Source organism: Camelina sativa, chromosome 17, assembly GCF_030686135.1.
Source record: "Camelina sativa cultivar CO46 ecotype springtype chromosome 17, ASM3068613v1".
NCBI lineage: Eukaryota > Viridiplantae > Streptophyta > Magnoliopsida > Brassicales > Brassicaceae > Camelina > Camelina sativa.
Genome location: NC_141896.1, coordinates 15,814,882 through 15,877,933, shown reverse-complemented (window position 1 = coordinate 15,877,933; position 63,052 = coordinate 15,814,882). Strand labels below are relative to the sequence as shown.

General features: G+C 33.3%; 4 protein-coding genes and 2 pseudogenes across 8 annotated transcripts; all 6 read right to left on the bottom strand.

Moving 5' to 3' along the window:
- Window positions 1-13,854: 13,854 nt before the first annotated feature.
- Window positions 13,855-15,404, bottom strand: LOC147923836 (uncharacterized). 3 transcript variants are annotated; one of them, XR_015587067.1, is made up of 5 exons: window positions 15,234-15,404; window positions 14,912-15,101; window positions 14,635-14,785; window positions 14,148-14,402; window positions 13,855-14,058 (listed from the first exon to the last, which is right to left on the bottom strand). XR_015587067.1 is itself a non-coding variant. In XM_087495813.1 (4 exons), exons 2-4 carry the CDS (start codon window positions 15,005-15,007, stop codon window positions 14,344-14,346), a joined length of 306 nt encoding a protein of 101 aa, XP_087351939.1. In that variant the 5' UTR covers window positions 15,008-15,101; window positions 15,234-15,359; the 3' UTR covers window positions 13,855-14,343. The 3 variants fall into 3 exon arrangements, 1 of the variants encoding a protein (XP_087351939.1); XR_015587066.1 differs by having other exon boundaries at window positions 14,912-15,371; XM_087495813.1 differs by having other exon boundaries at window positions 13,855-14,402; window positions 15,234-15,359.
- Window positions 15,405-21,564: 6,160 nt separating this feature from the next.
- Window positions 21,565-22,682, bottom strand: LOC147923835 (uncharacterized; annotated as a pseudogene).
- A 198-nt stretch (window positions 22,683-22,880) lies between these two features.
- On the bottom strand, window positions 22,881-26,692 carry LOC147923834 (uncharacterized). Its single transcript, XM_087496550.1, has 7 exons — window positions 26,632-26,692; window positions 26,445-26,569; window positions 26,296-26,324; window positions 25,123-25,166; window positions 24,932-24,986; window positions 23,282-24,834; window positions 22,881-23,170 (listed from the first exon to the last, which is right to left on the bottom strand). The coding sequence occupies exons 1-7, from the start codon at window positions 26,690-26,692 to the stop codon at window positions 22,881-22,883; spliced, it is 2,157 nt and encodes a 718-aa protein (XP_087352676.1).
- A 17,939-nt stretch (window positions 26,693-44,631) lies between these two features.
- On the bottom strand, window positions 44,632-46,181 carry LOC147923833 (uncharacterized). Of its 3 annotated transcripts, XR_015587072.1 has the most exons (5): window positions 46,011-46,181; window positions 45,689-45,878; window positions 45,412-45,562; window positions 44,925-45,179; window positions 44,632-44,835 (listed from the first exon to the last, which is right to left on the bottom strand). XR_015587072.1 is itself a non-coding variant. In XM_087495814.1 (4 exons), the coding sequence occupies exons 2-4, from the start codon at window positions 45,782-45,784 to the stop codon at window positions 45,121-45,123; spliced, it is 306 nt and encodes a 101-aa protein (XP_087351940.1). In that variant the 5' UTR covers window positions 45,785-45,878; window positions 46,011-46,136; the 3' UTR covers window positions 44,632-45,120. The 3 variants fall into 3 exon arrangements, 1 of the variants encoding a protein (XP_087351940.1); XR_015587071.1 differs by having other exon boundaries at window positions 45,689-46,148; XM_087495814.1 differs by having other exon boundaries at window positions 44,632-45,179; window positions 46,011-46,136.
- A 6,178-nt stretch (window positions 46,182-52,359) lies between these two features.
- Window positions 52,360-53,477, bottom strand: LOC147923832 (uncharacterized; annotated as a pseudogene).
- Window positions 53,478-53,675: 198 nt separating this feature from the next.
- On the bottom strand, window positions 53,676-57,487 carry LOC147923831 (uncharacterized). Its single transcript, XM_087496549.1, has 7 exons — window positions 57,427-57,487; window positions 57,240-57,364; window positions 57,091-57,119; window positions 55,918-55,961; window positions 55,727-55,781; window positions 54,077-55,629; window positions 53,676-53,965 (listed from the first exon to the last, which is right to left on the bottom strand). Exons 1-7 carry the CDS (start codon window positions 57,485-57,487, stop codon window positions 53,676-53,678), a joined length of 2,157 nt encoding a protein of 718 aa, XP_087352675.1.
- Window positions 57,488-63,052: the final 5,565 nt, after the last annotated feature.

Sequence of the window (63,052 nt, the reverse complement as noted above, 5' to 3'; positions counted from 1 at the left end):
AATGTTGTATTTTCAAACTATAATGATATCTCTAAAATATTTTATAACATGTCATACAAATAATTAAAGTTAAAAGTTTTAATTTTTAGATATGCACCATTTCCAGTTTGATAATTTGAAAGATTATAAAAATAGGAGAATTGATATTATTATTCATAAATTTGAATTTATGTATGTCATGTGTATAAGTCAATTTGTCTATAGTATTTGTAATTTATTGTCAATAATGCTTTCTAAATATTACAAGTTCAATTCCTAAACCATAAAATTTATAACATCCGAAAGTTTAATCTTATTTTGATATAGTTGTTCCAATTCATAATTTTCAAAAATTTAAACAATTAAGAATATATCTATAATTGTGAAGTGACCTTAGTGCAGTGGCAGAAGGTAACTCCAATTGTAGAATGCACTATCACACCAGGGATCGAGTCTCGCTCCCTACATTCGTAGAGAATTGGCTAATAGGCCGGCCAGTTGTGGCCCAATGGTTGACAAAAAAAATAATATCTATAAATTAATAATTATTAATTTACACTATAAAATAATAATTATTAATTTATAGATAAATTAATATCATTATTAATTTATAGAGGTTTTACTGTAGTCTGAAAGATGATGTGTTTGTATGGTAATATGTTAATTTTAGAAAACTAACTTTATAGAATGTTTGAGCCTTTAAGATGGAGAAGAGATTGAAATCAAATATTAATGATCATAAATTCGCAAGTGTGTCAAAATAATAAGTTAAAAATGGGAAGTAATATAAACAAAAATGAAAATTGAGGAAATAGTGGGTATATGGCAATGCATAAAATGATGGTATTATTTCAAAACAAAACATAACTGATTATGTTCATAATTTATTTTGAAATTCCTAATATGAAAACTTCTAAATTTTATGTAATTCAAAAATACCATAAAGTTTGAAATAGTAAGTGTGAATCGAACAAAATAATTATAGAATTAGATCAAAACCATCTCATAATCTTATGTAATATTCCAGAAATCAAGCTCAAAATTTTAATTTCACATAAACAATTTAAAAAAAATTAAACTAATTTACTTAAATAATACCTATCCACCATCTTACTTAAATTTGATTCCATTTGTGCCCGAGAAAATTATATAAGATTCAAACACAGAAATTAAACCCAAGAATTCAAACCTATAAATTTAATTAAATGTTGGTATATAATTCCAAGATGAAACCAATCAGAGACTGATGTAAGGTGGCTTTAGATTTTTTGGGGTTGCATATGTTTCTGATTAAAGAAGGAAGGAAATGTAGAATTGTAGATGGTTTTTTTTTTTGGTTTTATGGGTCTGTAGTTAATTAGGTCTAAACAATAGTTAATTAGATCTAAACAAAAAAAAATTACAGGTGTAAATATAGTAAGCCAAATGTCATCTCTTTAGCAAAAGTTGAGAAAAATCTTCTTATATTATATAAGATACGAGTGTTCTCTATATATATTTAACAAAACACAGAATAAAGACACTAGTATATAAGAGTCTAATTAAGTCACAAATCACAATCTTTATTATGCGTTTGGCTCGTATTCTGACTTATCGAATAAGTCGTGGTACTGATCTCGTAGGCACTTCTCCTTCTAGTTTTTAATCATCGTCGATATGACTCTCTAATAGGTCCTGATTCTTCTTCTTTTTTTATTTTATTTTTTTCCCATAATTGGTCTTCCCACGCAACTACAATTGGAATTCATTATTATTATTACCACCAGTGCCACTCGTGGTGGTATGTCATTAGTTTGATACGTACAACTATCATTAGCACAAACTACAAGTTCCAAATACATAAAAATCCAATCAGTGGCTCGCACACCAAATATTATGGCATTTTTCCAGCGTAACCACCGCACAGAAAATATTCTTCTTTTCACCAACAACAGATCTATACCAGTGAACTGCGAGTTTTCCACCATAGTTAACTAATCCAACCATATTCTGAGCAAAATTATTACTAGTACCCTGAGTACAACAATATTTCATCAATGCTTCTAAACCGTTCACACCTGTCCACTTTCTAGACTCTACATCATACTATATGTATCCAATGTATGAGTAACGATATATCACATCATCTATCACGCACCAATGTTTTGACCACCGATAAGTAAAGCTCCTCCTTTCTGCAACAGTCCATCTACCTTCATTGACATCGATCATAGATCCAACCTTTATTACGACAATACTTTACGAATATATATCCTTCCACGACATCGATACTCCAGTCATATGCTAATCTTACGTCAATGTCATGAATCATCGGTAGGTTTCTCCAAGATAATGATGGATTTGAATGGAGTCAAAGCGTGCCAAATTGCAAACTTCACGTCAATTTGTGATTTTAGTGTGATACTACTAGATTTAGTATATGTCGACAAGTTGTTGCTTTGCACAACACCAACCGCATGTTTAGTATATGTCGACCTCGATAAGATTAAGAAAAATGGAACGTTGAATATAAAAGATGAAAATGATATGGTGAACAAATGATGGAGAATGAACTACTCATGTGCTGCAAGAAAGGGAACATAACCACAACCAAGAACACAAGCTATAAATGAAGCTTGTTTGCTGTTTTTTCTTTCTCATTCAAGAATCATCTTTCTTGACAAACACTGATCAGTTCATGTTTATCTATATGTTTTGTTGTTTATATCGTATGACATTTTATGAACTCTTAATAGATGGATCATGAATACAAGCTAGAAATGTAGCTTAATTCCCTGATTCTTATTCGAGAATTATTTTTACTGACAAGACCAAAATAAATTGTTTCATGATTATCTATGTGTTTAGTGACAATTCATGAGTCCTTAATCACGTGAAGTCTAGAGACCAATCAACTTTAGATTCCTTATCAAGAACACAAGCTATATATGTAACTCGTTTTACAGTATTTATTTATATTTATTTTGTTTGTATTCGAAAAATCATCTTTATTGACAATGACGGACAAAGACAGATCGGTTCTGATCATGTATATTTTTAACTGGTTACGGTTTAAGCTTTTAATCGCGTCAAGGACAATAAGTTAATATGTCTAGTTAGCTTGTATAGGCTATATTTTATTTTTATGGTTGAACTGCAAATAAGTTACCAATTGATTAAGATATAAGAGTTAGTGGTACAAGTCTCCATTTACATATGTCACGAAATCCATGAAATTGATTGTTGGCTTGTCATCATCTTATGATAAAATAACAGATACTCACTCCATTTTAAGTTATAAGAAAATTTAACTAAAATATCAAAAATAACTTCTAATTTTTCACTCTTTTTAATTTTATATTGATAACAATATCTAATACTTTTATTTAAAAAAATTTAGCCGAGGATAAAACACTAAAAAGCCAAAAAAAAAAATATATACTTAAAGCCAAAAAAGTCAGATAAATTATCTTTCTGCATAAAACTTTAATCTTTTTAATTATATAAAACGGAGTGATTGAAAAGATGTTGATGAGTTATATTATATTAATCTCTACTAACTAACATAAAGTGTTTCCTCATATAGATGTGTTTCTCACACTATTATTATTCTAAGGATATTATACGTTCATGTGTTATTATTTTTTGTAAACTAACTATTAAATCATGTAGGTCACTAGGCGTCATAAAATTTTCTCCATATCTAAAAGTTCAACTCTTCTTTAATATTGTAAAAAATGTGAGGACTCAACAATATGTATGATTTAGCTTCGATGACTCAACTTACAAAATCTAGAAATATTACAACGTAACGGTTGAGTTGAAGGCGGTAGGGAATTTTCTTATCTTCATATATGAATTAGAGACCGTCGAAAGATCTTTAATTACAAAATGTAGATTTTGGTTTTTTTAAAAAATTGAGAACTTGTTGATAGATATAAACAAATTTTGCATTATTTATTGAATCGTGCTTTTGTTTTTTTTTCAACGTGCTTTTGTTTTCCATATTGTCGGTATGTCAGCACACTGAATAGTACTAATCCGTCGACTACTTACTTTATAGGCACGTAATAAAAATATTTTATTTATCAAACGGTGAATCAATCGAGTGGTGCGTAGGTAAACCAACAAGGTTTAAGGTCGTCGATATCATACTTCTAAATAAAATACTCACGTAGTATCTTGCGCAGAAGCTGGTGAGGAAATTTCAGATAAGGTCTTGGTTTATGCAGCTGAGGATCTAGCTCCCAGTGTCAGTGTGAAAGCTGTTGTACAGAGACTTTGTTTATGTGGCGAATGTAATTTTACATGTCCAGCTGAGTCAGTCTCTATTTTTTATTCTTTTTCTCGATCGACACTGCCGGTTCCTTATAGTGTCGGACTTGTATTGTTTCAGATGGGACAGCTGAGTGAAATTTTTGATATATATACATGCATGTTTTCTTTTTTGCTCATATAGAAAATTTTCTACAATCTTAATCGAGCACCTTGATAAATTACTATAAATTTAAATAACAACGGAGTAATCCACAAGACTATTAATCAAACATCGCTTCGTGTAATGACATTTTTCTTTAATTAACTTTAATTTTAATCAAATAGCAAATGACGAAATAAGAATACTCAGATTCCTCTCTTTTCGAAAGGCTCATAACAATGTGAATCTTCCAATATTATTGCTTTTTCTGATAACTTGTTTTTTTTTTTTTTGGGGAAACCATCAGCGTGAAGAGACATCAGCATGACATTAATTGAATACGAACATGGAAGACTAGAGTTAAGAGCAAGAAATGTGCTATTAGTGACAATGGATAGATGATAGAAAATGCATAGGTGAAAAATTATCACTGTTGCTTAAGTGAAAATGGAAACGACTCAAATCATTAACGGAAACCATAAAGATAGAAAAAAAGAGCACAAAATTTATGGAAAGTTTGCAGAATATGTTTTCTGTGGAAGACAAGAATGTTCTAGGGAGGAACTATGGGGTTTAATCAAAACATCTACCATTATAATCACAACTTTAAAAAAGCATCAATAGGATGATTACCTGAAGCAAAGACATGCAACTCTCTATCTTGGCCTTTTGTTTAATCTAGAACTGGCCAAGGATCCTACATATCATTAAACCCACTAGTCGAATATCTTCCTTGTCTCTAATTAACAAACTTTGAATCTCTTTTTTTTTTTTTGAATGTAATGTTAAATTAATTCAAGAAAAAATATCGTCTTGTTACATTAGATGCAAAAAGTCAGAAAAACGATTGAAATTAAACAGCATAATGTTACTGAGGAGCTCCTGAAGCAAACCAAACCGGGAGGCCTGTGTCATATCTTCGGTCACCCTCTCGCTGTATTCCGAACTTGTTTGTTGAGCCAGGCTATCAAAGCTTATTCCAAACTTTGAATCTCATTTATATACAATTAATATATTTGAACAATCTAAAAATTCAGAAGCGTTGAAACGTATGTGTATTTAGCTTGAAGAACATATAGTACTCATTACTCAATGAACTAGCTTGCAGAATAACACTGGGTTCGCCTAACTACCCGGAAACCGAATAATACATTAACACAACATTGAGATTTTTGTTGATTTAAACGACGGTGAAGCACATCAAATGAATCGACCAAATAATAATACAGTTTGATTACTAGTATCAATAGTCACGAAACCCGTACGTCACAAATCAAATGACATTCAGATTTTTTTTTATATATCATTGACCTAGACCACACTAAAAAAATTATTTAGTGATTATCATTGGGTATTTGATAGAATGATTCTATGTTAAATCAAATGTATGGTTTTTTAATATAATGTAATATTAATTTTATTTATGAATCAATTTGCAATTTATATTTTATGCAATATAGGTTTCAAATAATTGAAATATAGCACATGATAATATACATTACAACAACATTAACAAAATGATACAAAACAATATTTTACATCACTAATAAAATGATACAAAACAATATCTCATAACACTAATAAAATGATATAAAACGATATTTTATAACACTAAAGAAAGACCATGAAAAATTACATCATAACACGAATCAAATGTTGAATACTTGAACTAGTTGGTTATTTTATTTATTTATTAATCAACCTTTAATTGGAAGTTTGTTGGAGGGGTTGATCAGTTTTGTATATATCTTGATGGAATATTACATGAAAATTCTTATGTTGAATACTTGAACTAGTTGGTTATTTTATTTATTTATTAATCAACCTTCTTGATGGTTGACTTAAACTTTCCCATGGATCCAAGAACTAGTTGGGATTAAAATTAGTTTACTCCATTTTAAATTTTATAGTTCCGTTCCATGCAACAATGTACTATAGTACTATGCGGACTTGAGTCAATTTGGTCCTTTTCTTGGTAAGTCAACTCGTCACTCAAGTAGACTATTTTAGACAATTAGATACACATAGGAAACTAATTTTTTACGATTACATTCTATTAAGAAAATGAAGAAATATTCATGGTTTGTCTACAGACCAATAGTCACGAAACCCGTACGTCACAAATCAAATGACATTCAGATTTTTTTTTTTTTATCATTGACCTAGACACACTAAAAATTCATCTTCGATACTATAACCATAAAAAAGTAACTGGATAACTATATTTGTGGGTCTTTTCAAAGTAAAGAGGCTTACTTCGCAACAACTAATGGTTTCTGTCCAAAAGTTAATTTCCTGCCATGATCTCGTACCTGGAAGCAGCGCGAACAAGAACAATCAGGTAAAGCTACTATAAAGCAGTTTTCCCATTCAAGGACAAGGTCAGAAACACACCTTATTCTCCATTGAACAGAGAGCAAATTTCCAGCCAACAGTATGGTTAATTGCATAACGGAGCATCAATCCATTCACTCTTTCCAGAATTAGGAACCCCTTTTACAACAGTCAACTCCCCTGGCACGGCCTGATCAAGAGCAAATTGAATATATCACGTTGGTTGACGAGCCTACAACTATATCCCTGTTTCATAGGTTGGTTTATAATTTTGTTTCATACACTCCACAATTCCTCATATACAGGGAAATAGAAAACAAAATTAGACTGAACTGCAACTGGACACTGGACGCAAAACAGAATCGAACACTCATCCAATAACGAAAATAAGAAAAAATAACATTTCAGTAATTATATTATACATATTGTACACAACACTCTTAAACTAGAATCCATGACATGACAAAGACAAGTAATAGAACAAATATGATGAGATTATACAGACATGCCTCCTAGTTATCACATCATAGAATTTCTTCAGCTTCTTCTCTTGTCCTCCAATTTTGAAGACTAAGCCCTTCTTCGTCCAACTGACTACCAATGTCACTTCTGTTCCACTAGAGAGAAAGAACAAGAACCATTTCTCCTTCTGATCCACCCACAACATTGAAATCAGTCACAAAGTTATCAACCCCGAGGGTCTTATCCATACCATAATAGACATGATCATTCCATTGTCTGTATGTTTGGTAATGACTCCTCCTTTCCTTCTTTCCGGGTATCTTTGGCAGAATTGACTGTACTATTGAATCACAAATCTTAGTCAGCTCCTCCTCATCCTTCTCATTCTGCTTCTGCTTCTCAGTCATCTCATCCTTGTCCTTCTTCTCCTTCTCCTCCACACCATCATCCTTCTCAGCAACTGCAGAAATAGCCTTCCCATCCAGCTCCGCATTTGAGTCAGCATCACCAAGCTCCTCCTTCAAACCATCCTTGTCACTCTTCTCCTTCTCCTCCACACCATCATCCTTCTCGGCAACCATAGAAATAGCCTTGTCCTAAGACAATGCAAAGATAAAAATTGTATCTTTTACATGTTAGGAAGTTGTTTTCGATTTTTTGTTTTCAAAGACTTGATGATTTTTCTTTCATCATTTGAATGGAAGAGGTTGGACCATCTGAAAATCGGTTTAATTGCAATTATCCCTTCTATGTATATGCAAAAGAACCACAACTAACAAGATCTTTAAATTCATATAACTTGGTTTTATTTTTCACAAATAAACGTTAATGTGATATAGTTTGACTAACCCAATAGATGACAAGTTTGGGTTGAGTGAAGGAAGCATTATTTGGTTAATAACTTACTTCCAACTTTTACAATAATGGAAGTGAACAAAATGTGAACTAAAAAAAAATGAACCAAAATTTCTATTTAGTTATAGGGTGAATTACTCAAATGTTACTCATTTTAGGTAATATTACCAGAATCTACAAAAAACATTTTTATTACTAGAATGTTTCGGGTATTTTCAAAATACCCAGCGTGCCCCTGTTTTATGTTACCGGAAAAAACGTTATTACAAAAATGCCATTGCCACGTCAGAAATCGCTGACGTGTACCATAACTCAGCCGTAACGCGATACAGAGTATGTTGCGGCTGAATTATAGGTATGTTGCGGCTGAGTTACTCAAAAAAACATTTGAGTAAGAGCGGATGGCTGACTTATGAAAATCTGGCTGAGTTACGCTTATAAGTCAGCCAAGAGTTATGGCTGACTTATTAAATTTGGCTGAGTTATGCGCATAACTCAGCTGTAGTAATGGCTGAGTTTTCACCTGATGGTTGAGTTGTCAAGATTTTGGCTGAGTTATCGCTACGACACGGTTGAGTTGTCAAAATTTTGACTGAGTTATCACAACGACACGGCTGAGTTGCCATTTTCCGACTGGCTGAGTTATGAAAAATGGCTGACTTATGAGATGTAGTTACGGCTGAGTTATGGTAAAAAACTATAACTCAGCCGTAATAGGCTGACTTATCGACAAGTCAGCTGTTTGACGGCTGACTTATTGGCAAAAGATTAATTACTAGAATGTTTTTCAGTTACGGCTGACTTATCAAACGATACGGCGATACGGCTGAGTTACATATTTTCAGTTCATGAAGCGGCTGAGTTTGGCAGCAATTTTTTTTGCTTTTTAATTACTGTAATGTTTTTCGTGTTGTGGCTGAGTTACATTGTTAACTAAACTTCTTTGTTACATTGCAAATTAAAAAATTAACTACATGCATGCCATAATATTTAAAATCTTATCATATTTAGGTCTATGTCTATTTTCATTTCAAATGATAATAAAAAATAATAATTTAAGAGAAATAAAATAACTAATTTAAAAAGTTATTAAATAAAAGAAAAACAGTAAAAATTATTTTTCTTGATATATGAATTAAATAAAAACGAAAAAAATAATTTTTGTATTATATAACTGAATTTTCGTTTTTTTAATTAAAAAAAAATAGATAACTCAACTTACCACATCTTTAACTCATGAAAATTTCCATGATGTTGAATAATCTTTTGAGTTAACAATCTTACAAAGGATATACCTCAAACTTGTACATCAACCACAACACATGATTATTCAAACTCAACTTCAAAAAAATTAGTTTTGTTAGTGATTGGTAACATTTTTGAATAAAATTTAGGTCTATGTCTATTTTCATTTCAAATGATAATAAAAAATAATAATTTAGGAGAAATAAAAGAACTAACTAAAAAAGTTATTAAATAAAAAAAACAAGAAATTTTTTTTTTTGATATATGAATTAAATAAAAACGAAAAAAAATAATTTTTTGTATTATATAACTGAATTTTCGATTTTTTAATTAAAAAAATAGATAACTCAACTCAAATAGGAGAAATAAAATAACTAATTAAAAAAGTTATTAAATAAAAGAAAACAGTAAAAATTATTTTTTTTGATATATGAATTAAATAAAAACGAAAAAAATAATTTTTTGTATTATATAACTGAATTTTGTTTTTTAATTAAAAAAATAGATAAATCAACTTACCACATCTTTTAACTCATGAAAATTTCCATGATGTTGAATCATCTTTTGAGTTAACAATTTTACAAAGGATATACCTCAAACTTGTACATCAACCATAACACATGATTATTCAAACTCAACTTCAAAAAAATTAGTTTTGTTAGTGATTGGTAACATTTTTGAATAAAATTTAGGTCTATGTCTATTTTCATTTCAAATGATAATAAAAAATAATAATTTAGGAGAAATAAAATAACTAACTAAAAAGGTTATTAAATAAAAGAAAAACAGTAAAAATTATTTTTTTGATATATGAATTAAATAAAACGAAAAAATAATTTTTTGTATTATATAACTGAATTTTCGTTTTTTAATTAAAAAAATAGATAACTCAACTCAAATAGGAGAAATAAAATAATTAATTAAAAAAGTTATTAAATAAAAGAAAGACAGTAAAAATTAATTTTCTTGATATATGAATTAAATAAAAACGAAAAAAATAATTTTTTCTATTATATAACTGAATTTTCATTTTTTTAATTAAAAAAAAAAAATAGATAACTCAACTTACCACATCTTTAACTCATGAAAATTTCCATGATGTTGAATAATCTTTTGAGTTAACAATTTTACAAAGGATATACCTCAAACTTGTACATCAACCACAACACATGATTATTCAAACTCAACTTCAAAAAAATTAGTTTTGTTAGTGATTGGTAACATTTTTGAATAAAATTTAGGTCTATGTCTATTTTCATTCCAAATGATAATAAAAAATAATAATTTTGGAGAAATAAAATAACTAACTAAAAAAGTTATTAAATCAAAAAAAACAATAAACTTTTTTTTTTGATATATAAATTAAATAAAAACGAAAAAAATAATTTTTTTGTATTATATAACTGAATTTTCGTTTTTTTAGTTAACAAAATAGATAATTCAACTCAAATAGGAGAAATAAAATAACTAATTAAAAAAGTTATTAAATAAAAGAAAAACAGTAAAAATTATTTTTTTGATATAGGAATTAAATAAAAACGAAAAAAATAATTTTTTGTATTATATAACTGAATTTTGTTTTTTAATTAAAAAAAAAAATAGATAACTCAACTTACCACATCTTTAACTCATGAAAATTTCCATGATGTTGAATAATCTTTTGAGTTAACAATTTTACAAAGGATATACCTCAAACTTGTACATCAACCATAACATATGATTATTCAAACTCAACTTCAAAAAAATTAGTTTTGTTAGTGATTGGTAACATTTTTGAATAAAATTTAGGTCTATGTCTATTTTCATTTCAAATGATAATAAAATATAATAATTTAGGAGAAATAAAATAACTAATTAAAAAAGTTATTAAATAAAAGAAAAACAGTAAAAATTATTTTTCTTGATATATGAATTAAATAAAAACGAAAAAAATAATTTTTTGATAACTCAGCCATAACTCACTATAACTCAGCCGTCACATGACTTTTTGTTTTCCCGTAAATATTATAACTCAGCCGTAAAGTCATATATATCATCTATTTACTTTCAGATTTTTCTTGTGATAACTCAGCCATAACTCACTATGACTCAGCCGTCACATGACCTTTTGTTTTCCCGTAAATATTATAACTCAGCCGTAAAGTCATATATATCATCCATTTACTTTTAGATTGTTTCTTGTGATAACTCAGCCATAATTCACTATAACTCAGCCGTCAAATGACCTTTCGTTTTCCCGTTTTTCATAACTCAGCCGTCAAGCGATATTTTGGCGGGAAACCATCAGTTAATCTAATAATAGACATATTTCCATTCTAAATTTAAATCTTGAGTTATAATAATTTTAATATTCAATTGTTGGAGAAATACTTTTAGAAAAATAAATTCTAAATTTTTATAATAATTATTAATTATTTGCAATAATATCTTGTGATAAAAAGCTCACTTTATGAATTTATTATGCGTGTGGATTTGAGCAGGCACATAATTAGTGATTTTTCGCACTTCCCTAACAACACTTTTTGTAATATCGAGAGACGTTTTAATACTTTTAGAAAAATAAAATTCTAAATTTGAATAATAATTATTTAATTATTTGCAATAATATCTTGTGATAAAAAGCTCACTTTATGAATTTATTATGCGTGTGGATTTGAGCAGGCACAAAATTAGTGATTTTTCGCGCTTCCCTAACAACACTTTTTGTAATATCGAGAGACGTTTTAATATTTATTAGGAATCTGACAGAACAAAAGACCCAGGAAAGAAGAATACGTTTTCATATTATTGAGAAGACCCTAAACGATAACTCAGTCATAACTTTACCATAATTCAGCCAACCCTCAAATTAGAATGACTAAATAACCGACCAAACCAAACCGAACCGGAAACTATTTTTTCCATTATTTTTGGTTAATTATGGTTATATTCGGTTTGCTATCGGTAATATTAAGTTAATCGACCTAATTTGGGTAACATTTGGATTATTTATGGTTATATATTCATCTAATCGACCCATAACCGGAAATAACCGAAAAGTAATTTCAAAAGTTTTTAAATTTTCAAATGGTTATCATATCAGTATATCCAAATTACCACCTTAAACCAAACACAATATAACTAAAACCAAATTGTTATATTAAAACCCATAATGTTGGAAATATGAACCCTACACCTCAAACCCTAACCCCTAACCATAACCCTAACCCCTAAATGTCATGTTTTGAATGTTTTACACATTTTGATCAGACTGTGTAAAAATCAATATTTGTCTATAATTATTACTTTTTATTGCTTATAATGATTGTAATATTCATTTTTTCATTCTATATTTTAATTTTGAGTTATAATAATTCTAATTTACAAATATTTCATAAGTCAGCCGTTTATGTCGATAACTCAGCCATATCAGTCAATTGTTTGAGAATTACTTTTATCTTAAAAAAAAATTAAAAAAAATTCAAATTCAAATTTTGAATTCCTTTTAAATAAAAAATCGCTAAAATCTCATTTATTACGTGTGTGGTTCTTAACAATAAACATAATTATTGTCTGTGTCTCCCCAACAACACTTTTTGTATTTTCGAGAAAGTATATAATAAATTAATATATCCGTTGCATAACTCAGCCATAATTTTAGCATAACTCAGCCAACCCTCAAATTAGAATGACTAAATAACCGAAAAAAATAATTTTTCCAATTTGGTATTTTTGAATTGGTATGTTTGGTTAATTTCGGTTATATTCGGCTTACTTTTGGTTATATTAGGCTAATCTACTTAATTACAATATATTTTGAGTTATTTATAGTTATATTTTAATCTAACCGACCCATAACCGGAAATAACCCAAAAAAAATTTGATTTTTTAAAAATATATTCAAATGGTAATAATATTAGTATATCCATATTACCACCTTAAACCAAACACATTAAAACACATTAGAACAAAAACCAAAAAACAAATAATGTTACTCATCTGAACCCTACATCTCAAACCCTAAACCCCAACCCTAACCTTAACCCCTAAACATCATGTGTTGTATGTTTAACACATTCTGGTGAGAATGTGTAAGAATCAATCTTTTTATATAATTATTACTTTTTATTGGTTATAATAATTGTAATATTCCTATTTCAATTGTATATTTAAATATTGAGTTATAATAATATAAATTTACAAATATTTCACAAATCAGCCGTGTAAGTCAATAACTCAGCCATCACTTAGTCACTTCGTTGAATTTTTTTTTTTATTCAAATTTTGAGTTCAATTTTTTAATTATTTTGTATAATGTATAGTGAAAAAACTAATTTTATAAATTTATTACGCGTGTGGATCTGAGCAGGCACAGAATTATTGGTTGGATTTCACCAACAACACTTTTTGTAATATCGAGGCACGGCACGAAAGACCAAACGAAGCCGTACGAAGTACATAACTCAGCCGTACGAAGTACATAACTCAATGTGTATCATATGGCCTCAATTCAATGTGTATCATATGGCCTCAATTCACAGAGATATGTATCATATGACCTCAATTCAATGTTATATAAAATAGTAAAACAGTTGCACTTCCTCTTCCTCACCAACACCAATATACCTTTATTTCATTCACATATTAAAGACTCATATTCATACACACACTTAAGAGTAATCTCCAAACACTTGAGAATTTACATCAATCACATGAGTAAGTAGGAAGAAGAAAAGAACAAAACCCGGTTTCGAGCTCAAAGGGAAGAGGACCATCAAAACCAGGAAGAAGAAGAATCAGTACGCTGACTGTAGAAGAAGATAAAGAGAATAAGCAGAACAGAGGAACAGAGGAACTTATTGACTTCTCTAAAGAAAAGGGGGGCAGGGATTCTCACATTTGTTTTTCGATCTGATATTCCATCCAAATCAAAGAAGAGAGCACCTGGAATATGAGCAACCTGTAGATACGGATTAGCATGGAGCCAATCAACAGACACAACAGGTTCATTGGAAGATACGGATGATGTGGCGTAATTAGCTTTTGGCTCAGTTCCAGTAGAAGCCATAACTCGACTAACGTGAGTAGATGATTTATAAGTCGAATAGGCAGAGTGTAACTGTGAGCTGAATGCTTTCTTCTGCAACAATCACTACAAAAGGTCCAAACTTTGGTTACAACAATTCAATAAAGTGAAAGAAAAACACAAATTCGAGTTATTAAACACAGACATCATCAGATAATCTACACAATTAACTACAACTCTCTATGTGAAACCTTGGTAAACTCGAAAACCCACTACTAGTACTAGTAGCCAATACAAGACTAAACCGATGAAGGAAGGATCAGAGACCAGAAGTGAGAACAACGAACAAAGAACTTACAGCTTCGGATGCATAGGCGTTGGAGAACCGGAGAATTGTACGGACTAAGGCTTGAGTATTTTTCCAACAACTTTCCAGCTGCGGATTCAGCGACCTCGTCGTCTTCTTTGAAATCGAACACTTCCATGTTTTTCTTCATCTCTACACAAATCTGAGGGAAACAAAGCCTCGCCGGTAAACGGAGAATCAATCATGTAATTTATACACTACACAGACTTGGCAAAGATGTTTGAATGAAATTGAATTGGGAAATCAAAGAGAGAGGGAGAAAAAAAACCTGCTGTTGGATCCTAGCGAAATCAGCAGGAGTCATACGGCTCATCTGATCTTGAGCGAGACGAATCAACTCAAGATCCATCAACCCGTTAAACATCGTTTTTCTAGAAGCTTCTATCGCGAGAATCAGATCGGTAAACAAACAAAACTTTCAAATCGAAACTCGCCGGAGAAGGAGGATAGCTCTGAATCTGGGATCGAGATTTTAAATACTAATCGTTAAAAGAGTTTTGAGAATCGGAGGTGAATTGTTTCTGCGGGGTTGAATATAAAAGAAGAATCAAAATAAATTAGAATTTAAGTTAAGTTAATCGGCTCTCAACCTCCTCAATTGACTAACGGAATATGCCGGCGGAACTGGAACTAGGATTTCGGACGAGAGATGAGAGAGATTTTTTTTTTGGTTATGAACATTAGAAACTGTTTGATTTCCCTTTTTTGATATAAACAAAGAAAAATTCAATTATCAAATCTGAAAAAAAAAACTGTTTAGTGAGGTGGAAAATTGAAAATGATGTGTATTTTAATTTGCTGATTTGTTTATTTTTTATTTTTTTTACTCAAAATCTAAAAACAAAATCCAAGGAGTAAATTGTAATTCCACCCAAGGCACTAAACATTTGAGTAATTTTTAAAAGATTTATAGATATGAGTAATAAACCAACTTTTGGATAACATTTGAGTAATTCTTTCTTAATTATATACACAAAAGTAAGATTTTACTCTCTCCTTATTGACTTAGCATTTAATTTCTAAAATTAGTAATTATTTTTTAAATGTAATAATGTACATTAATTTATAATTTAAATCTACACTTTACTATTAAATTGTAACTGAAATCACATAAGTTATGAATTGACTATTTTTTCATTCAAACATACTATAAATTATAATTGTAACTCCTCTGATTAAATAATTTTAGAAAAGTAACTTCCATCCCTTGAAATCCTATAAATAACCATTCCACATCATCATTCACCATATCTTAAATTATAAATATTTTATTTGTTTTGTTTATTTTCTTGCATGGGTTCAAAACTCATTGTAATAGATTGACATATCCATTGGTGTTGGTTAGTTAGTAGTGTCTTTTTGTTTTTTTGGACAAAGGTTAGTAGTGTCTAGCTAGGATAGTATATTTTATTTTCTTAATTGGGAAACTCAATAATTATAATTAAATTTATTTAACATACCGTAGAATGGAAGAAGGAAAATATTTTTGGTAGAAATTGAATAACTTAAAAAGGGAATATATATATATATATATATATATATATATCTACCAAAAATTACTTAATTCCATATTATCATCAACCAAAGTTACTTATATAAATATAAATATATATATATATATATGTGTATGTGTGTGTGTGTGTGTGTGTGTGAATGTTTAGTTAAGGTTATTATGTATATTCTACAAAGATATCCATCTGAATTAAAAAAAAATGGTGTTGTGTTTTATTAATAATCTTTTTGTTTTTTAGGTAACAAAGAAGATTAATGTTTCAATGTTAAATAATATTTATTTTTTTCTTTTCTATATATGATTTGCGCGGGTAATTTTTCTAGTATTTATATAAGACCGTATGTGGAATATTTATAGAGGAGATATTAATTAGTATGATACTTAATTAAGTGAACAATCCATAGCTACCTACTTGTATATATAAAAGATGTATTGTTAGGTAGTCACGGGAGTAATATGTCCGACCATATTATCCGAAAATAAATATAAAGAATTTTAGCAAAGTAGACAGTATTTTTGAAAAGTTTATATATTAGCCCAAGTTTTCGAAACTACCTAATTCCCTCTATAAATTTCGCCGCTAGTAAACTAAATACTTATGAGAAATTATTAGATTATACAGACACACCTCCTAGTTATCACATCATAGAATTTCTTCAGCTTCTTCTCTTGTCCTCCAATTTTGAAGACTAAGCCCTTCTTCGTCCAACTGACTACCAATGTCACTTATGTTCCACTGGAGAGAAATAACAAGAACCATTTCTCCTTATCTTCTGATCCTTCCACAGCATCAAAATCAGTCACAAATTTATCAACCCCGAAGGTGTTATCCATACCATAATAGACATGATTATTCCATTGTCTGTTTGTTTGGTAATGACTCATTCTTTCCTTCTTTCCGGGTATCTTTGTCTTATTCTTCAAACCATCCTTGTCCTTCTTCTCCTTCTCCTCCACACCATCATCCTTCTCAGCAACCGCAGAAATATCCTTCCCATCCAGCTCCGTAGCGGGTTTTTTGTGGTTTCAAGTGTAGCCACGTTTGAATTTTTGGATATTTCGGTTTGCCATGTGTTACTGCTGCTTCAATTTTGTGGAAACAAGTGAAAAATTGTATTTTTTACAGATTTGAGAAGTTGTTTTTCGATTTTTTGTTTTCAAAGACTTGATTTTTCTTTCCTCATTTGAATGGAAGAGGTTGTACCATCTGAAAATCGGTTTAATTGTAACTATCCATTCTATGTATATGCAAAAGAACCAAAATTAACAAGATCTTTAAATTCATATTACTTGATTTTTTTTCCACAAATAAACGTTAATGTGATATAGTTTGACTAACACAATAGATGACAAGTTTGGGTTGAGTGAATAAAGCATTATTTCGTTAATAACTTACTTCCAATTTTTACAATAAATAGAAGTGAACAAAAGGTGAACTAAAAAAAAAAAAAAAAGTGAACCAAAATTTCTATTTAATCATATACACAAAATTAAAATTTCACTTTCTCCTGATTGATTTAGCATTTAATTTTTAAAAGTAATAATTATATTTAAAATGTAATAATGTACATTAATTTATACTTTAAATCTACATTTTACTATTAAATTGTAACTGAAATCATATATATTATGAATTAACTATTTTTTCCATTCATTTTCATTCAAACATACTATAAATTATAATTGTAACTCCTCTGATTAAATAATTTTAGAAAAGTAACTTCCATCCCTTGAAATCCTATAAATAACCATTCCACATCATCATTCACCATATCTTAAATTATAAATATTTTATTTGTTTTGTTTATTTTCTTGCATGGGTTCAAAACTCATTGTAATAGATTGACATATCCATTGGTGTTGGTTAGTTAGTAGTGTCTTTTTTGTTTTTGTCTTTTTGGACAAAGGTTAGTAGTGTCTAGCTAGGAAAGTATATTTTATTTTCTTAATTGGGAAACTTAACAATTATCATTAAATTTATCAACATACTGTAGAATGGAAGAAGGAAAATATTTTTGGTAGAAATTGAATAACTTACAAAGGGAATATATATATATATATATATATATATATATATATCTACCAAAAATTACTTAATTCCATATTATCATCAACCAAAGTTACTTATATAAATATAAATATATATATATATATATATATATATATATATATATATATATATATATATATATATATATATATATGTGTGTGTGTGTGTGTGTGTGTGTGTGTGTGTGAATGTTTAGTTAAGGTTTTTATGTATATTCTACAAAGATATCCATCTAAATATATAAAAAAATGGTGTATGTTTTATTAATAATCTTTTTGTCTTTTTGGTAACAAAGAAGATTAATGTTTCAATGTTAAAATAATATTTATTTTTTTTCTATATATGATATGCGCGGGTTATTTTTCTAGTATTTATGTAAGACCGTATGTGGAATATTTATAGAGGAGATATTAATTAGTATGATACTACTTAATTAAGTAAACAATCCATAGCTTTTTTTATATATATAAAAGATGTATTGTTAGGTAGTCATGGGAGTTATATGTCCGACCATATTATCCGAATATAAATATAAAGAATTTTAGCAAAGTATACAGTACTTTTGAAATTTGTCCAAAAAAAAAGACAGTACTTTTGAAAAGTTTATATATTAGCCCAAGGTTTCGAAACTACGTAATTCCCTCTATAAATTGCGCCGCTAGCTAGTAAACTAAATACTCTAAGGGGGTGTATTCAATCTAATACTCCAAGTGATTTCAGTTTTCATGAGATTTTAGATAATTTTGATGATTTTAGGGAAGTTGATGATTTGTTGTAAAAAATTTTAAAATCCCAGCTAAAACTATGAGATTTGGATTTCTGTATTTTTAAGTAAAGAAATCCTCTCAAATCCTCCATGATCCCAAATAATTATTAAAATCTAAATCTACAAACTATTTTGAATAACAGTGGATTTTAAGATAGATTTTTAAATCATTAATTCAATAACAGTAGATTTCAAGAGACTTTTTAAAATTCATGATTGAATAACATTGGATTTCCGAATATTTTTTAGAATCAATAATTGAATAACATAGGATTTATAAATTTTACACAAATTACTTAAAATGTCAAGTTGAATACATTCCCTAAGATATGAGAAATTATCAGAGTCTCTCAGGACGGATCTACAAAGTGTTGGGGTAGTGACACGTGCCCCGCAGTGATTCTTAAAAATAGCCTAATGTGTAATAGTTCAATTAGTTCTCCTAGCTTATTTGGTAGAGAAGTGCCCCATGCATCATGTAAGGTGAGGTGTTCAATACCCTTCTTTCTAGTTTTATGGTTTTTTACCCCCAGCCCTCACTCACTTATTTTAATTAAAAATAGCTTAATGACTCATCTATTTGATACTTCAGAAGATATAACAAAAACCAAACTCAAACACAGAACTTTAAATTCTATGTATATTAGATAAACTAAAAACTGATAATATGTTATAGTACTGATTTACTAGTTTTGCAATGTCTTTTAAATAAAAAGTGCCCCATACAAAAAAGTTTCTAGATCCGGCCACTGTAGAGTAATCAAAACAAAGTATCAACTCAAACCAATATAAATTTTTTTTTTTTTTTTGGTAAAACAAACCAATATAAATTTTGTTTGTTTACACCGACAATTTGTAATTGTGAGGACTAGGAATTTAAATCATTCTCGTATATATCCACTGACCCTTTATAATAATCTTTGTTTCGGATATAGACAAATAATTTTGTGACGTCATATATACATGTTTAACTATCTTTTACGTTGTTTACTAAGCTTGATAGCTAAAAGTTTTTGCGCGCGTGCTGATTAAAAGTTAGTGGACTACATTTATTTGTACTTATGAGCCGAACTAGATCTGAAATACAATGTGTGTCATGATATGACTTTCAAAGTTTATTGTGCAGTGTTTATATGAAAGATTTTGGAGATCAGTAGACATATGTTTAGCTTATGCATCATGCAGCTAGTACGGACTACGGACCCAGATTGTTCATTCTTTTTGGATAAGCTAATCAAGATCGGTTTAAGAAATATGTATTTATTATCAGATGATTCAAATATGTGTGTATCGTGCAAGGGTTTGTTACCGTTTATAAATATAAGTCATACTAAAAGCCTTGAATATCTTAGTCACAAAAATGTATTTAGATTGCGTGAATGTGAGTGCGTTATTTTCTATACAAGTAATATAAACGAGGACTCTCCTTGCATGACATGTGAAAAAAATTCATTAAGTTGACATATTGGTTTCTTCATACATAATTGATAATTTGCCTCGCTGATGATATATAATAGTGGAAATAGTTTGACTAAATACAGTTAAAACGAAATCAATACCGCTGGCGGATGCAGAAGTCATTTTAATTTGTATGGGGCAGCACCGCTTTAATGAACTAATAATTTTGTTAAATTTAATTGATATACTACTTAGCTTAGCATTTTACCTGTGGCACAACCTTAAGAAACTGAAATTTTTTGTTGATTTTAATAGATATAGCACACAACTTAGCTAATAATTTTCAAGAATTAAGAAAATAAGTATGGGGCACTTGCCCCACCCCTCATAAGCCTAGATTTGACCCTTACCGCAGCAAACCATTCATTGTCAGTTAAAGTTTTGGTATGCATACCATTATAAACCGAAAACTTGAAACGAAACCCAAAGCTCTGATCAATATAAAGGCAATAAGTGTTTATAGTTTAATTTTGCCTTCTTGAAATTTTAATATGCCAACACTACAACAAATATGGGTATTGATAGCATACGATTAACGCTATAATATGGCTATTATAGCGTTTTCAAGAACGCTATTAAATGAGACACTATAATAGGGTGGCTATATACGATAGCGTTTCTGGGCTTCTGATATCGTAGGGTATCCTGTAATAGCATATGCCGTGTGCTATATTATAATTTCTAATAACACATATATAGTGCTAAATTTAAGTATATAATAGTAGTTTTTGTGTGCTATATGTACAGTAAACGTAGCTATATGTTGTTGCTATGATTTAATTTTTAGTAGCTCTATGTTAATGCCATTTGATTAGTTATCTTAGCATCGGTGTTGAGCTATTTGTATCTGAGTTGTAGCTCTTATTATGTGCTACTAAGTTGTATACAATGACTTCATCTGCCTGCTATTTCGTTTGGTTTCTGATTACTATTAACCGTTTTTTATGCAGCATATTCAAATAAAGTTACAATTTGAAAGTAACCTGTGATAAAGCTGAAATTGTATTCTAGAATAGAAAATATCAAACATTGTCATGATACGATCCAATCCCATAAATCCCAAACAAAGAACACAAGTCTCATGCATTTGCCAGAACTACGAAAGTAGAAAATCATAAGGTTCTTTAGTCGACATCAAATGATCACAACTTTTTCTTCAGGCCATGCTATAGTGGTACCAATAGCATCCTCCATACACTCAATAGCAGAATTAGGCCTCCAAACCTTCGCATCAGGAACCTTGACTACATCAATCCACACACGAACTGCATTATGACCCAAGGGAACAAAATGCACTAACTGCTCTGGGTTGTTTGAAGACCAGCGTCCTTTTGCAACAACCCTATTCTGACCGGTAATGTCCAGCAGTCTGCACTTCTGATCCTCTTTGACAATCCGTTTCGGAGAAGTGTGCTGCATAGTATAAATAATATTCAAGGTTTACCAAAGGCATCAGTGCTAACATATTTTATAAGTAAGAAAATGTTGAAATTTACCTGCTGAGATGAACTTGAAGGAGATTGTGTAAGTGGTTTTGAACTCTTCATAGGAGCTGCTGGAGTGAGTCCTTGTGACTGCATGCGAGGAGATGTTGTAGCTGGTGCCTCTGTACTTAAATCTTCGATTAAAACTCTTTTGAATGGCCATGCTACAAACGACTTCAAAGAGTCATGAAGATTTGAGAGTTCTTCTGTTGGCCGCCAAAGAAATGTCTCAGGTTCATTAACCGCATCGACAAAAACTTTAATGGCATTTGGTCCAAGAGGAAGGCCATTCACCAATGCTTTGGGATCACGAGTCTGCCAACGGCCTTCAGCAACAGGTTTATCATCATTTGATAGCCAATGTAGAAGTTTGCACTTGTTCGTGGAAGTTATATTTGGGCTCTGTTAAACAAAATTATTCCAATATAGAAAATATTACTAGATTTAAGAACACTAAAACGTAGAGATCAAATCCTAAGTACAATCAATCAGATTAAGAAAACATTACCTTAGGCGGAATGTCTTCTGGTCCTAACTCCTGCTCAATTGCCTCAACACAATCCTGAGGCTACGCAATAGTTTCTCCTACAGCTTGACCAATACTAAACATATTTGCCGCAGGTCTCCAAAGAAATGCATCATCTTGAAAAGCCGTCTCAACCAACACCTTCACTGAATTAGGGCCCAATGGTACATTGTTGACGAAGTCCATGTGATCAAAAGACAGAATACAACCCTCGGCTACTTTAAATTTAGAGCCAGACCAATCATATAGAATGCACTTAGGTTGCGGTATTTGGTTTACACTCTACAAATGTAAATAATAGTTAGAATCTGTTAACCATTCAGTGAACAACCTCAGCAAAACTCATTATATATTAACACTTACTCTTGGCGCCGAATGTTCACCAACTTCCAAAAATTGACGCTGGAAAATGAGAAGGAATGTAATTAGTTACCATTTTCTTAGACCATTAATCCAATGATATGAATTTGCAGACTTACAGGACTATTCAGTTTCGCAAGAGCATCTTGTAATTCATTGACCTGCTGCTGCAACTGAATATGGGTCTGTTGCATTTGAGTCACATACTTGTTTTTCATCTGGAAACAAGCAAGTTTGGACATACTCATTCCTCTACCCATTGCCCTCAGCCGTCCAGGATTGTCAGGTCCCAATATCTGAGCAAGAGTGTCTTCTTTTGGGTTTGATGATGATGATGATGGAGCATCAGACAGAACAAACTCTATAAGAACTATACATACCTCCCAATAAGGCAATGTTCAGAATAATGATCTTTTCTTCCATCTAGTTAACTCCTCTTCATCTTTTTCTGCTAAGTCTTCTTCTTCATCATCAGATTCACTATATTCATCTTCGTTATCAGATGGTATGTCACAAGCAGCTCTAGATCTCTTCTTCCCATTCTCTTTTCTATTACCAAAATCATTCTTGTAGTTTCTCAGTAGTAAGGAAATATTTCTACCCGTGAGTATCCTTCCCTTTGTTCCATGCTCTGCTTTACCATCAAACCAACTCTTCTTTCCTCGAAATCTATGTGACGGAGGTAAACTTTTTCGGTGGCACATATATACAAACTTCCTACTATGACTCAGCCACAAACTATCTGTGTGCTTCCCACATATAGGACAACCCATCTTACCCTTTACTTTACAACTAGCAAGATTTCCATATGCTGGGAAATCACTTATGGTCCAAAGCAGCATCGCCCTCAACGTAAAAGTTGTTTTACTAAATGCATCGTAAGTCACCTCGCCTTTAGACCACAAACGATTTAAATCTTCTATCAGAGGTTCTAAGTAAACATCTATACTATTACCAGGTTGGTGCGGTCCAGGAATCAACAAACTAAGCATGATGTTTTCCTCCTTCATACATAAGTCAGGAGCCATGTTATAATTAACGAGCAAGACAGGCCAACTACTGTATCGGCTGTTCTTCATGTTGAAGGGTTTAAACCCATCAGTAGAGAGCCCAAGTCGCAAGTTCCTCTGCTCAGCTGCGAAAGAAGGATACTTGTCATTCATTGACTTCCATGTCACTGAGTCTACTGGATGGCGTAATTTCCCGTCGCTGCTCTTGTTATTGAAATGCCATCTCAAATCCGCAGCCACTTTCTCCGATCTGAACATCCTTTTCAGACGAGGGATTATTGGAAAGTACCTCAAAACCTTCTGTGGAACACCCTTCTTGACTTCCCCAGTGTGCATGTTGGTCTTCCATCTCGAAGACTTGCATTTTGGACAAGTATCAACCTTCTTCAGCTTCTTTCTGAACAGGCAGCAGTCGTTCACACAAGCATGAATCTTTTGATATCCCATATCAAAAGATTTCAGAAACTTCTTTACGTCATATGTTGATTTGTGCAGTACATTGTCTTCAGGTAACATTTTTGGTAAAGTTTCCAGTAAATCATCGAAGCTCTTGTCTGACCAGCCATTCTGAGTTTTAATCCGAAACAGTGAAACTGTAGCTGAAAGCTTGCTATGATTCACACATGTGGGATACAATGGCATTTCAGCTTCTGCAAGTTTTGCTAAAAACTCATCTTCTTGCCTATCCTCTCCCTCAGCAACCTCACATAAATCTGAACCCTTACAAGCTAAATCTTCATCAGACCATTTAGCAGCTTCGTATAAACCCAAAATCTCAGCATTCCACACTCTATCATGACCTTCTACTAAACCAACAGAATCTCCATGGTGAAACCAATCAGTACGTCTCTTGTAAGCCTCATCCATTCCATTTATAACTAAATGAGACACAACCTCGTTGCATGTATGGCGCTCTAAATTGCGGCATCCGGTGCACGGACAAATTATCTTTCCATTAACTGCTAATTTCGCACTAACAGCTTCAACAAAACATCGAGCACCACTCTCATATGCAGAATCAACCCTAGAGTTCATGTAAGAGAAAAATACAAGAAAAAAACATAAGTATCACAACACTAGTCGAAATGCATAAACAAAACACTTTTAACAATTATAATTACCTGCATAAATGCACCCATGCCTTGTCCAACATTTTTCTTAAAAATCCTAGTTTCCCTTGACACAGTTCAAACGGTAGAGGATACAAGCAACAATGACCACAAGTTAAACATATTTTCGACAATTAATCACAGAGACACAAAAGGCCAAGAAATCGATACAAAAGTCCAAGAAATTGATAGATGTGTCTAACCTCTATAGTGATTGTATTCTTCCCCGATATCTGAGAACCCACACCTGAAAAAACACAACAACCAACGAAACACACTGAAAAACAAAATACATCTCAGTCGATTCGCTATAAACTCAGTTTCAACTCACCTGAAAATCAGATCTGAGAATAAGTTTCAGCGGAGATGGTGAGAGATCTAAAGGACGAAATCGACTGAGATGGCGAGAGATCTAGAGGATGAAATCGACGTAGATGGCGAGAGATGGAGAAGAAAAATCGACGGAGATGACCGTCTTTGAAGAGGATGAAATCGACGGAGATGGCGAGAGATGGAGAAGAAAAATCGATGGAGATGGAGAAGAAAAATCGATGGAGATGGAGAAGAAAAATCGAGGGAGATGGAGAAGAAAAATCAAGGGAGATGGAGAAGAAAAATCGATCGAGCAAACGAGTCGACGGAGAACTCGAAGGTTTTGTCTTTTCTTTTTTTGTTTGCGTTCTTTCTTTTGTCTTTTTTTTTGTGCTATGAAATGTGAAGATTTTAATATTGAGACCGCCAAAATGATATTTTTTTCACAAGTGTTGGCGGAATCAGGTATTTTTAGTTCCCGCTTATTGATTTTTAGGCATAGCATTAATGCAATGCTATAAGTCTATTTGACAAACTCTCATTTCACTTTTAATAGCAGTTACAGAAATTGTACTATTATAATCTGCTATCAATACCCATATTTGTTGTAGTGCAACTTTATGTTTTTAAGTGTTTCTTGGTTCCTACAAACTTGGAAGCACTAATCATTTTATGGGAGTATACCACTAGAGAGCAATCAGTTGTCCTACATTATATAACATATACGAGTGTTCTCTATATATATTTAACTAAACACAGAATAAAGACACTAGTATATAAGAGTCTAATTAAGTCACAAATCACAATCTTTATTATGCGTATGTTTGGTTTGGCTCGTATTCTGACTTATCGAATAAGTCGTGATACTGATCTCGTAGGCACTTTTCCTTCTAGTTTTTAATCATTGTCGATATGACTCTCTAATAGGTCTTGATTCTTCTTCTTCTTTTTTTTTCCCCCCATAACTGTTCTTCCCACGCAACTATAATTTTGGAATTCATTATTATTATTACCAGCAGTGCCACTCGTGGTGGTATGTCATTAGTTTGATATGTACAACTTACATCAGTGATGGACCTATCATTAGCACAAACTACAAGTTCCAAATACATAAAAATCCAATCAGTGGCTCGCACACCAAATATTTTGGCATTTTTCAAGCGTGACCACCGCACAGCAAATATTCTTCTTTTCACCAACAACAGATCTATACCAAAAGTTTTCCACCATAGTTAACTAATCCAACCAGATTCTGAGCAAAATTATTACTAGTACCCTGAGTACAACAATATTTCATCAATGCTTCCAAACCGTTCACACCTGTCCACTTTATAGACTCTACATCATACTATATGTATCCAATGTATGAGTAACGATATATCACATCATCTATCACGCACCAATGTTTTGACCACCGATAAGTAAAGCTCCTCCTTTCTGCAACAGTCCATCTACCTTCATTGAGATCATAGATCCAACCTTTACTACGACAATACTTTACGAATATATATCTTTCCACGACATCGATACTCCAGTCATATGCTAATCTTACGTCAATGTCATGAATTATCGGTAGGTTTCTCCAAGATAATGATGGATTTGAACGGAGTCAAAGCGTGCCAAATTGCAAACTTCACGTCAATTTGTGATATTGATGTGAGATACATATACTTTTGGATTTAGTATATGTCGACAAGTTGTTGCTTTGCACAACACCAACCGCATGTTTAGTATATGTCGACCTCGATAAGATCAAGAAAAATGGAACGTTGAATATAAAAGATGAAAATGATATGGTGAACAAATGATGGAGAATGAACTACTCATGTGCTGCAAGAAAGGGAACATAACCACAACCAAGAACACAAGCTATAAATGAAGCTTGTTTGCTGTTTCTTCTTTCTCATTCGAGAATCATCTTTTCTTGACAAACATTGATCAGTTCATGTTTATCTATATGTTTTGTTTTTTATATCGTATGACATTTTATGAACTCTTTATAGATGGATCAAGAATACAAGATATAAATGCAGCTTAATTTCCTGATTCTTATTCGAGAATTATCTTTACTGACAAGACAAAAATAAATCGTTTCATGACTATCTATGTCTTTAGTGACAATTCATGAGTCCTTAATCACGTGAAGTCTAAATACCAATCAACTTTAGATTCCTAAAATTTATCAAGAACACAAGCTATTAATGTAGTGTTGGATTAAGCTTGAAGAGAGCTTGAAGTTATCCTAAACCTATTTGGGAATTAAGTTTCTTGAGGGATAAGGACTTGAATTAATTAGGAGTTATCTAAACATATATTTCCAAGTAGGATTAGGACAAAAGAGGTTTTCCTTGTGTTATAAATATGACTGCAGTTTTGTTGCAAAACATAAGTTTTATAAGAAAGAGTTTGTAGTTTGAGAGATTGGAGAGAGCCTTAGGTTTGAGTTATTTTCCTAAGGATTTAATAAAGAGAGCAACTTCTTTGTTAATTATCTTCTTTCAAACTAGTGTCGTGTGAATCTATATTTGGTATCAGAGAGAGAAGATCAGGAATCTGTGAAAAGATGATAGACGACGGAAGTTCAGATAACAAAGATAAGCAGATCGCAGTCGCCGGAGACAAACCAAAAGATGGAACAACCTCGTCGTCATCCTCAATATCATGCCCCATGCTAAACACAACCAACTACACGGTTTGGGCCATAAAGATGAGTTTTGTACTCAAAGTCAACAAGGTCTGGGAGGTGATCGAAGCAGAGTCGATCGACAGTTACAAAACCAATCTGGCTATAGCACTGATTCTGCAATCCATACCAGAAGCCCTTATACTGCAAGTCGGAGGTTTAGGCATAGAAAAGAAAGTCTGGGAAACCATTCAAACTCGACATGTAGGAGCTGAGAGGGTCAAAGAGGTTAGGTTAAAACCTTAATGGCTGAGTTTGACAGACTCAAGATGAAGGAATCAGAAACTGTTGATGATTTTGCTGAAAAACTTTCTGCAATCTCCTCAAAGACAGCCTCTCTTGGAGAAACAATCGAAGAATCAAAGCTGGTTAAGAAATTCTTGAAGAGTCTTCCAAGGAGAAAGTTTATATACATGGTTGCTTCTCTCGAGCAGGTATTAGATCTCAATACTGTAAGCTTTGAGGACATTGTTGGTAGGATGAAAGTATATGAGGAACGGGTTGCTGAGGAAGAAGATCCTCAAGAGGATCAAAGCAAACTTATGTATGCTAATACCGAGTCACAAAGTCGAGACTACAATGGAGATTATAGGGGTAGAGGACGTGGTGGAAGAAACTTCAGAGGACGGGGACGTGGTCGTAATACTTGGAGAGATCCATCACAGGTTGTCTGTTTTAGATGTGACAAGGTAGGTCACTTTGCCTCCAAATGCCCAGAACGTTTGCTCAAACTTGGTATAGTGGAAGTAAAAGAAGGTGGCGAACATAAGGATACAGAAGAGACTGATCAACTCATGATGCATGAAGTTGTCTACTTAAACGAAAAGTACTACAGGCCAAGTAAGTTTGAAGCTAACAAAGATGGGAATGATGTCTGGTATCTCGATAACGGCGCAAGCAATCATATGACTGGAGATCAAAGGTACTTTGACAAGCTTGATCAGTCAATTACTGGGAAAGTCAGATTTGGAGATGATTCAAGGATTGACATCAAAGGAAAAGGTACGATAGCTTTTATCGATTCATATGGGAAGCAAAGAGTAATGACTGATGTATACTTCATACCGGAGTTAAGGAGCAACATCATAAGCCTCGGACAGGTTACAGAAGCAGGCTGTGATATACGCTTAAAGGGAGGTTATCTGACAATGTGTGATCAAGAGGGAAATCTGTTGGTCAAAACAGAGAGGTCTAAGAATCGGTTATACAAAGTGATTATGGGACTATCAAATAGTGTTCGTCTAAATTTCTTGTCTGCGAGTGAATCAAGTTTGTGGCATACTAGGATGGGACGTGTTAATTATGCCACACTATCATCGATGTTTACCAATGAGCATGTGTTGGGAGGACAGAAGAAACCACTTGATAAAGAGATTTGTAGCTCATGTCTGCTTGGAAAGCAGCCTACACAACCATTCCCTCAAGCAGCTAGCTTTCGATCAACAAAGAAGCTAAAACTAGTACATGGAGATCTCTGCGGTCCTGTAACACCCTGTACAAGCGCTGGAAGTCGATACATATTTCTGCTCATCAACGACTATTCACGGTACATGTGGACCATTCTGTTAAAAGAGAAAAGTGAAGCATTGCAGAAGTTCAAGATGTTCAAGACAATGGTGGAGAAGGAAGCAGAGGAAAGGATTCAGACTTTTAGAACTGATAGAGGAGGCGAGTTTGTGTCTCTCGAGTTCAACTCTTTTTGCGAGTCTTCTAGGATCATTCGACATTTGACAGCTCCTTATACCCCACAACAGAATGGAGTTGTGGAACGACGTAATAGAACACTTATGGAGATGACAAGAAGTGTTCTAAAGCACATGAGGATGCCAAACTATTTATGGGGAGAAGCTGTTCGACATTCCACTTATTTGCTGAATAGAGTTGCAACACGATCACTCAAAGATCAGACACCATATGAGTGTTATCGAGGTAGGAAGCCAGCGGTTGGGCATGTTCGTGTCTTTGGTTGTGTTGCCTATGCCAAGACAGATAAAGCGCAACTAAAGAAACTAGATGATAGAACTCGGTTGCTTGTACACTTAGGAACCGAACCTGGTTCAAAAGCATATAGGCTGTTTGATCCTGAAACCAAGAATATATAGTCAGTCGTGATGTTGTTTTTGACGAAGCAAAAGGCTGGAACTGGACTAAGAACAAGTCTGAACAAGATGGAGAGGAGAGCGTCGAAATTATAATTGATGGACTAAGAAGAGATGATTTGGTGAACAAGTCGACTGAACAATATGTGCTAAATAATCAGACTAATGATACTTGTAGTGAGGAAAACAGAGGAGATGAGCAGTCTGATGAACCATCTGCATTACTTGAAGAACCGTCTGCAGTAGTATCAGAAGTGGAAGGTAAAAGATATCGAACTAAGGCGAAGTATCTTGATGACTATGTCTGTTTTCAGGCTGCACAAGAAGAAGGAGAACTAGTGTTGCTCTGTTTAAACAATGAACCAAGAAACTTCGAAGAGGCTAGTGGATCCATATAATGGAGACGTGCTTGTGAGGAAGAACTCGAATCTATTGAAAGATTTAAAGTCTGGGATCTTGTAGACCTACCTGTGGGATCAAAACCAATTGGGTTGAAATGGGTCTTTAAAATCAAGAGTAACTCGGATGGGAGCATCAATAAGTATAAAGCACGACTAGTAGCTAAGGGTTATGTCCAAAAACATGGTGTGGACTTTGAGGAAGTGTTTGCTCTAGTAGCAAGGATTGAAACGATTAGACTTCTTCTTAATATTGCTGCTTCTAGTGGCTGGTAGATACATCATTTAGATGTCAAAACAGCTTTTCTACATGGTGAGCTTGAGGAGTCAGTACATGTAAGTCACCCAGAGGGTTTTGTGAAGAAAGGAGAAGAGGAGAAAGTCTATAAACTCAACAAAGCTCTGTATGGCTTAAAGCAGGTACCTAGGTGCTGGAACAACAAGCTGAATCAAATTCTTTTGAAGTTTGGTTTTGTTCGATGCTCAAAAGAACCTTCGGTTTATAGAAAGAACTCGGGTCACGATCTCTTGATTGTAGGAGTGTATGTTGACGACTTGTTTATTACTAGAACAAGTTTAGAGATCATTATGAGGTTCAAGGAGGAGATGTCGACAATGTTCGACATGAGTGATCTTGGTAAACTGTCATACTATCTTGGAATTCGAGTGAAGCAGCATCGAGTGGGAATAACACTTGATCAATCAGGTTATGCAATGAAGATCTTGGAGGAAGCTGGTTTACAAAACTGCAACTTGGTTCACACACCAATGGAAACAGAGTTGAAGTTATCAAAAGCAGAGAATGAGAAAGAGATTGATGCAACAGTGTACCGCAAGAGAGTAGGGTGTCTTCGATATTTACTTCACACTAGGCCGGACCTTTCTTACTGTGTGGGAATCTTGTCGAGATATATGCAGAGTCCGAGATTGTCACACGGTGCAGCGTTAAAGCAATGTTTAAGGTACTTAAGAGGAACCGTTGGTTTGGGACTGTCTTATGAAAGAGCGAAGGAGCCTAAGCTTGTTGGTTACGGTGACTCTAGTCATAGTAGTTGAAAGACCCCGACCCGGACGTCCCAGCGTCCGCGGTTACGGCTTCCATCCGGTCCTCTTCCCGGCCGAATATCCATTGATTCGGTTACTTAGCTTTGGCTCGCGGTCTTTGCTTTGTAACCCTTATACGCAGTGGAATATAACTTTACCCTTGACCATCCTTTGTGCCTAGCCATACAACCAACCAACCCCACAGGCTTCCCGCACCACTCATATCCGTAGCTTGGTATCGGATGTACCATTACTTGACTCATCGGTCATACCTCGATACCTCGGTCGACTCGTCGGTCCTTGTATCCAAGCCAGGTCCGATCGAACGATCCGACCCCATAATCGAATCGAAGATCGTCCTTCGACCGGCCAATACTTCCGACAGACTTGCCAACCACCCGACCGATCAATCCAACCTACAGCTCGTATCATCGATCCTTTGATCGCCCGATCTGACTAGCGATTGGATCACCGATCATCCCTCGATCGATTTGTCCATTGATGTGGATCGTCGATGACCTTTTGATCAATCCGATGTTATGATCGAACCGTCAATCATCCTTCGGATAGTCCGAATCCATGTCCAAACCGCCGCTTATCCTTCGATCGGTTCGACCTGATTGGCAAACCGTCGCTCGTCTCATCGTACCATCGATAGAGAGATAGCGTGCGCATCAGTTCGAACGAGAATCAACGTACTCGCCGAGCCGCACCCCCTTTTTTTTCTTAGGCTTAGATGGACGTTGGAAAGGATGATGGTGTTCTAGAAATAAAGGCTGTGCCCTCTATTTATAGGGTTCTGGCTGAAGTCTAGGTCTCAAAAAGTACCTGTCCGACAAGACCCTTCGATCGCTACCATTCGATCGTGTATGTTCTGCCGTGCTTGTCTGGCCGTGCCTGTTCAGCCATGACCGATCGTCCGTGTTGGTTCGATCATGCCTGTTCGGTCATGCCTACTTGGTAATGCCTGTTCGGTCGTGCCTGTTTGGTCATGCATGTTCGGTCATGCCTGTTCGGTCATGCTTGTTCGGTCACGCCTGTTCGTCATACCCGCTCGGTCATACCCGTTGGTCACCGCGTCCCATAACCGTCCACGAGCTCCCCAGCTGACCCGACACTGTCCACTACCATCCAGCTGGCCGAGCTCGGTCGAGCTTCCTGGCAGCTGGTCGAGCTGATGCTAGCTGTCCGCAGCTGATCGAGAACTGTCCCTAGTTGATCGAGAACTGTCCGCAGCTGTCCACAGCTGAACTGACTTGTTCATCGATTTCGTTCAGCTCGTTCAGCTTATATTCCAGCTAGTTGAGCTAGTAGCTTAGCTACTTAAGCTCAGCTATCGATCAATTCCCTTAAAACAAATTGCCCCCCTTTAGGATCGCGGGACGCGGGCGTTACAGTAGTGATCCGGCTGATGGAAGAAGTACTTATGGACATATCTTCTACTTTGGACACAGTCCGGTCACATGGTGTTCGAGAAAGCATGATGTTGTTGCATTGTCATCTTGTGAAGCTGAGTATATGGCGGGAACTGAAACCATCAAACAAGCAATTTGGTTGCAAGAACTGTTGGCAGAAGTCACTGGGAATTCGGTTGAGAAGATACTGATTCGAATTGACAATGAGTCAGCAATTGCATTGACTAAAAATCCAGTGTTTCACGGGCGTAGTAAACATATTCACCGGCGATATCACTTCATCAGGAAATATGTTGAAAACGGACAAGTAGACGTGGAGCATGTGGTAGGTATCAACCAAAAGGCAGACATTCTCACAAAGGCATTAGGAAGATTCAAGTTCAAGAAAATGAGGGAGCTCACGGGAGTTGAAGATTTGACAGCTTTGGAGTTCAAGCTTAAGGAGGAGTATGTTGGATTAAGCTTGAAGAGAGCTTGAAGTTATCCTAAACCTATTTGGGAATTAAGTTTCTTGAGAGATAAGGACTTGAATGTTTAGGAGTTATCTAAACAAATATTTCCAAATAGGATTAGGACAAAAGAGGTTTTCCTTGTGTTATAAATATGACTGCAGTTTTGTTGCAGAACATAAGTTTTATAAGTGAGAGTTTGTAGTTTGAGAGATTGGAGAGAGCTTTAAGTTTTGAATTATTTTCTTAAGGATTTAATAAAGAGAACAAGTTCTTTGTTAATTATCTTCTTTCAAACTATTGTCGTGTGAATCTATATGTACCTCGTTTTATAGTATTTATTTATATTTATTTTGTTTGTATTCGAGAATCATCTTTATTGACAATGACGGACAAAGACAGATCAGTTCTAATCATGTATATTTTTAACTAGTTTTCTTTTTTTTTTTTGTTAAATATTTTTAACTAGTTACAGTTTAAGCTTTTAATCACGTCAAGGACAATAAGTTAATATGTCTAGGTAGCTTGTATAGGCTATAAATTATTTTTATGATTGAACTGCAAATAAGTTACCAATTGATTAAGATACAAGAGTTAGCGGTACAAGTCTCCATTTGCATATGTTACGAAATCCATGAAATTGATTGTTGGCTCGTCATCAGTCTTACGATAAAATAATAGATACTCACTCCATTTTAAGTTATAAGAAAATTTAACTAAAACATCGAAAATAACTTTTAATTTTTCACTCTTTTTAATTTTATATTGATAACAACATCTAATACTTTATTTAAACCATTTTAGCCGACGATAAAACACTTAAAGACAAAAAAAAAAAAAAACACTTAAAATCAAAAAAGTCAGATAAATGATCTTTCTGCATAAAACTTTAATCTTTTTAATTATATAAAACGGAGTGTTTGAAAAGATGTTGGTGAGTTATATTATATTAATCTCTACTAACTAACATAAAGTGTTTCCTCATATAGATGTGTTTCTCACACTATATTATTCTAAGGATATTGTACGTTCATGTGTTATTATTTTTTGTAAACTAACTATTAAATCATGTAGGTCTCTAGGCGTCATAAAATTTTCTCCATATATCTAAAAGTTCAATTCAAACCTCTTCTTTAATACTGTAAAAAAATTTGAGGACTCAACAGTATGTATGATTTAGCTTCGATGACTCAACTTACAAAATCTAGAAATATTACAACGTAACGGTTGAGTTGAAGGCGGTAGGGAATTTTCTTATCTTCATATATGAATTAGAGACCGTCGAAAGATCTTTAATTACAAATGTAGATTTTGGTTTTTAAAAAAAATTGAGAACTTGTTGATAGATATAAACAAATTTTGCATTATTTACTGAATCGTGCTTTTGTTTTTTTTTCAACGTGCTTTTGTTTTCCATATCGTCGGTATGTCAGCACACTGAATAGTACTAATCCGTCGACTACTTACTTTATAGGCACGTAATAAAACTATTTTATTTATCAAACGGTGAATCAATCGAGTGGTGCGTAGGTAAACCAACAAGGTTTAAGGTCGTCGATATCATACTTCTAAATAAAATACTCACGTAGTATCTTGCGCAGAAGCTGGTGATGAAATTTCAGATATGGTCTTGGTTTATGCAGCTGAGGATCTAGCTCCCAGTGTCAGTGTGAAAGCTGTTGTACAGAGACTTTGTTTATGTGGCGAGTGTGATTTTACATGTCCAGCTGAGTCAGTCTCTATTTTTTTTTATTCTTTTTCTCGATCGACACTGCCGGTTCCTTATAGTGTCGGATTTGTATTGTTTCAGATGGGACAGCTGAGTGAAATTTTTGGTATATATACATACATGTTTTCTTTTTTGCTCATATAGAAAGTTTTTCTACAATCTTAATAGAGCACCTTGATAAATTACTATAAATTTAAATAACAACCGACTAATCCACAAGACTATTAATCAAACATCGCTTCGTGTAATGACATTTTTCTTTAATTAACTTTAATTTTAATCAAATAGCAAATGACGAAATAAGAATACTCAGATTCCTCTCTTTTCGAAAGGCTCATAACAATGTGAATCTTCCAATATTATTGCTTTTTCTGATAACTTGTTTTTTTTTTTTTTGGGGAAACCATCAGCGTGAAGAGACATCAGCATGACATTAATTGAATACGAACATGGAAGACTAGAGTTAAGAGCAAGAAATGTGCTATTAGTGACAATGGATAGATGATAGAAAATGCATAGGTGAAAAATTATCACTGTTGCTTAAGTGAAAATGGAAACGACTCAAATCATTAACGGAAACCATAAAGATAGAAAAAAAGAGCACAAAATTTATGGAAAGTTTGCAGAATATGTTTTCTGTGGAAGACAAGAATGTTCTAGGGAGGAACTATGGGGTTTAATCAAAACATCTACCATTATAATCACAACTTTAAAAAAGCATCAATAGGATGATTACCTGAAGCAAAGACATGCAACTCTCTATCTTGGCCTTTTGTTTAATCTAGAACTGGCCAAGGATCCTACATATCATTAAACCCACTAGTCGAATATCTTCCTTGTCTCTAATTAACAAACTTTGAATCTCTTTTTTTTTTTTTGAATGTAATGTTAAATTAATTCAAGAAAAAATATCGTCTTGTTACATTAGATGCAAAAAGTCAGAAAAACGATTGAAATTAAACAGCATAATGTTACTGAGGAGCTCCTGAAGCAAACCAAACCGGGAGGCCTGTGTCATATCTTCGGTCACCCTCTCGCTGTATTCCGAACTTGTTTGTTGAGCCAGGCTATCAAAGCTTATTCCAAACTTTGAATCTCATTTATATACAATTAATATATTTGAACAATCTAAAAATTCAGAAGCGTTGAAACGTATGTGTATTTAGCTTGAAGAACATATAGTACTCATTACTCAATGAACTAGCTTGCAGAATAACACTGGGTTCGCCTAACTACCCGGAAACCGAATAATACATTAACACAACATTGAGATTTTTGTTGATTTAAACGACGGTGAAGCACATCAAATGAATCGACCAAATAATAATACAGTTTGATTACTAGTATCAATAGTCACGAAACCCGTACGTCACAAATCAAATGACATTCAGATTTTTTTTTATATATCATTGACCTAGACCACACTAAAAAAATTATTTAGTGATTATCATTGGGTATTTGATAGAATGATTCTATGTTAAATCAAATGTATGGTTTTTTAATATAATGTAATATTAATTTTATTTATGAATCAATTTGCAATTTATATTTTATGCAATATAGGTTTCAAATAATTGAAATATAGCACATGATAATATACATTACAACAACATTAACAAAATGATACAAAACAATATTTTACATCACTAATAAAATGATACAAAACAATATCTCATAACACTAATAAAATGATATAAAACGATATTTTATAACACTAAAGAAAGACCATGAAAAATTACATCATAACACGAATCAAATGTTGAATACTTGAACTAGTTGGTTATTTTATTTATTTATTAATCAACCTTTAATTGGAAGTTTGTTGGAGGGGTTGATCAGTTTTGTATATATCTTGATGGAATATTACATGAAAATTCTTATGTTGAATACTTGAACTAGTTGGTTATTTTATTTATTTATTAATCAACCTTCTTGATGGTTGACTTAAACTTTCCCATGGATCCAAGAACTAGTTGGGATTAAAATTAGTTTACTCCATTTTAAATTTTATAGTTCCGTTCCATGCAACAATGTACTATAGTACTATGCGGACTTGAGTCAATTTGGTCCTTTTCTTGGTAAGTCAACTCGTCACTCAAGTAGACTATTTTAGACAATTAGATACACATAGGAAACTAATTTTTTACGATTACATTCTATTAAGAAAATGAAGAAATATTCATGGTTTGTCTACAGACCAATAGTCACGAAACCCGTACGTCACAAATCAAATGACATTCAGATTTTTTTTTTTTTATCATTGACCTAGACACACTAAAAATTCATCTTCGATACTATAACCATAAAAAAGTAACTGGATAACTATATTTGTGGGTCTTTTCAAAGTAAAGAGGCTTACTTCGCAACAACTAATGGTTTCTGTCCAAAAGTTAATTTCCTGCCATGATCTCGTACCTGGAAGCAGCGCGAACAAGAACAATCAGGTAAAGCTACTATAAAGCAGTTTTCCCATTCAAGGACAAGGTCAGAAACACACCTTATTCTCCATTGAACAGAGAGCAAATTTCCAGCCAACAGTATGGTTAATTGCATAACGGAGCATCAATCCATTCACTCTTTCCAGAATTAGGAACCCCTTTTACAACAGTCAACTCCCCTGGCACGGCCTGATCAAGAGCAAATTGAATATATCACGTTGGTTGACGAGCCTACAACTATATCCCTGTTTCATAGGTTGGTTTATAATTTTGTTTCATACACTCCACAATTCCTCATATACAGGGAAATAGAAAACAAAATTAGACTGAACTGCAACTGGACACTGGACGCAAAACAGAATCGAACACTCATCCAATAACGAAAATAAGAAAAAATAACATTTCAGTAATTATATTATACATATTGTACACAACACTCTTAAACTAGAATCCATGACATGACAAAGACAAGTAATAGAACAAATATGATGAGATTATACAGACATGCCTCCTAGTTATCACATCATAGAATTTCTTCAGCTTCTTCTCTTGTCCTCCAATTTTGAAGACTAAGCCCTTCTTCGTCCAACTGACTACCAATGTCACTTCTGTTCCACTAGAGAGAAAGAACAAGAACCATTTCTCCTTCTGATCCACCCACAACATTGAAATCAGTCACAAAGTTATCAACCCCGAGGGTCTTATCTATACCATAATAGACATGATCATTCCATTGTCTGTATGTTTGGTAATGACTCCTCCTTTCCTTCTTTCCGGGTATCTTTGGCAGAATTGACTGTACTATTGAATCACAAATCTTAGTCAGCTCCTCCTCATCCTTCTCATTCTGCTTCTGCTTCTCAGTCATCTCATCCTTGTCCTTCTTCTCCTTCTCCTCCACACCATCATCCTTCTCAGCAACTGCAGAAATAGCCTTCCCATCCAGCTCCGCATTTGAGTCAGCATCACCAAGCTCCTCCTTCAAACCATCCTTGTCACTCTTCTCCTTCTCCTCCACACCATCATCCTTCTCGGCAACCATAGAAATAGCCTTGTCCTAAGACAATGCAAAGATAAAAATTGTATCTTTTACATGTTAGGAAGTTGTTTTCGATTTTTTGTTTTCAAAGACTTGATGATTTTTCTTTCATCATTTGAATGGAAGAGGTTGGACCATCTGAAAATCGGTTTAATTGCAATTATCCCTTCTATGTATATGCAAAAGAACCACAACTAACAAGATCTTTAAATTCATATAACTTGGTTTTATTTTTCACAAATAAACGTTAATGTGATATAGTTTGACTAACCCAATAGATGACAAGTTTGGGTTGAGTGAAGGAAGCATTATTTGGTTAATAACTTACTTCCAACTTTTACAATAATGGAAGTGAACAAAATGTGAACTAAAAAAAAATGAACCAAAATTTCTATTTAGTTATAGGGTGAATTACTCAAATGTTACTCATTTTAGGTAATATTACCAGAATCTACAAAAAACATTTTTATTACTAGAATGTTTCGGGTATTTTCAAAATACCCAGCGTGCCCCTGTTTTATGTTACCGGAAAAAACGTTATTACAAAAATGCCATTGCCACGTCAGAAATCGCTGACGTGTACCATAACTCAGCCGTAACGCGATACAGAGTATGTTGCGGCTGAATTATAGGTATGTTGCGGCTGAGTTACTCAAAAAAACATTTGAGTAAGAGCGGATGGCTGACTTATGAAAATCTGGCTGAGTTACGCTTATAAGTCAGCCAAGAGTTATGGCTGACTTATTAAATTTGGCTGAGTTATGCGCATAACTCAGCTGTAGTAATGGCTGAGTTTTCACCTGATGGTTGAGTTGTCAAGATTTTGGCTGAGTTATCGCTACGACACGGTTGAGTTGTCAAAATTTTGACTGAGTTATCACAACGACACGGCTGAGTTGCCATTTTCCGACTGGCTGAGTTATGAAAAATGGCTGACTTATGAGATGTAGTTACGGCTGAGTTATGGTAAAAAACTATAACTCAGCCGTAATAGGCTGACTTATCGACAAGTCAGCTGTTTGACGGCTGACTTATTGGCAAAAGATTAATTACTAGAATGTTTTTCAGTTACGGCTGACTTATCAAACGATACGGCGATACGGCTGAGTTACATATTTTCAGTTCATGAAGCGGCTGAGTTTGGCAGCAATTTTTTTTGCTTTTTAATTACTGTAATGTTTTTCGTGTTGTGGCTGAGTTACATTGTTAACTAAACTTCTTTGTTACATTGCAAATTAAAAAATTAACTACATGCATGCCATAATATTTAAAATCTTATCATATTTAGGTCTATGTCTATTTTCATTTCAAATGATAATAAAAAATAATAATTTAAGAGAAATAAAATAACTAATTTAAAAAGTTATTAAATAAAAGAAAAACAGTAAAAATTATTTTTCTTGATATATGAATTAAATAAAAACGAAAAAAATAATTTTTTGTATTATATAACTGAATTTTCGTTTTTTTAATTAAAAAAAAATAGATAACTCAACTTACCACATCTTTAACTCATGAAAATTTCCATGATGTTGAATAATCTTTTGAGTTAACAATCTTACAAAGGATATACCTCAAACTTGTACATCAACCACAACACATGATTATTCAAACTCAACTTCAAAAAAATTAGTTTTGTTAGTGATTGGTAACATTTTTGAATAAAATTTAGGTCTATGTCTATTTTCATTTCAAATGATAATAAAAAATAATAATTTAGGAGAAATAAAAGAACTAACTAAAAAAGTTATTAAATAAAAAAAACAAGAAATTTTTTTTTTTGATATATGAATTAAATAAAAACGAAAAAAAATAATTTTTTGTATTATATAACTGAATTTTCGATTTTTTAATTAAAAAAATAGATAACTCAACTCAAATAGGAGAAATAAAATAACTAATTAAAAAAGTTATTAAATAAAAGAAAACAGTAAAAATTATTTTTTTTGATATATGAATTAAATAAAAACGAAAAAAATAATTTTTTGTATTATATAACTGAATTTTTGTTTTTTAATTAAAAAAATAGATAAATCAACTTACCACATCTTTTAACTCATGAAAATTTCCATGATGTTGAATCATCTTTTGAGTTAACAATTTTACAAAGGATATACCTCAAACTTGTACATCAACCATAACACATGATTATTCAAACTCAACTTCAAAAAAATTAGTTTTGTTAGTGATTGGTAACATTTTTGAATAAAATTTAGGTCTATGTCTATTTTCATTTCAAATGATAATAAAAAATAATAATTTAGGAGAAATAAAATAACTAACTAAAAAGGTTATTAAATAAAAGAAAAACAGTAAAAATTATTTTTTTGATATATGAATTAAATAAAACGAAAAAATAATTTTTTGTATTATATAACTGAATTTTCGTTTTTTAATTAAAAAAATAGATAACTCAACTCAAATAGGAGAAATAAAATAATTAATTAAAAAAGTTATTAAATAAAAGAAAGACAGTAAAAATTAATTTTCTTGATATATGAATTAAATAAAAACGAAAAAAATAATTTTTTCTATTATATAACTGAATTTTCATTTTTTTAATTAAAAAAAAAAATAGATAACTCAACTTACCACATCTTTAACTCATGAAAATTTCCATGATGTTGAATAATCTTTTGAGTTAACAATTTTACAAAGGATATACCTCAAACTTGTACATCAACCACAACACATGATTATTCAAACTCAACTTCAAAAAAATTAGTTTTGTTAGTGATTGGTAACATTTTTGAATAAAATTTAGGTCTATGTCTATTTTCATTCCAAATGATAATAAAAAATAATAATTTTGGAGAAATAAAATAACTAACTAAAAAAGTTATTAAATCAAAAAAAACAATAAACTTTTTTTTTTGATATATAAATTAAATAAAAACGAAAAAAATAATTTTTTTGTATTATATAACTGAATTTTCGTTTTTTTAGTTAACAAAATAGATAATTCAACTCAAATAGGAGAAATAAAATAACTAATTAAAAAAGTTATTAAATAAAAGAAAAACAGTAAAAATTATTTTTTTGATATAGGAATTAAATAAAAACGAAAAAAATAATTTTTTGTATTATATAACTGAATTTTGTTTTTTAATTAAAAAAAAAAATAGATAACTCAACTTACCACATCTTTAACTCATGAAAATTTCCATGATGTTGAATAATCTTTTGAGTTAACAATTTTACAAAGGATATACCTCAAACTTGTACATCAACCATAACATATGATTATTCAAACTCAACTTCAAAAAAATTAGTTTTGTTAGTGATTGGTAACATTTTTGAATAAAATTTAGGTCTATGTCTATTTTCATTTCAAATGATAATAAAATATAATAATTTAGGAGAAATAAAATAACTAATTAAAAAAGTTATTAAATAAAAGAAAAACAGTAAAAATTATTTTTCTTGATATATGAATTAAATAAAAACGAAAAAAATAATTTTTTGATAACTCAGCCATAACTCACTATAACTCAGCCGTCACATGACTTTTTGTTTTCCCGTAAATATTATAACTCAGCCGTAAAGTCATATATATCATCTATTTACTTTCAGATTTTTCTTGTGATAACTCAGCCATAACTCACTATGACTCAGCCGTCACATGACCTTTTGTTTTCCCGTAAATATTATAACTCAGCCGTAAAGTCATATATATCATCCATTTACTTTTAGATTGTTTCTTGTGATAACTCAGCCATAATTCACTATAACTCAGCCGTCAAATGACCTTTCGTTTTCCCGTTTTTCATAACTCAGCCGTCAAGCGATATTTTGGCGGGAAACCATCAGTTAATCTAATAATAGACATATTTCCATTCTAAATTTAAATCTTGAGTTATAATAATTTTAATATTCAATTGTTGGAGAAATACTTTTAGAAAAATAAATTCTAAATTTTTATAATAATTATTAATTATTTGCAATAATATCTTGTGATAAAAAGCTCACTTTATGAATTTATTATGCGTGTGGATTTGAGCAGGCACATAATTAGTGATTTTTCGCACTTCCCTAACAACACTTTTTGTAATATCGAGAGACGTTTTAATACTTTTAGAAAAATAAAATTCTAAATTTGAATAATAATTATTTAATTATTTGCAATAATATCTTGTGATAAAAAGCTCACTTTATGAATTTATTATGCGTGTGGATTTGAGCAGGCACAAAATTAGTGATTTTTCGCGCTTCCCTAACAACACTTTTTGTAATATCGAGAGACGTTTTAATATTTATTAGGAATCTGACAGAACAAAAGACCCAGGAAAGAAGAATACGTTTTCATATTATTGAGAAGACCCTAAACGATAACTCAGTCATAACTTTACCATAATTCAGCCAACCCTCAAATTAGAATGACTAAATAACCGACCAAACCAAACCGAACCGGAAACTATTTTTTCCATTATTTTTGGTTAATTATGGTTATATTCGGTTTGCTATCGGTAATATTAAGTTAATCGACCTAATTTGGGTAACATTTGGATTATTTATGGTTATATATTCATCTAATCGACCCATAACCGGAAATAACCGAAAAGTAATTTCAAAAGTTTTTAAATTTTCAAATGGTTATCATATCAGTATATCCAAATTACCACCTTAAACCAAACACAATATAACTAAAACCAAATTGTTATATTAAAACCCATAATGTTGGAAATATGAACCCTACACCTCAAACCCTAACCCCTAACCATAACCCTAACCCCTAAATGTCATGTTTTGAATGTTTTACACATTTTGATCAGACTGTGTAAAAATCAATATTTGTCTATAATTATTACTTTTTATTGCTTATAATGATTGTAATATTCATTTTTTCATTCTATATTTTAATTTTGAGTTATAATAATTCTAATTTACAAATATTTCATAAGTCAGCCGTTTATGTCGATAACTCAGCCATATCAGTCAATTGTTTGAGAATTACTTTTATCTTAAAAAAAAATTAAAAAAAATTCAAATTCAAATTTTGAATTCCTTTTAAATAAAAAATCGCTAAAATCTCATTTATTACGTGTGTGGTTCTTAACAATAAACATAATTATTGTCTGTGTCTCCCCAACAACACTTTTTGTATTTTCGAGAAAGTATATAATAAATTAATATATCCGTTGCATAACTCAGCCATAATTTTAGCATAACTCAGCCAACCCTCAAATTAGAATGACTAAATAACCGAAAAAAATAATTTTTCCAATTTGGTATTTTTGAATTGGTATGTTTGGTTAATTTCGGTTATATTCGGCTTACTTTTGGTTATATTAGGCTAATCTACTTAATTACAATATATTTTGAGTTATTTATAGTTATATTTTAATCTAACCGACCCATAACCGGAAATAACCCAAAAAAAATTTGATTTTTTAAAAATATATTCAAATGGTAATAATATTAGTATATCCATATTACCACCTTAAACCAAACACATTAAAACACATTAGAACAAAAACCAAAAAACAAATAATGTTACTCATCTGAACCCTACATCTCAAACCCTAAACCCCAACCCTAACCTTAACCCCTAAACATCATGTGTTGTATGTTTAACACATTCTGGTGAGAATGTGTAAGAATCAATCTTTTTATATAATTATTACTTTTTATTGGTTATAATAATTGTAATATTCCTATTTCAATTGTATATTTAAATATTGAGTTATAATAATATAAATTTACAAATATTTCACAAATCAGCCGTGTAAGTCAATAACTCAGCCATCACTTAGTCACTTCGTTGAATTTTTTTTTTTATTCAAATTTTGAGTTCAATTTTTTAATTATTTTGTATAATGTATAGTGAAAAAACTAATTTTATAAATTTATTACGCGTGTGGATCTGAGCAGGCACAGAATTATTGGTTGGATTTCACCAACAACACTTTTTGTAATATCGAGGCACGGCACGAAAGACCAAACGAAGCCGTACGAAGTACATAACTCAGCCGTACGAAGTACATAACTCAATGTGTATCATATGGCCTCAATTCAATGTGTATCATATGGCCTCAATTCACAGAGATATGTATCATATGACCTCAATTCAATGTTATATAAAATAGTAAAACAGTTGCACTTCCTCTTCCTCACCAACACCAATATACCTTTATTTCATTCACATATTAAAGACTCATATTCATACACACACTTAAGAGTAATCTCCAAACACTTGAGAATTTACATCAATCACATGAGTAAGTAGGAAGAAGAAAAGAACAAAACCCGGTTTCGAGCTCAAAGGGAAGAGGACCATCAAAACCAGGAAGAAGAAGAATCAGTACGCTGACTGTAGAAGAAGATAAAGAGAATAAGCAGAACAGAGGAACAGAGGAACTTATTGACTTCTCTAAAGAAAAGGGGGGCAGGGATTCTCACATTTGTTTTTCGATCTGATATTCCATCCAAATCAAAGAAGAGAGCACCTGGAATATGAGCAACCTGTAGATACGGATTAGCATGGAGCCAATCAACAGACACAACAGGTTCATTGGAAGATACGGATGATGTGGCGTAATTAGCTTTTGGCTCAGTTCCAGTAGAAGCCATAACTCGACTAACGTGAGTAGATGATTTATAAGTCGAATAGGCAGAGTGTAACTGTGAGCTGAATGCTTTCTTCTGCAACAATCACTACAAAAGGTCCAAACTTTGGTTACAACAATTCAATAAAGTGAAAGAAAAACACAAATTCGAGTTATTAAACACAGACATCATCAGATAATCTACACAATTAACTACAACTCTCTATGTGAAACCTTGGTAAACTCGAAAACCCACTACTAGTACTAGTAGCCAATACAAGACTAAACCGATGAAGGAAGGATCAGAGACCAGAAGTGAGAACAACGAACAAAGAACTTACAGCTTCGGATGCATAGGCGTTGGAGAACCGGAGAATTGTACGGACTAAGGCTTGAGTATTTTTCCAACAACTTTCCAGCTGCGGATTCAGCGACCTCGTCGTCTTCTTTGAAATCGAACACTTCCATGTTTTTCTTCATCTCTACACAAATCTGAGGGAAACAAAGCCTCGCCGGTAAACGGAGAATCAATCATGTAATTTATACACTACACAGACTTGGCAAAGATGTTTGAATGAAATTGAATTGGGAAATCAAAGAGAGAGGGAGAAAAAAAACCTGCTGTTGGATCCTAGCGAAATCAGCAGGAGTCATACGGCTCATCTGATCTTGAGCGAGACGAATCAACTCAAGATCCATCAACCCGTTAAACATCGTTTTTCTAGAAGCTTCTATCGCGAGAATCAGATCGGTAAACAAACAAAACTTTCAAATCGAAACTCGCCGGAGAAGGAGGATAGCTCTGAATCTGGGATCGAGATTTTAAATACTAATCGTTAAAAGAGTTTTGAGAATCGGAGGTGAATTGTTTCTGCGGGGTTGAATATAAAAGAAGAATCAAAATAAATTAGAATTTAAGTTAAGTTAATCGGCTCTCAACCTCCTCAATTGACTAACGGAATATGCCGGCGGAACTGGAACTAGGATTTCGGACGAGAGATGAGAGAGATTTTTTTTTTGGTTATGAACATTAGAAACTGTTTGATTTCCCTTTTTTGATATAAACAAAGAAAAATTCAATTATCAAATCTGAAAAAAAAAACTGTTTAGTGAGGTGGAAAATTGAAAATGATGTGTATTTTAATTTGCTGATTTGTTTATTTTTTATTTTTTTTACTCAAAATCTAAAAACAAAATCCAAGGAGTAAATTGTAATTCCACCCAAGGCACTAAACATTTGAGTAATTTTTAAAAGATTTATAGATATGAGTAATAAACCAACTTTTGGATAACATTTGAGTAATTCTTTCTTAATTATATACACAAAAGTAAGATTTTACTCTCTCCTTATTGACTTAGCATTTAATTTCTAAAATTAGTAATTATTTTTTAAATGTAATAATGTACATTAATTTATAATTTAAATCTACACTTTACTATTAAATTGTAACTGAAATCACATAAGTTATGAATTGACTATTTTTTCATTCAAACATACTATAAATTATAATTGTAACTCCTCTGATTAAATAATTTTAGAAAAGTAACTTCCATCCCTTGAAATCCTATAAATAACCATTCCACATCATCATTCACCATATCTTAAATTATAAATATTTTATTTGTTTTGTTTATTTTCTTGCATGGGTTCAAAACTCATTGTAATAGATTGACATATCCATTGGTGTTGGTTAGTTAGTAGTGTCTTTTTGTTTTTTTGGACAAAGGTTAGTAGTGTCTAGCTAGGATAGTATATTTTATTTTCTTAATTGGGAAACTCAATAATTATAATTAAATTTATTTAACATACCGTAGAATGGAAGAAGGAAAATATTTTTGGTAGAAATTGAATAACTTAAAAAGGGAATATATATATATATATATATATATATATATCTACCAAAAATTACTTAATTCCATATTATCATCAACCAAAGTTACTTATATAAATATAATATATATATATATATATATATGTGTATGTGTGTGTGTGTGTGTGTGTGTGAATGTTTAGTTAAGGTTATTATGTATATTCTACAAAGATATCCATCTGAATTAAAAAAAAATGGTGTTGTGTTTTATTAATAATCTTTTTGTTTTTTAGGTAACAAAGAAGATTAATGTTTCAATGTTAAATAATATTTATTTTTTTCTTTTCTATATATGATTTGCGCGGGTAATTTTTCTAGTATTTATATAAGACCGTATGTGGAATATTTATAGAGGAGATATTAATTAGTATGATACTTAATTAAGTGAACAATCCATAGCTACCTACTTGTATATATAAAAGATGTATTGTTAGGTAGTCACGGGAGTAATATGTCCGACCATATTATCCGAAAATAAATATAAAGAATTTTAGCAAAGTAGACAGTATTTTTGAAAAGTTTATATATTAGCCCAAGTTTTCGAAACTACCTAATTCCCTCTATAAATTTCGCCGCTAGTAAACTAAATACTTATGAGAAATTATTAGATTATACAGACACACCTCCTAGTTATCACATCATAGAATTTCTTCAGCTTCTTCTCTTGTCCTCCAATTTTGAAGACTAAGCCCTTCTTCGTCCAACTGACTACCAATGTCACTTATGTTCCACTGGAGAGAAATAACAAGAACCATTTCTCCTTATCTTCTGATCCTTCCACAGCATCAAAATCAGTCACAAATTTATCAACCCCGAAGGTCTTATCCATACCATAATAGACATGATTATTCCATTGTCTGTTTGTTTGGTAATGACTCATTCTTTCCTTCTTTCCGGGTATCTTTGTCTTATTCTTCAAACCATCCTTGTCCTTCTTCTCCTTCTCCTCCACACCATCATCCTTCTCAGCAACCGCAGAAATATCCTTCCCATCCAGCTCCGTAGCGGGTTTTTTGTGGTTTCAAGTGTAGCCACGTTTGAATTTTTGGATATTTCGGTTTGCCATGTGTTACTGCTGCTTCAATTTTGTGGAAACAAGTGAAAAATTGTATTTTTTACAGATTTGAGAAGTTGTTTTTCGATTTTTTGTTTTCAAAGACTTGATTTTTCTTTCCTCATTTGAATGGAAGAGGTTGTACCATCTGAAAATCGGTTTAATTGTAACTATCCATTCTATGTATATGCAAAAGAACCAAAATTAACAAGATCTTTAAATTCATATTACTTGATTTTTTTTCCACAAATAAACGTTAATGTGATATAGTTTGACTAACACAATAGATGACAAGTTTGGGTTGAGTGAATAAAGCATTATTTCGTTAATAACTTACTTCCAATTTTTACAATAAATAGAAGTGAACAAAAGGTGAACTAAAAAAAAAAAAAAAAGTGAACCAAAATTTCTATTTAATCATATACACAAAATTAAAATTTCACTTTCTCCTGATTGATTTAGCATTTAATTTTTAAAAGTAATAATTATATTTAAAATGTAATAATGTACATTAATTTATACTTTAAATCTACATTTTACTATTAAATTGTAACTGAAATCATATATATTATGAATTAACTATTTTTTCCATTCATTTTCATTCAAACATACTATAAATTATAATTGTAACTCCTCTGATTAAATAATTTTAGAAAAGTAACTTCCATCCCTTGAAATCCTATAAATAACCATTCCACATCATCATTCACCATATCTTAAATTATAAATATTTTATTTGTTTTGTTTATTTTCTTGCATGGGTTCAAAACTCATTGTAATAGATTGACATATCCATTGGTGTTGGTTAGTTAGTAGTGTCTTTTTTGTTTTTGTCTTTTTGGACAAAGGTTAGTAGTGTCTAGCTAGGAAAGTATATTTTATTTTCTTAATTGGGAAACTTAACAATTATCATTAAATTTATCAACATACTGTAGAATGGAAGAAGGAAAATATTTTTGGTAGAAATTGAATAACTTACAAAGGGAATATATATATATATATATATATATATATATCTACCAAAAATTACTTAATTCCATATTATCATCAACCAAAGTTACTTATATAAATATAAATATATATATATATACTTATATAAATATAATATATATATATATATATATATATATATATATATATATATATATATATATATATATGTGTGTGTGTGTGTGTGTGTGTGTGTGTGTGTGAATGTTTAGTTAAGGTTTTTATGTATATTCTACAAAGATATCCATCTAAATATATAAAAAAATGGTGTATGTTTTATTAATAATCTTTTTGTCTTTTTGGTAACAAAGAAGATTAATGTTTCAATGTTAAAATAATATTTATTTTTTTTCTATATATGATATGCGCGGGTTATTTTTCTAGTATTTATGTAAGACCGTATGTGGAATATTTATAGAGGAGATATTAATTAGTATGATACTACTTAATTAAGTAAACAATCCATAGCTTTTTTTATATATATAAAAGATGTATTGTTAGGTAGTCATGGGAGTTATATGTCCGACCATATTATCCGAATATAAATATAAAGAATTTTAGCAAAGTATACAGTACTTTTGAAATTTGTCCAAAAAAAAAGACAGTACTTTTGAAAAGTTTATATATTAGCCCAAGGTTTCGAAACTACGTAATTCCCTCTATAAATTGCGCCGCTAGCTAGTAAACTAAATACTCTAAGGGGGTGTATTCAATCTAATACTCCAAGTGATTTCAGTTTTCATGAGATTTTAGATAATTTTGATGATTTTAGGGAAGTTGATGATTTGTTGTAAAAAATTTTAAAATCCCAGCTAAAACTATGAGATTTGGATTTCTGTATTTTTAAGTAAAGAAATCCTCTCAAATCCTCCATGATCCCAAATAATTATTAAAATCTAAATCTACAAACTATTTTGAATAACAGTGGATTTTAAGATAGATTTTTAAATCATTAATTCAATAACAGTAGATTTCAAGAGACTTTTTAAAATTCATGATTGAATAACATTGGATTTCCGAATATTTTTTAGAATCAATAATTGAATAACATAGGATTTATAAATTTTACACAAATTACTTAAAATGTCAAGTTGAATACATTCCCTAAGATATGAGAAATTATCAGAGTCTCTCAGGACGGATCTACAAAGTGTTGGGGTAGTGACACGTGCCCCGCAGTGATTCTTAAAAATAGCCTAATGTGTAATAGTTCAATTAGTTCTCCTAGCTTATTTGGTAGAGAAGTGCCCCATGCATCATGTAAGGTGAGGTGTTCAATACCCTTCTTTCTAGTTTTATGGTTTTTTACCCCCAGCCCTCACTCACTTATTTTAATTAAAAATAGCTTAATGACTCATCTATTTGATACTTCAGAAGATATAACAAAAACCAAACTCAAACACAGAACTTTAAATTCTATGTATATTAGATAAACTAAAAACTGATAATATGTTATAGTACTGATTTACTAGTTTTGCAATGTCTTTTAAATAAAAAGTGCCCCATACAAAAAAGTTTCTAGATCCGGCCACTGTAGAGTAATCAAAACAAAGTATCAACTCAAACCAATATAAATTTTTTTTTTTTTTTTGGTAAAACAAACCAATATAAATTTTGTTTGTTTACACCGACAATTTGTAATTGTGAGGACTAGGAATTTAAATCATTCTCGTATATATCCACTGACCCTTTATAATAATCTTTGTTTCGGATATAGACAAATAATTTTGTGACGTCATATATACATGTTTAACTATCTTTTACGTTGTTTACTAAGCTTGATAGCTAAAAGTTTTTGCGCGCGTGCTGATTAAAAGTTAGTGGACTACATTTATTTGTACTTATGAGCCGAACTAGATCTGAAATACAATGTGTGTCATGATATGACTTTCAAAGTTTATTGTGCAGTGTTTATATGAAAGATTTTGGAGATCAGTAGACATATGTTTAGCTTATGCATCATGCAGCTAGTACGGACTACGGACCCAGATTGTTCATTCTTTTTGGATAAGCTAATCAAGATCGGTTTAAGAAATATGTATTTATTATCAGATGATTCAAATATGTGTGTATCGTGCAAGGGTTTGTTACCGTTTATAAATATAAGTCATACTAAAAGCCTTGAATATCTTAGTCACAAAAATGTATTTAGATTGCGTGAATGTGAGTGCGTTATTTTCTATACAAGTAATATAAACGAGGACTCTCCTTGCATGACATGTGAAAAAAATTCATTAAGTTGACATATTGGTTTCTTCATACATAATTGATAATTTGCCTCGCTGATGATATATAATAGTGGAAATAGTTTGACTAAATACAGTTAAAACGAAATCAATACCGCTGGCGGATGCAGAAGTCATTTTAATTTGTATGGGGCAGCACCGCTTTAATGAACTAATAATTTTGTTAAATTTAATTGATATACTACTTAGCTTAGCATTTTACCTGTGGCACAACCTTAAGAAACTGAAATTTTTTGTTGATTTTAATAGATATAGCACACAACTTAGCTAATAATTTTCAAGAATTAAGAAAATAAGTATGGGGCACTTGCCCCACCCCTCATAAGCCTAGATTTGACCCTTACCGCAGCAAACCATTCATTGTCAGTTAAAGTTTTGGTATGCATACCATTATAAACCGAAAACTTGAAACGAAACCCAAAGCTCTGATCAATATAAAGGCAATAAGTGTTTATAGTTTAATTTTGCCTTCTTGAAATTTTAATATGCCAACACTACAACAAATATGGGTATTGATAGCATACGATTAACGCTATAATATGGCTATTATAGCGTTTTCAAGAACGCTATTAAATGAGACACTATAATAGGGTGGCTATATACGATAGCGTTTCTGGGCTTCTGATATCGTAGGGTATCCTGTAATAGCATATGCCGTGTGCTATATTATAATTTCTAATAACACATATATAGTGCTAAATTTAAGTATATAATAGTAGTTTTTGTGTGCTATATGTACAGTAAACGTAGCTATATGTTGTTGCTATGATTTAATTTTTAGTAGCTCTATGTTAATGCCATTTGATTAGTTATCTTAGCATCGGTGTTGAGCTATTTGTATCTGAGTTGTAGCTCTTATTATGTGCTACTAAGTTGTATACAATGACTTCATCTGCCTGCTATTTCGTTTGGTTTCTGATTACTATTAACCGTTTTTTATGCAGCATATTCAAATAAAGTTACAATTTGAAAGTAACCTGTGATAAAGCTGAAATTGTATTCTAGAATAGAAAATATCAAACATTGTCATGATACGATCCAATCCCATAAATCCCAAACAAAGAACACAAGTCTCATGCATTTGCCAGAACTACGAAAGTAGAAAATCATAAGGTTCTTTAGTCGACATCAAATGATCACAACTTTTTCTTCAGGCCATGCTATAGTGGTACCAATAGCATCCTCCATACACTCAATAGCAGAATTAGGCCTCCAAACCTTCGCATCAGGAACCTTGACTACATCAATCCACACACGAACTGCATTATGACCCAAGGGAACAAAATGCACTAACTGCTCTGGGTTGTTTGAAGACCAGCGTCCTTTTGCAACAACCCTATTCTGACCGGTAATGTCCAGCAGTCTGCACTTCTGATCCTCTTTGACAATCCGTTTCGGAGAAGTGTGCTGCATAGTATAAATAATATTCAAGGTTTACCAAAGGCATCAGTGCTAACATATTTTATAAGTAAGAAAATGTTGAAATTTACCTGCTGAGATGAACTTGAAGGAGATTGTGTAAGTGGTTTTGAACTCTTCATAGGAGCTGCTGGAGTGAGTCCTTGTGACTGCATGCGAGGAGATGTTGTAGCTGGTGCCTCTGTACTTAAATCTTCGATTAAAACTCTTTTGAATGGCCATGCTACAAACGACTTCAAAGAGTCATGAAGATTTGAGAGTTCTTCTGTTGGCCGCCAAAGAAATGTCTCAGGTTCATTAACCGCATCGACAAAAACTTTAATGGCATTTGGTCCAAGAGGAAGGCCATTCACCAATGCTTTGGGATCACGAGTCTGCCAACGGCCTTCAGCAACAGGTTTATCATCATTTGATAGCCAATGTAGAAGTTTGCACTTGTTCGTGGAAGTTATATTTGGGCTCTGTTAAACAAAATTATTCCAATATAGAAAATATTACTAGATTTAAGAACACTAAAACGTAGAGATCAAATCCTAAGTACAATCAATCAGATTAAGAAAACATTACCTTAGGCGGAATGTCTTCTGGTCCTAACTCCTGCTCAATTGCCTCAACACAATCCTGAGGCTACGCAATAGTTTCTCCTACAGCTTGACCAATACTAAACATATTTGCCGCAGGTCTCCAAAGAAATGCATCATCTTGAAAAGCCGTCTCAACCAACACCTTCACTGAATTAGGGCCCAATGGTACATTGTTGACGAAGTCCATGTGATCAAAAGACAGAATACAACCCTCGGCTACTTTAAATTTAGAGCCAGACCAATCATATAGAATGCACTTAGGTTGCGGTATTTGGTTTACACTCTACAAATGTAAATAATAGTTAGAATCTGTTAACCATTCAGTGAACAACCTCAGCAAAACTCATTATATATTAACACTTACTCTTGGCGCCGAATGTTCACCAACTTCCAAAAATTGACGCTGGAAAATGAGAAGGAATGTAATTAGTTACCATTTTCTTAGACCATTAATCCAATGATATGAATTTGCAGACTTACAGGACTATTCAGTTTCGCAAGAGCATCTTGTAATTCATTGACCTGCTGCTGCAACTGAATATGGGTCTGTTGCATTTGAGTCACATACTTGTTTTTCATCTGGAAACAAGCAAGTTTGGACATACTCATTCCTCTACCCATTGCCCTCAGCCGTCCAGGATTGTCAGGTCCCAATATCTGAGCAAGAGTGTCTTCTTTTGGGTTTGATGATGATGATGATGGAGCATCAGACAGAACAAACTCTATAAGAACTATACATACCTCCCAATAAGGCAATGTTCAGAATAATGATCTTTTCTTCCATCTAGTTAACTCCTCTTCATCTTTTTCTGCTAAGTCTTCTTCTTCATCATCAGATTCACTATATTCATCTTCGTTATCAGATGGTATGTCACAAGCAGCTCTAGATCTCTTCTTCCCATTCTCTTTTCTATTACCAAAATCATTCTTGTAGTTTCTCAGTAGTAAGGAAATATTTCTACCCGTGAGTATCCTTCCCTTTGTTCCATGCTCTGCTTTACCATCAAACCAACTCTTCTTTCCTCGAAATCTATGTGACGGAGGTAAACTTTTTCGGTGGCACATATATACAAACTTCCTACTATGACTCAGCCACAAACTATCTGTGTGCTTCCCACATATAGGACAACCCATCTTACCCTTTACTTTACAACTAGCAAGATTTCCATATGCTGGGAAATCACTTATGGTCCAAAGCAGCATCGCCCTCAACGTAAAAGTTGTTTTACTAAATGCATCGTAAGTCACCTCGCCTTTAGACCACAAACGATTTAAATCTTCTATCAGAGGTTCTAAGTAAACATCTATACTATTACCAGGTTGGTGCGGTCCAGGAATCAACAAACTAAGCATGATGTTTTCCTCCTTCATACATAAGTCAGGAGCCATGTTATAATTAACGAGCAAGACAGGCCAACTACTGTATCGGCTGTTCTTCATGTTGAAGGGTTTAAACCCATCAGTAGAGAGCCCAAGTCGCAAGTTCCTCTGCTCAGCTGCGAAAGAAGGATACTTGTCATTCATTGACTTCCATGTCACTGAGTCTACTGGATGGCGTAATTTCCCGTCGCTGCTCTTGTTATTGAAATGCCATCTCAAATCCGCAGCCACTTTCTCCGATCTGAACATCCTTTTCAGACGAGGGATTATTGGAAAGTACCTCAAAACCTTCTGTGGAACACCCTTCTTGACTTCCCCAGTGTGCATGTTGGTCTTCCATCTCGAAGACTTGCATTTTGGACAAGTATCAACCTTCTTCAGCTTCTTTCTGAACAGGCAGCAGTCGTTCACACAAGCATGAATCTTTTGATATCCCATATCAAAAGATTTCAGAAACTTCTTTACGTCATATGTTGATTTGTGCAGTACATTGTCTTCAGGTAACATTTTTGGTAAAGTTTCCAGTAAATCATCGAAGCTCTTGTCTGACCAGCCATTCTGAGTTTTAATCCGAAACAGTGAAACTGTAGCTGAAAGCTTGCTATGATTCACACATGTGGGATACAATGGCATTTCAGCTTCTGCAAGTTTTGCTAAAAACTCATCTTCTTGCCTATCCTCTCCCTCAGCAACCTCACATAAATCTGAACCCTTACAAGCTAAATCTTCATCAGACCATTTAGCAGCTTCGTATAAACCCAAAATCTCAGCATTCCACACTCTATCATGACCTTCTACTAAACCAACAGAATCTCCATGGTGAAACCAATCAGTACGTCTCTTGTAAGCCTCATCCATTCCATTTATAACTAAATGAGACACAACCTCGTTGCATGTATGGCGCTCTAAATTGCGGCATCCGGTGCACGGACAAATTATCTTTCCATTAACTGCTAATTTCGCACTAACAGCTTCAACAAAACATCGAGCACCACTCTCATATGCAGAATCAACCCTAGAGTTCATGTAAGAGAAAAATACAAGAAAAAAACATAAGTATCACAACACTAGTCGAAATGCATAAACAAAACACTTTTAACAATTATAATTACCTGCATAAATGCACCCATGCCTTGTCCAACATTTTTCTTAAAAATCCTAGTTTCCCTTGACACAGTTCAAACGGTAGAGGATACAAGCAACAATGACCACAAGTTAAACATATTTTCGACAATTAATCACAGAGACACAAAAGGCCAAGAAATCGATACAAAAGTCCAAGAAATTGATAGATGTGTCTAACCTCTATAGTGATTGTATTCTTCCCCGATATCTGAGAACCCACACCTGAAAAAACACAACAACCAACGAAACACACTGAAAAACAAAATACATCTCAGTCGATTCGCTATAAACTCAGTTTCAACTCACCTGAAAATCAGATCTGAGAATAAGTTTCAGCGGAGATGGTGAGAGATCTAAAGGACGAAATCGACTGAGATGGCGAGAGATCTAGAGGATGAAATCGACGTAGATGGCGAGAGATGGAGAAGAAAAATCGACGGAGATGACCGTCTTTGAAGAGGATGAAATCGACGGAGATGGCGAGAGATGGAGAAGAAAAATCGATGGAGATGGAGAAGAAAAATCGATGGAGATGGAGAAGAAAAATCGAGGGAGATGGAGAAGAAAAATCAAGGGAGATGGAGAAGAAAAATCGATCGAGCAAACGAGTCGACGGAGAACTCGAAGGTTTTGTCTTTTCTTTTTTTGTTTGCGTTCTTTCTTTTGTCTTTTTTTTTGTGCTATGAAATGTGAAGATTTTAATATTGAGACCGCCAAAATGATATTTTTTTCACAAGTGTTGGCGGAATCAGGTATTTTTAGTTCCCGCTTATTGATTTTTAGGCATAGCATTAATGCAATGCTATAAGTCTATTTGACAAACTCTCATTTCACTTTTAATAGCAGTTACAGAAATTGTACTATTATAATCTGCTATCAATACCCATATTTGTTGTAGTGCAACTTTATGTTTTTAAGTGTTTCTTGGTTCCTACAAACTTGGAAGCACTAATCATTTTATGGGAGTATACCACTAGAGAGCAATCAGTTGTCCTACATTATATAACATATACGAGTGTTCTCTATATATATTTAACTAAACACAGAATAAAGACACTAGTATATAAGAGTCTAATTAAGTCACAAATCACAATCTTTATTATGCGTATGTTTGGTTTGGCTCGTATTCTGACTTATCGAATAAGTCGTGATACTGATCTCGTAGGCACTTTTCCTTCTAGTTTTTAATCATTGTCGATATGACTCTCTAATAGGTCTTGATTCTTCTTCTTCTTTTTTTTTCCCCCCATAACTGTTCTTCCCACGCAACTATAATTTTGGAATTCATTATTATTATTACCAGCAGTGCCACTCGTGGTGGTATGTCATTAGTTTGATATGTACAACTTACATCAGTGATGGACCTATCATTAGCACAAACTACAAGTTCCAAATACATAAAAATCCAATCAGTGGCTCGCACACCAAATATTTTGGCATTTTTCAAGCGTGACCACCGCACAGCAAATATTCTTCTTTTCACCAACAACAGATCTATACCAAAAGTTTTCCACCATAGTTAACTAATCCAACCAGATTCTGAGCAAAATTATTACTAGTACCCTGAGTACAACAATATTTCATCAATGCTTCCAAACCGTTCACACCTGTCCACTTTATAGACTCTACATCATACTATATGTATCCAATGTATGAGTAACGATATATCACATCATCTATCACGCACCAATGTTTTGACCACCGATAAGTAAAGCTCCTCCTTTCTGCAACAGTCCATCTACCTTCATTGAGATCATAGATCCAACCTTTACTACGACAATACTTTACGAATATATATCTTTCCACGACATCGATACTCCAGTCATATGCTAATCTTACGTCAATGTCATGAATTATCGGTAGGTTTCTCCAAGATAATGATGGATTTGAACGGAGTCAAAGCGTGCCAAATTGCAAACTTCACGTCAATTTGTGATATTGATGTGAGATACATATACTTTTGGATTTAGTATATGTCGACAAGTTGTTGCTTTGCACAACACCAACCGCATGTTTAGTATATGTCGACCTCGATAAGATCAAGAAAAATGGAACGTTGAATATAAAAGATGAAAATGATATGGTGAACAAATGATGGAGAATGAACTACTCATGTGCTGCAAGAAAGGGAACATAACCACAACCAAGAACACAAGCTATAAATGAAGCTTGTTTGCTGTTTCTTCTTTCTCATTCGAGAATCATCTTTTCTTGACAAACATTGATCAGTTCATGTTTATCTATATGTTTTGTTTTTTATATCGTATGACATTTTATGAACTCTTTATAGATGGATCAAGAATACAAGATATAAATGCAGCTTAATTTCCTGATTCTTATTCGAGAATTATCTTTACTGACAAGACAAAAATAAATCGTTTCATGACTATCTATGTCTTTAGTGACAATTCATGAGTCCTTAATCACGTGAAGTCTAAATACCAATCAACTTTAGATTCCTAAAATTTATCAAGAACACAAGCTATTAATGTAGTGTTGGATTAAGCTTGAAGAGAGCTTGAAGTTATCCTAAACCTATTTGGGAATTAAGTTTCTTGAGGGATAAGGACTTGAATTAATTAGGAGTTATCTAAACATATATTTCCAAGTAGGATTAGGACAAAAGAGGTTTTCCTTGTGTTATAAATATGACTGCAGTTTTGTTGCAAAACATAAGTTTTATAAGAAAGAGTTTGTAGTTTGAGAGATTGGAGAGAGCCTTAGGTTTGAGTTATTTTCCTAAGGATTTAATAAAGAGAGCAACTTCTTTGTTAATTATCTTCTTTCAAACTAGTGTCGTGTGAATCTATATTTGGTATCAGAGAGAGAAGATCAGGAATCTGTGAAAAGATGATAGACGACGGAAGTTCAGATAACAAAGATAAGCAGATCGCAGTCGCCGGAGACAAACCAAAAGATGGAACAACCTCGTCGTCATCCTCAATATCATGCCCCATGCTAAACACAACCAACTACACGGTTTGGGCCATAAAGATGAGTTTTGTACTCAAAGTCAACAAGGTCTGGGAGGTGATCGAAGCAGAGTCGATCGACAGTTACAAAACCAATCTGGCTATAGCACTGATTCTGCAATCCATACCAGAAGCCCTTATACTGCAAGTCGGAGGTTTAGGCATAGAAAAGAAAGTCTGGGAAACCATTCAAACTCGACATGTAGGAGCTGAGAGGGTCAAAGAGGTTAGGTTAAAACCTTAATGGCTGAGTTTGACAGACTCAAGATGAAGGAATCAGAAACTGTTGATGATTTTGCTGAAAAACTTTCTGCAATCTCCTCAAAGACAGCCTCTCTTGGAGAAACAATCGAAGAATCAAAGCTGGTTAAGAAATTCTTGAAGAGTCTTCCAAGGAGAAAGTTTATATACATGGTTGCTTCTCTCGAGCAGGTATTAGATCTCAATACTGTAAGCTTTGAGGACATTGTTGGTAGGATGAAAGTATATGAGGAACGGGTTGCTGAGGAAGAAGATCCTCAAGAGGATCAAAGCAAACTTATGTATGCTAATACCGAGTCACAAAGTCGAGACTACAATGGAGATTATAGGGGTAGAGGACGTGGTGGAAGAAACTTCAGAGGACGGGGACGTGGTCGTAATACTTGGAGAGATCCATCACAGGTTGTCTGTTTTAGATGTGACAAGGTAGGTCACTTTGCCTCCAAATGCCCAGAACGTTTGCTCAAACTTGGTATAGTGGAAGTAAAAGAAGGTGGCGAACATAAGGATACAGAAGAGACTGATCAACTCATGATGCATGAAGTTGTCTACTTAAACGAAAAGTACTACAGGCCAAGTAAGTTTGAAGCTAACAAAGATGGGAATGATGTCTGGTATCTCGATAACGGCGCAAGCAATCATATGACTGGAGATCAAAGGTACTTTGACAAGCTTGATCAGTCAATTACTGGGAAAGTCAGATTTGGAGATGATTCAAGGATTGACATCAAAGGAAAAGGTACGATAGCTTTTATCGATTCATATGGGAAGCAAAGAGTAATGACTGATGTATACTTCATACCGGAGTTAAGGAGCAACATCATAAGCCTCGGACAGGTTACAGAAGCAGGCTGTGATATACGCTTAAAGGGAGGTTATCTGACAATGTGTGATCAAGAGGGAAATCTGTTGGTCAAAACAGAGAGGTCTAAGAATCGGTTATACAAAGTGATTATGGGACTATCAAATAGTGTTCGTCTAAATTTCTTGTCTGCGAGTGAATCAAGTTTGTGGCATACTAGGATGGGACGTGTTAATTATGCCACACTATCATCGATGTTTACCAATGAGCATGTGTTGGGAGGACAGAAGAAACCACTTGATAAAGAGATTTGTAGCTCATGTCTGCTTGGAAAGCAGCCTACACAACCATTCCCTCAAGCAGCTAGCTTTCGATCAACAAAGAAGCTAAAACTAGTACATGGAGATCTCTGCGGTCCTGTAACACCCTGTACAAGCGCTGGAAGTCGATACATATTTCTGCTCATCAACGACTATTCACGGTACATGTGGACCATTCTGTTAAAAGAGAAAAGTGAAGCATTGCAGAAGTTCAAGATGTTCAAGACAATGGTGGAGAAGGAAGCAGAGGAAAGGATTCAGACTTTTAGAACTGATAGAGGAGGCGAGTTTGTGTCTCTCGAGTTCAACTCTTTTTGCGAGTCTTCTAGGATCATTCGACATTTGACAGCTCCTTATACCCCACAACAGAATGGAGTTGTGGAACGACGTAATAGAACACTTATGGAGATGACAAGAAGTGTTCTAAAGCACATGAGGATGCCAAACTATTTATGGGGAGAAGCTGTTCGACATTCCACTTATTTGCTGAATAGAGTTGCAACACGATCACTCAAAGATCAGACACCATATGAGTGTTATCGAGGTAGGAAGCCAGCGGTTGGGCATGTTCGTGTCTTTGGTTGTGTTGCCTATGCCAAGACAGATAAAGCGCAACTAAAGAAACTAGATGATAGAACTCGGTTGCTTGTACACTTAGGAACCGAACCTGGTTCAAAAGCATATAGGCTGTTTGATCCTGAAACCAAGAATATATAGTCAGTCGTGATGTTGTTTTTGACGAAGCAAAAGGCTGGAACTGGACTAAGAACAAGTCTGAACAAGATGGAGAGGAGAGCGTCGAAATTATAATTGATGGACTAAGAAGAGATGATTTGGTGAACAAGTCGACTGAACAATATGTGCTAAATAATCAGACTAATGATACTTGTAGTGAGGAAAACAGAGGAGATGAGCAGTCTGATGAACCATCTGCATTACTTGAAGAACCGTCTGCAGTAGTATCAGAAGTGGAAGGTAAAAGATATCGAACTAAGGCGAAGTATCTTGATGACTATGTCTGTTTTCAGGCTGCACAAGAAGAAGGAGAACTAGTGTTGCTCTGTTTAAACAATGAACCAAGAAACTTCGAAGAGGCTAGTGGATCCATATAATGGAGACGTGCTTGTGAGGAAGAACTCGAATCTATTGAAAGATTTAAAGTCTGGGATCTTGTAGACCTACCTGTGGGATCAAAACCAATTGGGTTGAAATGGGTCTTTAAAATCAAGAGTAACTCGGATGGGAGCATCAATAAGTATAAAGCACGACTAGTAGCTAAGGGTTATGTCCAAAAACATGGTGTGGACTTTGAGGAAGTGTTTGCTCTAGTAGCAAGGATTGAAACGATTAGACTTCTTCTTAATATTGCTGCTTCTAGTGGCTGGTAGATACATCATTTAGATGTCAAAACAGCTTTTCTACATGGTGAGCTTGAGGAGTCAGTACATGTAAGTCACCCAGAGGGTTTTGTGAAGAAAGGAGAAGAGGAGAAAGTCTATAAACTCAACAAAGCTCTGTATGGCTTAAAGCAGGTACCTAGGTGCTGGAACAACAAGCTGAATCAAATTCTTTTGAAGTTTGGTTTTGTTCGATGCTCAAAAGAACCTTCGGTTTATAGAAAGAACTCGGGTCACGATCTCTTGATTGTAGGAGTGTATGTTGACGACTTGTTTATTACTAGAACAAGTTTAGAGATCATTATGAGGTTCAAGGAGGAGATGTCGACAATGTTCGACATGAGTGATCTTGGTAAACTGTCATACTATCTTGGAATTCGAGTGAAGCAGCATCGAGTGGGAATAACACTTGATCAATCAGGTTATGCAATGAAGATCTTGGAGGAAGCTGGTTTACAAAACTGCAACTTGGTTCACACACCAATGGAAACAGAGTTGAAGTTATCAAAAGCAGAGAATGAGAAAGAGATTGATGCAACAGTGTACCGCAAGAGAGTAGGGTGTCTTCGATATTTACTTCACACTAGGCCGGACCTTTCTTACTGTGTGGGAATCTTGTCGAGATATATGCAGAGTCCGAGATTGTCACACGGTGCAGCGTTAAAGCAATGTTTAAGGTACTTAAGAGGAACCGTTGGTTTGGGACTGTCTTATGAAAGAGCGAAGGAGCCTAAGCTTGTTGGTTACGGTGACTCTAGTCATAGTAGTTGAAAGACCCCGACCCGGACGTCCCAGCGTCCGCGGTTACGGCTTCCATCCGGTCCTCTTCCCGGCCGAATATCCATTGATTCGGTTACTTAGCTTTGGCTCGCGGTCTTTGCTTTGTAACCCTTATACGCAGTGGAATATAACTTTACCCTTGACCATCCTTTGTGCCTAGCCATACAACCAACCAACCCCACAGGCTTCCCGCACCACTCATATCCGTAGCTTGGTATCGGATGTACCATTACTTGACTCATCGGTCATACCTCGATACCTCGGTCGACTCGTCGGTCCTTGTATCCAAGCCAGGTCCGATCGAACGATCCGACCCCATAATCGAATCGAAGATCGTCCTTCGACCGGCCAATACTTCCGACAGACTTGCCAACCACCCGACCGATCAATCCAACCTACAGCTCGTATCATCGATCCTTTGATCGCCCGATCTGACTAGCGATTGGATCACCGATCATCCCTCGATCGATTTGTCCATTGATGTGGATCGTCGATGACCTTTTGATCAATCCGATGTTATGATCGAACCGTCAATCATCCTTCGGATAGTCCGAATCCATGTCCAAACCGCCGCTTATCCTTCGATCGGTTCGACCTGATTGGCAAACCGTCGCTCGTCTCATCGTACCATCGATAGAGAGATAGCGTGCGCATCAGTTCGAACGAGAATCAACGTACTCGCCGAGCCGCACCCCCTTTTTTTTCTTAGGCTTAGATGGACGTTGGAAAGGATGATGGTGTTCTAGAAATAAAGGCTGTGCCCTCTATTTATAGGGTTCTG

Excerpts from the sequence above, each read along its gene's own strand:
- LOC147923834 (XM_087496550.1), bottom strand. The coding sequence starts at position 26,692 with ATGAAGGTAGATGGACTGTTGCAGAAAGGAGGAGCTTTACTTATCGGT. Across the intron at positions 26,570-26,631 it reads TATCGGTGGTCAAAACATTG|AGTCTATAAAGTGGACAGGT; the intron begins GTGCGTGATAGA and ends AGTATGATGTAG. Across the intron at positions 24,987-25,122 it reads AGAATACAATCACTATAGAG|GGAAACTAGGATTTTTAAGA; the intron begins GTTAGACACATC and ends AACTGTGTCAAG.
- LOC147923831 (XM_087496549.1), bottom strand. The coding sequence starts at position 57,487 with ATGAAGGTAGATGGACTGTTGCAGAAAGGAGGAGCTTTACTTATCGGT. Across the intron at positions 55,962-57,090 it reads ATGATAGGTCCATCACTGAT|GTGTGGGTTCTCAGATATCG; the intron begins GTAAGTTGTACA and ends GTGTTTTTTCAG. Across the intron at positions 53,966-54,076 it reads TGATAACGAAGATGAATATA|TTCTTATAGAGTTTGTTCTG; the intron begins GTGAATCTGATG and ends AGGTATGTATAG.
- LOC147923833 (XM_087495814.1), bottom strand. The coding sequence starts at position 45,784 with ATGTTTAACGGGTTGATGGATCTTGAGTTGATTCGTCTCGCTCAAGAT. Across the intron at positions 45,563-45,688 it reads TCGCTAGGATCCAACAGCAG|ATTTGTGTAGAGATGAAGAA; the intron begins GTTTTTTTTCTC and ends TGTTTCCCTCAG. Across the intron at positions 45,180-45,411 it reads ACGCCTATGCATCCGAAGCT|TGATTGTTGCAGAAGAAAGC; the intron begins GTAAGTTCTTTG and ends GACCTTTTGTAG.
- LOC147923836 (XM_087495813.1), bottom strand. The coding sequence starts at position 15,007 with ATGTTTAACGGGTTGATGGATCTTGAGTTGATTCGTCTCGCTCAAGAT. Across the intron at positions 14,786-14,911 it reads TCGCTAGGATCCAACAGCAG|ATTTGTGTAGAGATGAAGAA; the intron begins GTTTTTTTTCTC and ends TGTTTCCCTCAG. Across the intron at positions 14,403-14,634 it reads ACGCCTATGCATCCGAAGCT|TGATTGTTGCAGAAGAAAGC; the intron begins GTAAGTTCTTTG and ends GACCTTTTGTAG.